The sequence below is a fragment of the Gigantopelta aegis genome, chromosome 4, assembly GCF_016097555.1.
Source record: "Gigantopelta aegis isolate Gae_Host chromosome 4, Gae_host_genome, whole genome shotgun sequence".
Taxonomy (NCBI): domain Eukaryota; kingdom Metazoa; phylum Mollusca; class Gastropoda; order Neomphalida; family Peltospiridae; genus Gigantopelta; species Gigantopelta aegis.
Genome location: NC_054702.1, coordinates 10701184 through 10762396, shown reverse-complemented (window position 1 = coordinate 10762396; position 61213 = coordinate 10701184). Strand labels below are relative to the sequence as shown.

The following is a 61213-nucleotide window of genomic DNA, read 5'->3' as shown; positions in this document are numbered from 1 at the left end:
TTTTCTTGTTTAAAAAATAAGTGACTCAGTTTATTTTCTAATATATATTTTCCCCCAACATACAAAACTAGTGGGACATAAGATCCACTTTGAGCTGCTACAAATATTAGGACAACTAGAAAACTATTGTACATCAAGACATCAATATCCAAAACAAGAACATTTTAATATACTCCTCCAAAAATTTTAAGGATCGGTATTTACTTTGCACATAACATCAGAACCAGAAAAGATAAAATGCTTAAATTTGGTTTCAACTATAGTTGTTAATTCATTAATTGTTTGTGCATGTGGTTATCTGTATAAAATGTGATTAAACAAACAATTCTGAGAAAAAAGAAAACATGTACAAAATTCATACTGGTTTTCAATGATCAGCGAAACAGAAAGTTTCATTATGTGTGAAAGTCGGTTCACTAATTGCTGTTTAGTAGCGGTTATGACCACCACGAGCATTAATCACTGCTTTGCAATGCCGCTGCATGCTCTGTATCAAGTGCCTAATGTCCCTGCAGTGGAATGTTCTAATCAGAGCATTTGCAAGGTCGTCTATGGTTCTTGGTGCGTTATCAAGTCTTAAAATGTGTGTCTGAAGTTGATCTCAGATGTGTTCGATAGGGTTACGGTCGGGAGAAACAGCTGGCCAATCCATTCTTTCAATTGTCTCTTCTTCAAGGTAATCCCTGACAATTCGTGCTCTATGTGACCGTGTGTTATCGTCCATTAGCACAAACTCAGGACCAATGGCACCTGCAAACAGTCTCACATATGGAGTAGGAGCTCCATTCCTGATGGCATATAAGTCTGTACGACCATCAAAGATATTCCACCCTATACCATAATTGAACCCCCACCAAACCGATCATGTTGCAATATGTTACAGTCAGCATATCACTCTCCAGGTTGACGCCAAACATGCCTACGGCCATTGTTAAAGTCCAAGCAAAATCTTGACTCGTCTGTAAACTGAACAGGACGCCAATGACGACGTTGCCATCTGACGTGGTTTCGCGCTCACAACAATCGAGCTTGACGGTGATGTGGGAGCAGTATTGGCCTTACTGCTGGCCTACTGCCTCGGAAATTGGCTGCATGGAGTCTGTTTCTCAATGTTTGTGGGGTGATGCGGACTCCAGTGGCCTGGTGGAATTGTCTATTCAGTGTCACCATGTCACCATAAATCTGTCTTGACGCTGTGTTGTAGCTCTCGGTCTTCCACTCCTGGGTCTATCACGTAATTGTCCAGTATTGTTGTAACGTGTTCGCAATCTGGAAATAACGCTTTGTAATACTGCAAGTGTTTTAACCACCTGTCTTTGAGTTTGACCACATTCAAGCATTCCGATTGCTCTGCCTCGCTCTTCAATTGTCAAATGGTGTCGTGGTGGCATTGTAACTGAACTTTAACATTAAATGATGTGTAGTCTCAAACTGAAGACAATCAATTTCATCAGAGCTTTCAATCTGCGATTTCAAAAAAGTGCGTTTTCACTCTGATTTTCACCCAAGCCACTTCAAGGCCCAGGTGCGCACGTGCAAATTGTACATAATCGTGTAAAACAATTTACACACAAAGTACAGTATCTCATTTTTCACCTTTACATAAGAAAATATTATATATTTAATATATGATCCTTAACTTTTTTGGAGGAGTATATGTTCTTTATTTAATAAAAAAGCTCTATTAGTTGGAAATAGCAGCAAACTCAGGACAGTCTCTTTCAGATCTACTTATTAAACAATGTACTGAGATGTCATCAAACATTTTTATTACATAGATGTTAGAATAACAAAATATGTGTGTCTGTATGTGTATGTGTGCATTAGAAAGGTGGTTCCGGTAGGAAAAAACCACACGTACAAATAATACATTTAATTAAGTAGAACAAACAATATACCTATAAAAATCTCTTAGTCCAAAGAATTCTCGCTTTTGCTGAGTAGCACCAAATACTGCTTTGTAAGCATCAGCTAACTGTGGTAAAAGTGACTTGATTCTTCGAAAAACTTCTTCACGGGAAGCACATATTCCCCTGTAAAAACAGTGTGTAAATATAACATACTTTAGTATATAAGAGAAATAGGCTGCAATTTTGTAGGTTCAGTTTTCTCTGTTTCAATATTTGGCACAAATATGTTCAGTGTCTCATCTGTTCCAAAGTGGCAGAAAGTTCACTAAATATGGATATGTCAAGGGAAGGCATTCAATCAATCAGTTACTCATCTGTAGTAATAAACACATAAACCAAAAATAATCAAATATAGAATTTAGTGGGAGACACTAACAAACAACATATAATTCAAAACTTAATCAGCAGACAATATTGTTTGCTTTTACATTTATATCTTGACCAATGTTTTTACAAATAGAACATTCACACTATTCACAATAATTGACACATTAAAATACTTAAAACAAAAACTGGTATGAGACACATATGTATTGGTTGTTGTGAAACACTTACTTGGCTGACTCTAGAAGTTCCGCCTCATCAGGAACCTCTCTCTGGACAAGAATTCCTCTGTTCATCTTGGCCGGGTCTAGAGCCCAGTTGGAAATGCCAATAAAGGCAACCTTAAAATATGAATAATAGACTAAAATATGCTTGAAACAAAACAAAGATCATTTGTTACTTTACAGAATATAGTACAATGTTTTCAAAATAGCTTGTAATGTTTGCAGTTTACAATACAAACTGTAGTTGAAGATTTGACGTTCATCAGTTTTCTTCACTTATAAAAAAGATGACTTCATTACACTTATCCAGAGCAAAACATTTCATGGATATAAAAAATAGGGAATTCTGTTGAATTTTTAATTTAATTTAATTTTTAATAATTAATTATAATGTAAAGTTTACGATTAATCTGATTTTATTTATAAATGTTCATATACTCATGAATCATAGTCAAACAGTGATGATATCAGTGAAAGCAAAAGGTTAACAAACAAGGAAACAAAATGTCCCCAAAAGACTAAACTAATTATTTTAAATGTTTTAAAAAGAGAATGTCATGAAGCAAAGAATGGTATTTTAATAGTACTGATGGACATTAGGAAATCATAACTTGAATAATTTAGTTTTTTATGTTTTAATTTGAATAACTAAAACAAAACCACACCTTTTTGTAGGGTTCTGGTTTTTCATCCCCTTGGCAGCCATCTTCTAGCAAAGGGTGCAGTGTCTAAAATACATTATAAAAAAGATTAAACATAAATGATGTGATATGTAAACAAAATAAAAAGGACAACAGAGTAGCATAAAATATCAATTTCAAATTAAGTTATTTTGCTACAAAAGAGCAAAATATTAATAAATCTATAATAATTTTAAATAATTTATAGGAATCAAAATGATTGTAAAAATAGGAAGCAAATAAACATGCATATAAGAATATTAAACAATGTAACTTGAATTATCACTGGCAAAAACCATCAAAACAAACTGACAAACGTGTCAAACAGATTGCTTGTTTTACTGCACATACACTTCACTTATTTATATAATGAGGAATAAACAATCAATGTTAGTGTAATATTAAAATTTGTTTGTTGTAAATGTAAACAAAATACAAATATTCATCTTATCTTAAACATATTCACTGTGGACTTCCAGTTAGCACACATACCTTGAGTGGCATGCGTACAGAATCTTCAGCCAATCCCACCTCATCGAGTACCACGATGGACACGTATCTACTCAGGTCCTTGTCTTTCTGAAACTGAGCACACTGTCGGAATGTTCCCAGAATACCTTCTGCTACTGACAGAGGACTACACTGGAATGACACCATCTGAGCCTACAAAAGGAATTATTAACAAATAGTCTGTGATGGTTTAGGATGCTTAAATCAACACAGCAAGTGTTACTGAAACATTAATAACTACATAATGGTTCCAAGATAAAAACATGATGCATTAACCCTTAATGTTTATAAATGTGGGTTTTTTAATATTATTATTAAATCAACATACCCAGTATATCTTGAATATGTCCAAAGTTTAAAAATTGTAATTGTTCTGAAATTTGTCAAATTAATGTGAACAGAACTCATAATTTTACAGAGTTTAAAAATTGTAGCATAGACATAGTGTAGCAAGAAAGCAGACACATATTTTTATAAGTATGTTCCAAAAGACCGGATACCCTAGTACATGCCACAAACTTAGAGGTTCCAATCATTGATTTTCTTTAAATACACGAGAATAAAACTATTTCAGTTTCACCACACAAAACTTTGTGATTACAAGGACAGATTTTGTTTTGTAATTAATGATGTAAACTCACCTGCTTCAGCTGTTTAAACAGTTCTTTTCTAGCAGAGTTTCCTTGCATTGCATCGGAAACGATGGTCTTGGCCAGGGATTTGGAGCTGCCAGGCTTTCCCACAAGAAACAGTGGAATGCGTAACTCTATGCAGATGATCATCATGAAGAGATTTTCTTTCAGAGCCTGGTTTCTAGCTATGTTCTCCTCCAGTTGGACATTTTCAAGGAAAACATCTTGACATCTAGAATCGAAACAGTCGGCTGAATTCACAAAGCCTGTTCATGTCTTAACTTTATTTACAATTTACAATGCTTAAACAGTAAACACTCAACAGAGGTTGCATAAATTCAGACCAATAATTCTATGTGTAATGATTTTTTTTGTTTTAAAGACGCAACTATAAAGCCAACTATTACAGCTTTCCTTCAGAATATAATAAGCTATTCAGAATACAAACAGGAACAGACTGTTTATTAAGACACCCCAGGACATTTCTCACTGCTACTGTTTGGTGTAGAATAGTACAGTGAATCTGAGACAAAACCGTAATACATGATCAGAGATGTATCTCTGCATAATGCAGTCAAATGGGCATTTGGCAAAATAGTGGTTATAGGACGGCCACTCGTGAGGAGATCCTTTACTACATCCTTCTTACTAATACTGACAACTGCAATATTAACAGCAGTTATTTTATTTATAGATGAACAAGCAAAAAAAGGATGTCAATAACAAATAAAACTGCAAACAGTAATGATGGATTCCCAGGCCAAGCTATAATAGCTGTACATCACTAAGACAAATTTATGTTGTTTAATTATAGCAAAAACTTCAGCTGAATCTGCCCCAGGACCATTCTTACAAGATGAAAAAAACAGAGATGACAATAATAATAATAATAATAATAATAATCCTAAGGAAATCAATAGGTTCCCGTCGATAGGCACTTGGGCACCCAATAACATTTGTTTTTGTACTAACCTTGTGATGACATTAACAAACTGATCCTCTCCACCAGGAAGACTGCATGGCTTTTGAAAAAACTGTGTTACATGGTCATCATAGTCATCTCTACTTCTCAGAGAAGCTCGGTAACAGACACCAAGAGCCAAAATTAATGACTTGGTCAAATCATCCGGCCACTGAAATACCCCAACATAAAACAAGAGATTAATTAGAAAATAACCATGCACCTTTATTTAAAAAATCAAGGAGTGGAGAAGAAAAATGTATTCTCTCATACTAAATTATACTGAATCCATTTTTTCAATAGGAAAACTTAATTCACATTATGTAGCAACAAAAGCTGTATGCACAAATCAACTGGTTACTGAAAACCCCCAGAAAACATGTGAACAGCTATAAAATATCTGTCACTACAGTGTAACCTGAATGATTAATACACAAGTAATACCTGGTTCACAATATAAGTATGATATTGCAGCCCATTTCAATCTAACATATGTTATTCAGTAAATCTACAATACTATACTTTTTGCCATAAAACATTATAAATTTATTTATTTAAAAAAAAGAGGAAGAAAAACCATTAAAGGTTTGTTGGGATGTTTTGGGGTTTTTTTGGAATGTGATTGTGTCATCCTTCTTTTAATGTCCAGCATGTAAGAACACTGGAAGACTATCTTTTTCAGTTTTTATATATTATTAAATGTTTTATCTTGTTACTTAAAAAAAACCCCAAAAAACTTACAAACAAACAAAAAAGATAAAAGTTGTGGGTTTTTTCGAAGTAATAAGATAAAACTTATGTAAAAATTAAAAAAGATATTTTCACAATAAATATTTTGAGGCAATTTGTTTAGTGTAATATGTCCATTTTGGAATGTGATGCCCTTTTTTAACATCCCACAAGTAAGAACACTACTGACGTTTGCATTTCCATATTCTTCTGTCTCCTCCTCCTCTTCCTCTCCTCTTCATCAGAAATCTCCCTTTCTTCTTCCTCCATCATGTCAAACAGAGTTCGGTTGTCCTGAGATTGTTGGTAAAACCAAGACATAACCTTGAGGACTCGTTCTACATCTCGCAGACTCACAAAACTGCACTCATCCTAAAGTAAATTGTTAAAAGTCTCCTAAAGTATGATAATAGTACAAAAGTTAATTCTAAAATAATGCCAATTGTTTTCAGAAAATAAAAAACCCTAAGATTTTTTCTTAAGAATCATACTACATTAACAACATAATATTGTGTACTTTTTTAACATATAGGATTCATAACACCAAAAACCTTTGCTGCCATATATTAGTACCTACCACTATTTTGTGCCAATAATATGAAAATTAACTGAAATATACTGGCAATCCATGGATGGGGAATGTTTTGAAATCATTACATCTTGTAAACAATTTGAAATCCATTTTCTTTATTAGCCCTTTTCTGAATATAACCAATGATTTGTGTTATGGTGAAAGAAACTGCAAACAAAACAGCTCAAAATCAATTATTTAAACAATAAAATGACATTACCTGTTGATCTCTCATAAAGTTTTGTGACTGTATTAAGATTGTGCTGATTACTTCAACAAGTCCAGGTATTTGTGGTAACATGTCATCATGAATCTATAAAAAAAAGTAAAGAAGACATATTCATGAAGAAATCACAGTTTTGGCATTTTTCTCTTTTTTCATTCTCTATCCCGCCTATGCACATGTGTACTAAACATTACTGCAGTCCACTTAACAGATCAACTTACATAATGGTTGACCATTTGTCTGATGTACAGCTCTTCCACCGTTGTGTTCAGTTGTCCAAAATCCCAGACTAGTGGCAGCATGCTCTGTGGCAATGGCTGGACCCGGTAAACAAGTCGACGCATTGGAACACGACCTAAACGTTTGAGACAATAACCACAATATAAATATTGAAACATAAATAAACAAATAGTACACACAAAAGCAACAAGATTTCTGAGATTTTTATCATTCATTTTTAAGATTCTTAAACATAATCCTAAAGCCAACAGACAGGCAGATAAGAAGGACCTTTAGCTTAAATGGGACGTCAGATTTAGACATTCAATATTTTGTATTACACAAGTTGCATTATTTGTTCTTGTGGTTAATGACCCTGTATGCTGGAACAGGGTATGTGCTTATAAAACTTTTACAATCTAGACTCAAATCATTAATGCAATTTGTATGGTGTAGTCATGATATGTTAAAGTCTCGGTCTATTAAAAAATGCTCTCGTCCATGCCTCATAGAACCCATGAAGTGAACTCTATATTCTCTTAGTTTAATCTTTTCAAGTAAAGGTCAAAAGGAAAAAGAAACCTTGTGCTAAACATTACTTTGCTCATCATAATTACAAAATGATGTATTCAGCTGGGAATTAATTATAATAGAGACTGTTTATGAAATTGTTACCAAGCTTGTCTGTTGTTTTTTCTGCATCAACATGGTAACCAAGACCAGCTTTTTCAAGTCTTTGTATCAACTCATCAGAATGTCTGAAAATAAAACCATATGAACTTGTTACTTGCTAAAATCACAACAATACCAAGTTGTATTGTAATGACTGTAAGAATGAATGGTTACATCAAATGTCTTACTTAAAATGAATACATCAATGTCAAACATTTTATCTTGAAGCCTAACAGTGTTGGCTGTTACAGAAGAGAATTTCAGTCTAAAATATGTCATATTTACAAAAAAGCTGACTTTTAAAGTTTATTAGCGTGCAGTCAAAAATGATGTAAGTAATGAAAAACTCAATGAAAAATGACTAAATTAAGAGCAGCAAAAACATTTAATTAATAAAAATGCTCTCAATATTGAACAGAAAGAACAATTTTTATCCAAATTTAGTGTTCAACAACCAAGAATTATTGTTCATTTTATTCAGTATTATTTTTTTAAAGTTAAATGGTTAAAAACTAATGCTAACAATGATAAAAAATATATGTGGTTATAATTAATACAAATTTTGCATAGAAAACACATAGTTTAACATCAAAGAAACTTCTTGTTGAATTTGAATCCAGTATCATGTGGTTTAAATAAAACTGATGATAATTAATCAAATTACAATTACACATACTTTTTGAATGAGATACTGTACACACTGAACTAGTTTAAGTTTGTTAGACAGAACCAATGATAATTCCCAAAATTAAAAGTTTACATACTTCCTGTAAGGGTTACATGCAGCCACTATCTTAAGTTTGTCAGACAGCTGTAATGGTTGACCATCCATTGTCCCATCACACATTATTTCCTTGATCAGACCAATCGACTCTGTTGTGTTGGCCTCGTCAAAGAACAGAACGGTGTACATGTGTGCATTGATCTTTGCATTGGCTTGAGCAAGCCGTTCTGCTTTGTGAACTTTCTTGATAATATCATCAGCTGTGGTACCACCATGGACCTGTTTGAAGATGCCATACATTGTACATCCAGTCACATATTAGCATCTGGAAAATATCAGCTATTAAATTTTGTTTAACAATTTTCTTGTTTATATCATTAGCAAAGATTTCAAACTGTGTATGTTAATGTATTCATAAAATGGCCATGTAATCACATTTTATATGAGTTAATGTTAAATAATCAAAATCATCAAGACACACACCTTCATGATGACCATGTTTTCAACTTCAACTCCTGGAGGACTCTGAAGGGAACACAGGAACTTGACCAGTCTAGTTTTTCCACATCCTGTTTCACCCATGATTAACACAGGGATGTTACATCTGAAAAAGATTTATACTGTATATCCAACACCGATTAAACTTCACAATCCTCCCCACCCCCTAAATTTTCATTTATATTGGTAGGAACTATATTTCAAAGCAAAAAGCACAGTTGTGAAAACCACTAGCCCACCAAGATAATGCACTAGCCCAAATTCCTGATCAATTATAACTGGATTTTTAATATAATTTTTTTAACATTACACATTTACGAGTGTAACAGTAAAATAAAGCAAACACTTAAAATCAAATCATATACGTTGGGTATTTGGACAAATGACATATTGGTAAAAACTTTGAGCAAACTCATGGTTGGTATCTAAACCCAGTATCAAAATAATTAAATTTAAATGAGGGTATGACAATGTGACACACGGTAATAGATGGTTCAGTGTATTTGGTAGCTGGATATACTATTTACATCACCAGGAACAATGATGCCAAGTGCTCAAATACAGGGCATCATCCGTCTCAGACTGATATCAAAAGAATATAATGGTGATGTGTAATCCGTTGTTAATTGATGAACAAAAAAGGTATTATCTTGTATTGGCAGCTGTGAAGCATTATCCAAACCCCTACACGAAATAGGCCAAGCCGAGTCATTGCATGTTCGGTTTTCCTGATTGCCGATACCCACTTGTAAGCGAAGTATTAAATTAGAAAACAATAGGTAAATAAAACAAACACTGAAATTCAAAGCATGACTGGGGTTTACTTGATTGACATTAACCTGTTGTTGCAATTGGTGATTTCCAAGTTCTTAGCCTAAAACATTATGTGCAAGATTAACTACCACATGACTTGCCCAACCAATCAAAACACGCATGTCATTAGACTTATTTCCTGTGCCAGAAAGCGTAAACAATGCATGCTGTAACTGTGATGATTTAGAGATAGCATGTTACTGCAGTTTGTAGAGCTAGTTCAAGTGGATTATTATTATATACTGATTGCATTGTTGATATTATTCGATGACCAACGTCACGATCAAATTTATTGAACGAAATTTCAACCGAGAAAAAACCCACATGATCGAGTAATAAGGGGAGGGGGAAAAAAAAAAAACCCACTAGCCATGGACATCGGGCTAGCGGATTTGTCGAACTCTGGTTTGTATAGATTGTGTGACAAAGTAGAGAATAGCTACTTAATAAGTTATGAGTATCTTTCCCTAAGTGAATTAATTTTGTACAATGAAGATTTTGGTGAAGGTTTACAACAAGAATTTACGAGGTACAGATAATTAATAACTCCTCATATTAATTTGATTATACATTTTATTACTCATGCACTGTTCCATTTAAATGTTCTTTACAATGAAAATTTTGATTATTTTTAACCGGAAAAAAAAAAAGATTCATAGGGAAAAATACTGATTGAGTAATAATATCAGATTCCAGGGATTTCACTGATTTTAACCAGAAGTGAACGTCTCATTTACCTGAACCTCATGAAGATTGCCAGAATCTTTTTGACATTGTCCGTCGTCAACTCATAGGTTGGATCTGGGTCATAGAAGAAATCCACACCTGGCATCACACTGCAGAGCTTTTCCAAACGTTGCAACCTGTTGGGAACAAAAACTTAAAATATGAATTATGATAAACACAAATCAAGCATAACCTCACAGAACCATATCGAATGTGAAGTTTGAAAAATACTGAGTTAAACATTCTACAAGAGAGTGTTGATGTTTCCCCCAGTTATTAATATTATTTTTAATCAATGTAACTCTGACCTCGGAGTATCCTATTCAAATTAAGCAGTGTTTGTAATCCCCAGTGATGTCACTTGTATGATCCAATAATATCTAGTTAAATAGCATTAAAATGTGCACATCATCTCAATGTTTCAAATTCACCGATTATTCAATGAATGGAATTGTAATCCCTAAATCATAGATTAAAACCGCAAAACAGTTTGGTTAGAGCTAGTATTTAAAATTCTCAGAAACTCTTTTTAAGATGATTTTTATCTCTGCTGAATAAAATTGTTTTCACGCATTTCACTAAAAAAGGACATGTGACAACTGTGATCTGCATTACTAACCTTTGTAACTGATCAAAGTTTTCATTGAGAGGAACTCTGTTTCTGATGAGGCTATCTTGAAGGTTCTTTGCCATGATTGCAGGCTCTAACACATGGCCTGTTTGCTGGTCTATCAGATCGCCAGTCTGTCTGTTGATGTTGAACCCCAGGAATGTCATTGTTTGCCCATCAGGATTAAAAAATATGTATGGATGTGGACTGCAAATATGTACAAGTTTTTTTTTACATGACTAACAAACAGGAGTAAGGACTTCAGTTAAAAATCAAAATCTGTAATAAATAAAGCAAACATTTCCCAGAAATGAGCCCCATGAAAGCATAATCATCTAAAAATGTTTTGTTTAACACTGTAACAAATCTGTATATTTCCAATACTTTCCTGAATAATCTGATTTGTTGTCTGTCCTTTTTCTACTTATGTTTAGTTTCTTAATTTTATTCTTGGTTTCTCAACTTCTTATACTAACATCTTCTAGCACCCTATTAGCACTTTAATCAGCTTTCTATGAATCAGATTATTGATGGGTAAAGTTACAGGAACGATCATTCAGATCCATTGATTTTCCAAACAGTGGCATGAGACCATATAATATTGTAATGTTTAGGCTTGGATTTTATAGTTAATATCACGTTGTGTAATATTTGGGGAGGGGTTAAACAATAATAATGTTATATTGTATTTTGGGATACCATTTGAGAAGATAATTAAGTTAGAATTGTTTATTTTATTTACGTAATTTTTGTTGTAGCGATGTATAATTTTCGGCAATATTCGGCTATAATTAAGTTTGTCGTTAATCTTCGTTATTTCTACGAAGAATTGTTATGATAGGTTAACCAATCGTCATGTCCGATTAATGTCATGTCATTAATTTGGACCAATGAAGCCATTCCATGTATTAATGCTAGATTTGTCCATCCGTTTACTCACTTCTGATTTTCCAACCACAGGTACAACATGTGTGTTTGTTGATTGTGTTTTTTTATGTGTAGATTTTGAATGGCTCTCTCTCACTCGGTTATTCCAAATTGTGTTTTTAGATTTATTATGTGAGAACCGACAATGATAAGCTATTTATTTATTATGTAATTCATTAACCAAATGGTAGTGTATTTTTGTTAGTTGTCACCGTCTTGCATTGCATTACCGTAAACCTTAAAATTATTGTTAGGCTTATTTTGTATTGACACTTGAGAGGTTACTAAAATATTTTTGAAAGAAGATTATTGGAATTTTGGAGAGAAGAATTAAGTGAAGGAAATATTATTTCTGTCTCGTAAATTTCCAAGTATTCCACGTTTGGGAATCTTGTGGTTTCACGAGTGGAAATGAATGTTTAGGTACGTTTTAGATGTTTTCGATGGATTTTCATTCTCTTAGAATAAACAAATAGTAATCCATATTGGGATTCTTAATGTTTCATTGGCGGGGAATTCAATGGTGGTTGAGTTGTTGGAAATTTGAAAAACTATTATGTAACCTGTATCTCTCAATGTCAATCATGAAATCTATTAAAAATCTTAATTATTTTGCTGGTTAAATGTAATTGTTTTTATGATCTATTGAAACCCTTAAATAAACACTGTGAAAAAGGACGACTTATGTGATTATTGTATTAGTTAGTGAGAAAGGTTAATCATGAGTTTACATATTGAAATGTGATTTTGGAAGCCTACGACCGAAAGGGGTAGCCGAACCCAGCAAGGCATTTTTAGAACTGTATTTAGTTCGATTCTAGCACCGGTCTATAAGTGGGCACGTGCTGAGAAAGTGAAATCGTTACAACACCATTAGAGCAAATTTATTTATTAATCATCGACTATTGGATGTCAAACATCTGGCAATTTGACATGTAATCTATTAGTGTTAGAGAGAAAACCTGTTACATTTTACCATTAGTAGCAAGGGTTCTTTTATATTTTATATAAATCCTCCTTTCTCCGACAGTCTCTGTATGTCTGTCTCTATCAGTCTCTATCAAACATACATGCACACACAGACACACTGACCACCATAAACAGAAATCATCAGTATGATCCACACAGCAGCTGAGCAGAAAAAAACAAACCTGCTTTCCCAGGTCCGTCTCATCTGGAAGCGAGAAATAACATCTTCATCTGGTTCCTCTTGTTCTGCGTCACCAATTGGTGTTTCTTCACTCATGTTCAGGGATCGAGTGGCAAAGTCCTGAAACAGACATAAAAAATATATAGAGTATGAGATATATTACAACAAATATTTGACCCAACAATGGATATTACAGATATAATATGAAGTTTTTATACCCACACAAATGTTGCAAAAAGAAAATATGTTCTCTATCTAACCACCTATATAGCTTCCATATACAACAAAACATCACAGAAAATGAAATAACATTTTAATATAGTTTTACTGTCATTTCTAACAAAATGTTTTAGATCTTAATTGTTCATAGTATGACATATTTTGGCAAATATATAAACTGACAATCAAAAGAAAGTATACCAATTATTTTTTCAAAGTATTAAAAACAACACAAAACACAAGTTGATGCAAATGTTATATTTTGAAAGTATAATAATTTGGTGATAAATAAACACGAGTATACTCAATAAAACCCATAAAATGATAATATCACAGTTCACAACAGCACTAGGGGTGAAATGTGCGATTTCATAAAGGACCACTCATAACGAAGGTGAATATATTTGACCACAAAGAACATGTTTCAATAGCATGTATGTCCACCATGTGCAAGTATGCAAGCATGGACCAGACGTCGGACAGATTTCCGTCAATGACAATAAGGTCTGTCCGCTGTTGGCCACAGATACCGCCCCAAACCATCACAGATCCACCACTAAACGGTTCAGTCTCCTGAACACAGCACGGAGCTGTTCTCTCTCCTGCACGTCGGTATATCAGAGTCCTGCCATCAACTCTGAATAACTGGAACCTACTCTCATCAGAAAAGAGTACACGTTGCCAGTTCCGATGTTGCCAACGTTGAAACTGACGTGCCCAACGTAAACGTCGAAGTCGATGTTGCCTTGTCAATGTCATCCCTCTGAATGGTCGATAGGCCCTGATACTATGCTGTCGTAGTCGACGATGTACAGTGTGACAACTGATGACATGTCCAAGGCCAGTCGCTGCAGATGACGTCATAGTGAGGAATCTGTTACGCAAGTGTAAGATGCAGAGATGGCGGTCCTCGTTGGCTGTTGTGACACGGGGTTTTCCACTTCATGGTCTGTCTGCAGTCCTGTCAGTCACCCTGTAACACTGTATCAACCTGGTGATCGTCAATGTTGGGCATTTCAGGATTCTTGCCACATGGGCATAACTCGCACCCAACTGCACCATACCAATAGCTCTCTCTCTCTTTCTTCAGCAGTTAGCCTTGCCATGTTCTCTGGTCTTTTATTGTTGACTGAGGCACGTTCTAAGCAATGGCACCCTTTTTTACACCCTTATGGGCACGAGTATCATGTTTCTTGTGCAGTATAAATTTGATGAATACTCATTTTGCACGTGCGGCATCGCCCAAACACAGCAATATGCGACTATTCGTCATTGATGGCATTATAACGAACAATACTGGAACCTATCTGACCTTCCATGAACGTGTATTGTGTTTATTTATAATAAAAATAATTGGTATACTTTCTTTTGATTGTCAGTTTATATAGAAATAAACAAGAATGTCTTGCCTACCATGAACTTTATTCAGTGTCACTGATAGTTGTATCCATAAGATGTTCATCTCAAAACAAAATTATATTAAGTTTTAATTATTTTCAAATGCATTGTGATGAACATCCATAGGAGCAACTGAAAAACAAGTTTCATCCATCTATAGGACTTACAGTTTATGAAAAATGGAGCTATACACAAAACTTTAATATTTACCTAAAAGCAAACATATTTTAATTAAAAATGTATAATTAATTAATTTTTAATTCTTTTTACATGCTCTGTGATGAAAATTCATACATATAGGTACAACTATAAAACAGGTTTCATCGATCTATGACTTAATTATAGCTTGTGAGAAATGGAGCTAAATGCAAAACTTTAACCTTTTCTATTAATTAATTTTTAATTCTTTTCAAATGCACGTATAGTCTGTGAGAAACTGACTAAAAAATTTAATTTTAATGTTAAACTTTAATTTAAAAGTTGAGTCGCCATCGCCTCCATCAAAAAAGTAATACCTACGTGTGTATCTCGCCCTTTCACTTTGTAAAGGAGAGACAAAAATCCTTTTTATTCATGGTTTGAAATATTTTGCTAATACAATAAAAAATCCTAACTTCATAAAAAGAAACAATTTGGTAAAATGGCAATTAACATCACAAAAACGTATAATTGTTCATAATATATGAAGCATTTTGGTAAAATAGCTAACAATGCAACAAATAAAAATCCTAATTGTTCATGGTTTGAAATATTTTGCTAAGACAATAAAAAATCCTAACTTCATAAAAAGAAACAATTTGGTAAAATGGCAATTAACATCACAAAAACGTATAATTGTTCATAATATATGAAGCATTTTGGTAAAATAGCTAACAATGCAACAAATAAAAATCCTAATTGTTCATGGTTTGAAATATTTTGCTAAGACAATAAAAAATCCTAACTTCATAAAAAGAAACAATTTGGTAAAATGGCAATTAATGTCACAAAAACGTATAATTGTTCATAATATATGAAGCATTTTGGTAAAATAGCTAACAATGCAACAAATAAAAATCCTAATTGTTCATGGTATGAAATATTTTGGCAAAATATCATGAAATGCAATCGTAATCGTTAATTTAATAAATTTTCACTATACTACAGTAGGTTTCCACTTAATGAAGTGACTACATGCTCACCCGTGACATCTGGATAACAAATTTGAGAACAAACAGTGAGAAGCCGGGAAGATCATCTTGGAGTTCTGGAGAGCAGAAAACTGATCTCTCAAAGTCACACAGCTGAGTGTTCAGGAACCACACAAAGTGATGGAGCTCTGCCCACGAGGGGTCTGGTACCCCACAGTGTCTGAACAATACAATATCAAATGCATTAATTAATACATATCTATTTTAAGCGACATATGGAGCATAGTAATTTATACATGTAAACATGGATTTGTAGACTAATAAATGGCCAATAAGGACATATGGCAATAAAATGATTACTATGAATGCTGAAAGGGACTGGATTGAAGTTTCACAATTGTCAAACTTATTTCTTAATTTTTGTTTTGAAATGTGAAAATCATATTTTGAGAAACTTGCCTATTTACAAGCAAATTATTACAAGATACACCTAGAATTAATGGTGGGAAAAGTCACTGAATACAACCTGTATCTAACCTGAGAAGAGTGATAAGACACTGGGCCGGGTCTCCCTGTGGTGTCAAAGGATCAATATCACTCAGACTTGCTTTACTTTCCTGTCGGAACAAATACTGGAATGGTCGCTGATATACGACACTCCGGAACTCCTCCACATCAAACAGCAGATCATTCTTCTCATAATCTAAAAGAAGGAAATTCAATAATAAAAAAATAATAAAATAAAATAAATGTCACCACTCTTACAAACTAAACTAAACAAACATAAGCTTTTATTTTACACAACCTTTATGTTTTCAGTAAAAACAGGATGATGCAGTCTGTCAAATCATCACTTTCCTAATCTAAAGTAAACAAATACAGGTTTGATATAGTCTTTTAAATCATCACTCTCATAATCTAACAAGTAAATTTCTGTCTAAAAGAAGAAATCCATGTTATGTATGTAGTAAAAAGAAAATGACTTAGCTTTTTATAAAAAAGACTAGAATAGATGTTTAATGACACCCCAGCATGACAAATACATCGGCTATTGGGTGTCAAACTATGGTAAATGCAAAACTACAGTGATTATCAACATCAATATAAAAATTCAACATTTAACAGTATAAAGAACTGTGAAAATACATACAAATATCACAGATAGGTAAAATTAAAATTTACAATAAAAGTCTGTATCTCGAAGAAATTACAACAAAAGTTCTGGATGGAATCAAAAGGATTCCATCACATTTCTTTGACCAAAAAAACATATTTTCTAGTTTCCTTGAGATGATTACACTCCACCAAAATGTGGTGTACTATCAGAGTACACCGACAGCAGTCACACTGAGGTGGAGAATCCTTCTTCAAGATAAAAAGAATAGAATAGATGTTTAACGACACCATAGCATGAAAAATACATTGGCTACTGGGTGTCAAACTATGGTAAATGTACACAGTAAGTGATGAACATCATCAAGTTAAAATTCAAGAGTTAAATAAACACACAGTGTAAAGAACTGTACAACATTACAAATATCATAGATACATGAATTAAAATTTAGAATAAAAGTCAGTATCACATAAAAATTATAATAAAAGTTCTGGATGGAATCAAAAGGATTCCATCACATTTCTTTGACCAAATATATCTTTTCTACTTTCACTGAGATGAGTACACTCCACCAAAATGTGGCGTACCATCAGAGTACACTGACAGCGGTCACACTGAGATAGAGCATCTTTCTTCAAGATAAATGAATGGGTCAAGTAGGTATGACCGATGCGAGCATGACACCAGACTATTTCATCCTTCCTGCACTGCCTATAGGAGGACTGCCACTCTCCCAAGACAGCATGAAGTTTGTTCACAACCAAACCATTCCAATCATTTTGCCAAGTCGAAAATATAAATTGGTTAATACTGTTTAAAATCAGTATACGGCACACCAACTCTGGCATGAGGCAAATTATAGCAGACTTGGCAGCTGCCTTTTCATTATCCCCGATACCAACATGGCTGGGCACCCAACAAAAGACAATATCTTTATTTGCTATGGCTAAAAAGACACACTTTCGTATCACCATCCCAATTAAGCTTCATATTGGAGACATGAAAGTGAATCTGTGAAAATAATAAATTTGGATCAAATCGAATCCTCAATATATTCTAAGGCTTTAATGACTGCCCAAACTTCAGCACAAAAGATTGATGAAAAGTCACGCAATTTCATGGAAAGTATTGTGTGTGAAGGAAAAACTAGCACAAGTCACCAAATTCCCATCCTGTGATCTGTCTGTATAAATAGCAATGTATAAGAACGGTACCGGTCGTGCATTTCCATGAATTTTTTTTTATAGACACCAGCATCTGTACTATCTTTCTTCAGATGTACAAGATCAAACACAATGTTAGGTGGTGTAATACACCAAGGTGGTAAAACAAAATATGAAGAAGTTTCCAAAGTGTCTGATAAATCAATCTTGGAAATTGAAAAAACAAAACGGTTAATGCGAAGACCAAATGTATGAATAGCATTTTGCTTGCATCAAACAACTTCATATATTTGTTATCAAACACTGCAGTATGTGTAGGATGTTTCTGCAATGATTTAATCTTGGTAGCAGCTTGCATAGAAAGCTTTGCGTGACTAGCACCTAAACAAGATTTGTGTACATCAACGTACAAGCGCTCTACAGGAGATTTAGCCTTTTAAGTCATGACTCCTCATAATATGAACGGCAAAAACCATTATCCATAATCGTATGTGCAGTTTCTTTGTTTTGTTTAATGACACCACTGGAGCACATTGATTAATTAATCATCGGCTATTGGGTGTCATATGTACAGTCTTACAGGCAAAATAGTGATCGATTCCACAAATCTCTATCTAGTGCCTCAAGCTTGTCTTTAGAGAGGACAGCCATTCCAAAGGAGATCCTATCTGAACAATAAATACTTATTACACTGCCAAAGAGGACTGCCACTGTCAAGACTAGTTTACAAATTGAAAACTATCTCATTGGAAAAAATATAGCTGTGATGACATGCACTCATAAATCACTGTCATAACAGTGATGATATCAGGTGTTCACGAACAGTTAGCATATCCTGAATACTGCTACCACAGCTGTCAAGTCTATCACTTCATCTAAACAATGAACAAATGTGCTAGAGTTTTACAAAAGAGATGAAAAACTATGCACAAGTTCAAAATATGGAATAGTATCAGCCATCATGTTGGTCAGTGATGCATCATATTTAGTAGATATAACCTCCAAGTGTCTACCATAAAACAATTTTAAGTTTATGTTCAAGTTTTTAACAAAAGTTAACACTCTCAGAATCTAAAGGAAGCAAATTAAAATGTATATTTTCAGTAAAACAGAATGCATGCTTTCTTTATAACTGACTTAATAAAACTTTGCCATTAAACCAATCCCTCTCCTTATCTTACACTTATTTGTAAAAAGATTTTCTAGTGAAGAAGTAAATAAATAGCTTGATACCAACCATTAGGTTTACTGGTGTTTGTCAGAATTTGCAAACTATCTTGTGGAGACCTACACTTCACATGTGAACATCAAATCAGTATCAAGGAATAACTATGTAATCTTGAGCAGAATTTGGCATAGACAAGAATAAAACAAAAAGAAAAAAGCATGCATCTAGATACCAACCATCAGGTCTACTGGTTTTAGTCAGGATCTGTAAACTGTCTTGTGGAGACCAACACGTCACATGTGGCAGAATTTCAAATATGGGATGTATCAACCGTACATTGGTTTTCTGTGAAAATCGAATTAGAATCGGCTATTTAAACATAGTGTAGCATTTGGATTAAAAAATAGTACATCATTAATCTTAATTTTTAACAAGAATTTCACACAATTAAATGTCTCGCTAAACACATTCAATTAAATTATGTTAATTAAAATATTTAATTAATTTTTAAAAATGTGTCACAAGTAATATGATCAACATCCATAGGTGTAAAGATAATGTTTCAATGATTTAGAACTTACAGTTTGTGAGAAACTGATCTAAACACAAAACATTAAAGCAAAACTTTAATGTTGAGCAAAAATATTTTAATTAAAAACTGTTTAATTAATTATTTTTAAAATTATTTTCTCATACATTGTGATGCACATCCATAGGAATAACTTTAAAACAAGTTTCATCAATCTAGGACTTACAGTTTATGAGAAATAAAGCTAAAAGTAAAAATGTTAATGTTAAGCTAATTTTTAATTCTTTTCACATGCACTTTGATGAACACCCATAGGTGCAACTATAAACCAAATTTCATTGACCTAGGACCTATAGTTTGTGAGAAGCTGATCAAAAAGCAAAACTTTAATACAAAAGTTAAACAGTACAATTTTAACATGCAAAGTAATTATTGGTGTGGTTCATAATAGTTATGTACCCTATATGTAATCCTGACAAATATGTTGTACAAAGAGAAAATTCTAGTAGGCAACTACATTAGACAATTATGGTTTCTAATTCATCTCACTGCTATTTTAAACTTTCCAATTTTGATACTCTTTTGAATATAATATTGTCAGCTTTCTGTAAGTTCATAATAACATTCAGTTTGCATGTAATATGAACAAATAAATTGTGAACTCCACAAAGTAATTATATATAAAGATATTAAACAGACATAAAATACTTACTCTGTGGTCTCTGACATCTGAAATGGGAATAATTTCAACCAAGTAAAGATCCATGGCTGAGCGAAGCCAGATGTGTCCTTTTTCATTTGACACTTTCCCCAAAATCAACAGGTTGAACAGAAGATAATCCAAACCTTCCTGGACCTATAATGGGAAAAAAATACACACTAAGAAATTATATGTGCAAGACAATTCTAAGATAATAAATACCGGTTCAAAATATTTAAATCACATTTAATAAAATTGCAACCATGAACATAATTAATTTTCCACAAACAAACGTTTACAATAAAATACACAAAAAAACCCATTAATTTTTCAATTTCAAAAAGTTCTGATCCACACTTTTTAGAACATAAATATAATACAATACTAAAGTTTTTACCTCATATGAAATGTTCAAATGAAAAATCCTTGGAAAGACTTGTCCCGGTTTCAGAGTGCAAGGCAAGAGTTTGTCAACAACCTGTGTCATGACCACATTCTTCTCATACAGAGGAATGGACACTGACAAGTCTTTATCTCTAAACATGGGATTCAGTTCTTGGAGTTCTGCCACTCTGCGATTCTTATACAGAGTCTTTCCAATGCCAGCTCTCTTGGATTTTACAACACGCACTGTGGAACTGCAAATAATGAGACACTATGTATTATACAAGTATGCCTACAGTATTATTTATTAGGTGATTTTAAGTGGCTACTGATGAAAAACAAAGCTGCTAACATTTCATGCTCGTAATGATATGTGTCTCTACATGCATGCATTCAGTAGACATGGCTGCTTAATTTTCTCAATTAGCCCTCTAGGTTAAAACATCCCAGTACCCTCTTTTCATCTAGTGGTTTACATGTTAGTTCATCTATCTATGTTAAACAATAAAGTGTTAATGTATACAACTCTGGTATTGGCTCACCAATACTGGCTAATTTTGTTCTTTTCCACAACAGCTCTAAATCAAACTCATTTAACTTACTGTGAAGAAAAAGGAAAAATTCAATTCAATATATGCTAATTAATCCTAGAGATTCACAAATAACGTGCTTACTGTGAGAAATCAATATGGGAAGCAGATCTTGTATTCTTCTCAACACGGACTGCTGTGAACTTCTCTGTCAGGTAGTCTTTGATGTTCTTCACTCTGATTATTGGGGGCTGACAGCGATGACGATCCAGAGCTGCTACAAGGCGAGCGCGGAACTCATTTTCTGATGAACACAGAACTACAAGTTTGTAGTCACAATCTTTAGCTAAAATCAAAGAGAACAGCAACTGAGAACAATTACTTTTGTGCAAATATAGAAACAATATTTTATAGTAATCTATCATCTTCAACATGCTTCAATAATTCAATGGCTTGTCTTGTTTGTCGTCACAATCTTTAGCTAAAATCAAAGAGAACAGCAACTGAAAACAATTACTTTTGTGCAAATAGAGTAACAATATTTTATAGTAATCTATCATCTTCAACATGCTTCAATAATTCAATATCTTGTCTGGTTTGTAGTCACAATCTTTAGCTAAAATCAAAGAGAACAGCAACTGAGGACAATTACTTTTGTGCAAATAGAGTAACAATATTTTATAGTAATCTATCATCTTCAACATGCTTCAATAATTCAATGGCTTGTCTGGTTTGTAGTCACAATCTTTAGCTAAAATCAAAGAGAACAGCAACTGAGGACAATTACTTTTGTGCAAATAGAGTAACAATATTTTATAGTAATCTATCATCTTCAACATGCTTCAATAATTCAATGGCTTGTCTTGTTTGTAGTCACAATCTTTAGCTAAAAGAGAACAGCAACTGAGAACAATTACTTCTGTGCAAATAGAGTAACAATATTTTATAGTAATCTATCATCTTCAACATGCTTCAGTAATTCAATGGCTTGTCTTGTTTGTAGTCACAATCTTTAGCTAAAAGAGAACAGCAACTGAGAACAATTACTTCTGTGCAAATAGAGTAACAATATTTTATAGTAATCTATCATCTTCAACATGCTTCAATAATTCAATGGCTTGTCTTGTTTGTAGTCACAATCTTTAGCTAAAAGAGAACAGCAACTGAGAACAATTACTTCTGTGCAAATAGAGTAACAATATTTTATAGTAATCTATCATCTTCAACATGCTTCAATAATTCAATGGCTTGTCTGGTTTGTAGTCACAATCTTTAGCTAAAAGAGAACAGCAACTGAGAACAATTACTTCTGTGCAAATAGAGTAACAATATTTTATAGTAATCTATCATCTTCAACATGCTTCAATAATTCAATGGCTTGTCTGGTTTGTAGTCACAATCTTTAGCTAAAATCAAAGAGAACAGCAACTGAGGACAATTACTTTTGTGCAAATAGAGTAACAATATTTTATAGTAATCTATCATCTTCAACATGCTTCAATAATTCAATGGCTTGTCTTGTTTGTAGTCACAATCTTTAGCTAAAATCAAAGAGAACAGCAACTGAGGACAATTACTTTTGTGCAAATAGAGTAACAATATTTTATAGTAATCTATCATCTTCAACATCCTTCAATAATTCAATGGCTTGTCTGGTTTGTAGTCACAATCTTTAGCTAAAATCAAAGAGAACAGCAACTGAGAACAATTACTTTTGTGCAAATAGAGTAACAATATTTTATAGTAATCTATCATCTTCAACATGCTTCAATAATTCAATGACTTGTCTTGTTTGTCGTCACAATCTTTAGCTAAAAGAGAACAACAACTGAGAACAATTACTTCTGTGCAAATAGAGTAACAATATTTTATAGTAATCTATCATCTTCAACATGCTTCAATAATTCAATGGCTTGTCTGGTTTGTAGTCACAATCTTTAGCTAAAATCAAAGAGAACAGCAACTGAGGACAATTACTTTTGTGCAAATAGAGTAACAATATTTTATAGTAATCTATCATCTTCAACATGCTTCAATAATTCAATGGCTTGTCTGGTTTGTAGTCACAACCTTTAGCTAAAATCAAAGAGAACAGCAACTGAGGACAATTACTTTTGTGCAAATAGAGTAACAATATTTTATAGTAATCTATCATCTTCAACATGCTTCAGTAATTCAATGGCTTGTCTGGTTTGTAGTCACAATCTTTAGCTAAAAGAGAACAACAACTGAGAACAATTACTTCTGTGCAAATAGAGTAACAATATTTTATAGTAATCTATCATCTTCAACATGCTTCAATAATTCAATGGCTTGTCTTGTTTGTCGTCACAATCTTTAGCTAAAATCAAAGAGAACAGCAACTGAGGACAATTACTTTTGTGCAAATAGAGTAACAATATTTTATAGTAATCTATCATCTTCAACATGCTTCAGTAATTCAATGGCTTGTCTGGTTTGTAGTCACAATCTTTAGCTAAAAGAGAAAAACAACTGAGAACAATTACTTCTGTGCAAATAGAGTAACAATATTTTATAGTAATCTATCATCTTCAACATGCTTCAGTAATTCAATGGCTTGTCTTGTTTGTCGTCACAATCTTTAGCTAAAATCAAAGAGAACAGCAACTGAGGACAATTACTTTTGTGCAAATATAGAAACAATATTTTATAGTAATCTATCATCTTCAACATGCTTCAATAATTCAATGGCTCGTCTGGTTTGTAGTCACAATCTTTAGCTAAAAGAGAACAACAACTGAATCCTAAAAACATTAAAGTAAACAATAACATTTATTATTATATACATGTACACGTAATGGATAGCATACGGATTACATACTTTCGAATGAAAATTTAACAAATTAATCAGGTCACAGAACTACCTTTATTGACATGAATGCAACCATACTAGTCAAGAAATAAACATGGATACATAATTTTCTATCATTAACACTCCAGAATCAATAGTATTCCATTAATCAAAAATAGTTCAATGGCAATTTCAGACTAAAATTTCAAGCACAAGTACAAGTACAAGGAGGTTTTGGGGGTCAAAATCCTCCTGCTCAAAGCTAATTTTCTTTTTATTCAACATATTTTCTGGGTGAGCATGACTCAAACTGCACAAGAAACTTGGAATATTTGGAATTAAAAAAAATTGGAAGACCACTGAATACAAAGTTTTTATGTTTTAATTCCTGATGTATCTACAAATTTCAGTAACTATATGTGAAGCTTGTATCAATTAAAACCTTGAGTGATGTCTTTTAAACTGCAGAAGTATACAATTAAAATGTGTTCCACCCAAAGACAAACATTGATAAACTGAGTTCACAAATAAAGTTTAATTACCATTTGCTTTTATAATGTAGTCAATGAACTTCTTTTCTATCTTTTCTTCAATTTCATATCTCAAGAGATCAGCATATGCCAAACAATGAATTTTTCCCAAAGGGCTGAAAAATGCTCGCCGTAGGAAAATGTCAACCTGCAAAAATTAAAATATATATCATGGGTAAACCAGTTTTGGTAAGCATAAGCATTCGGTTCTAAAGCATATCAATATTTATAAACAGACAGTTGTTATTCAAATAACTACCTTTTTATTAGTATTTCTACTCTTCAAATGAGCACTAAACTGGCCGCTATGTAGCTAAGTTTATCACATGTGTGTCAAAAACTGTACCATGCCTCAGCATTAAATTTTGTTAATTAGGTAACCTGTTTCGGCAAAAACAGCAAAAACTTTCCAACACAAAAATGTTCAGTGTTTTATCAAAACATGTATGTTGTTCAACAAAACATGCACTTATAATAATTTTAAAAATATTTTTAAAATCAAATTACAAAAATCTACAAAATTACAAAATTCTATCTTGCAATTACATTAAAAGTTGAGCAAATGAATGGTTATAATGGTAAAATTGTTTGGTTTAAAAAATATAAGCTGCATTCTGAGTTTTAATAAATATATAAAATAGATATTCAGAAAGATATTTATGTTAAAACATACATGTATAAGGACCATATATTTTTGGCAAGTATCTGTAAAGAGAATTTTACCAGCAGATGCCATGACAATTATGTACAGCTGAGAACAGACAGAAATAGTTTTAAAAAATAAGTTTTCTTTCAAATTACAGTTTTTGAAAAAAGGTATTAAGATATGTGCCGTGTTTATGAGTGGGTAAAGTTCAATCTTGCTTTCTTTGCTCATTTTAACTTTATTTTTATGAATATTTCTGTGAATATGACAGATGTTTGTTTACTTTTCTCTCATGCAAATTCAACGACTTCAGAAATCTTCAAATGTACATACTGTTGCACACAAAGCACAAATGACGCAACCACCGAAACAGGAACCTCACCGAAACAGGGCAACGGACGATATACACATATTAACAATAAATAGAGGAGACAGCCTCTTGAGTTGGATAACTTGTGCCCAATCCCTTCATTATATGCAATAAACTATGTTTTTAAATAATGACATAAAACGTGGCTTATTAAAATATTAAAAAATATCTCAATACACTAATGATGTGAACACAGTCAAAAACAGAACTACTCACCTCATCAAAAGTAGTTTCTGGTGTGCATAACAAAACCTCATCAGGTCGTGGCAATGGTTGATCAGGATCTTCCACGTACATATGCAGCACTGCATTCAGCATATCACCTACAAAACACAAACAGACTTATTGAGTCCATTCCATCTTGATTTATTTTCATTCTTGGTTTTCAATTGAGGTTTCCACATACTGTCTTGGGCACATATCTTACATATAGCTTTCTAGAATGTCTGTCCAGGATAAAGGTTAATGGTTAGTGCTTACCATGACAGTCTTGTAAGTTGACTTCCGAGCTATGAAATATTTTAATATAAAATATTTGACTTATAGGTGAAGATACAGTGTATAGACTGTCTCTCCAGGATAAAGGTTAATGGTGAATGTAGTGGGCTGACATCTCCCTGCTAAGCAATGCACTCTTTTGTGATTGAAGCTGGTACTGAAACACAAACCCAGCATGTATCAGCCTTATACCTCACTGTTTTACCTATGATACCACACAATGAAGTCAAGTCTAACCTTTTACTTTTAAACAAGTAAAATTGCATAATTTTAATTTATGTTTTTACTTACATCAATCTGTTTGATATGTTGGTATACTGTCACAAATTAACACTATTTGCCTTAGGTAATAGAGACTGGCAATTAAAGGACAACAAAGCAAGGAAAAAAGACATGATTGCTAATTCATGTGGACAAAGATTGATTCAATAAATTACAAACGTCAATTAAACAACTATATCTTAAATTTGCAATGCACATTTGTCAGTCAGTAAGACTCCAAATAAATCCAGACTGCCAATAACAGGGCATTTAATTCTCCTCTCATAACCATGCCATGGCACTGAATAGTAGGCTAACAATTGAAACGGGTGAATGCTTACTCTTTTGACAGACCATCAAGTTTGGAGTCTTTGCTTTCAGCTGAACAGGAAGTTTCCGATTAAGAGACTGGTCACCTATAAAAAGTAACAAGAATAATGTGCAAAGATGTCACAAATGCATCAGATATTACTTTTATCCCATGATCATAAACAGAATATTCCATACATATTTCAAACACAACTATGATGTCTTTGTGGCCTTTATTCTGTTCAAACTTAAGCGTTTGCAGTTATATTGTGATAAAAACAATCTCAATGTTTTCTATTTTTACCCACATCCATGTTCATAATGTATAATCATATTAAAGCAAAAAAGAAGCATTAATTCAGCAAATTTGTTGTATAATTGCATATAGCATCATTGAACCATTATTTATTCCTTACTTTGATATAACCAAAAGCATAGTCAGAGAAAAAAATATGGTTTGAATACTTTTGAAATATGAAATGTTGAAGTGTTGAATACTTTTGAAAACAACCCTTAACTTAGACATCAAATTCCTGATGTGGCAATTTAAACCAGTAAATCTTTACTTCTAGATTATTTAAAATGAAAAAACCTTTAATTCTTTCTTAAAAGTAAAAATATTATTAAAACTAAGGATAAATATTTCCTTTCTCTTTTTATTTACTAGAATGCATTAAGAATTGACTTATTTTGCAATTACCAGTATTATAACACAATGTACATTAAAGTATTCTGAAATACTGACATGACAAAGCCAGCTTGCGCAGAATAATTCCTAGATGTTCAACACTCAGGTAGTCAGCCACACTGGAGGAAACAGAGCCCAAAAATGTTTTCCAGATGTGCTCAATATTCTTGGTGAGCGCAGTCACTGAGGTATCTTTTCTAGAAACAAAATGAACACATGTCACTATTATACACAACTACAATATCCAGGCTCAGTATTCATAAACATAAGTTACTGTATCATGAATGCGTGGCTTGTCCAGTGTAAATAACAATGATAACATTTTATATATCTAAATACCCAGAAATGACTGATATGTTTATTTAGATTGTGATTCACTTGCAGGGTATGCACTTGGGATTTTTGTTTGACTGGCCAATCAGGCCATACACAGCAACACTCTGACTCGCCCGTACAACTTTTGAATGGCTCACAACCGAAATTCGTTAAAATAGGAACTTACTTAAATTGCACTTTAAAACAGGGGTGGGGAAAAGCCCTTTTTTGCCGGTCTGAGACCGATTCTCAATCTCTGAGACCGAAATTTTTTTTTTAAAACGAGCGTTTGCCGGTCCCACTTTTGTCATTCTTGTCGGTCCGAAGCACCTGTCCATTTCTATTACTGGAACAAATTCCTATTGGTCAAGCGGACCGGCCAGCCCAGACATCGGTATCTCGTGCATGATTTAAAATAATAAATAAATAGTGGTCAATAGTGGTCTGGTGTTTCAGACGTTTGTGATTTTAAAGTCTGCCTAAGTATATCGCCAGTCACTGAAGTCGGACCTACAGTAGTGTCAATCGACTGCCACTAGGCTAGACATTTGTCAAAGTCACTGAGTCGGTCAAGAGATTACACAGACATTAACGATAGCACCATTCTTGGTTTAGAGAGCCATCAATGTATTACACTCCAATTAAAACAAAGGACCCAGAATTTGCAACTGGTTACAATCAACATCTGTCAACACCTGTGTACGGAGCTCTGCCGGGTCGAGTGTCCTAGTCCGATGCAAGAGGCTTTTGTGCAATACAAACTGCTTAAAATAGCATAAAATAAAATGAAATAATCTATAAATGTATTTACTGTTGACTGTTCAATGTAGTGTATCCAATAATTATAAAGGATTTTAAAATTAACAAAAGGTTTCCACCTTTTTTTTAACAAGTGGGAGTAAGCAGAACAGCTACATGTACTGTTATCTCAAGAGCCAGTAGGGGTAAAATTTTATCCAATCAGTGATGACGTTATTACTCTCTTTGTCTAGCTCAGGCTGTCAAACGCTAAAACGGTGCCATCTTTTATTAATTTTCAAGATACAGTATTGAATACTCGTACTTTTTATACATATATGGGAATTAAAATTCATAACTTTTATTCCTTTTTTATATTATTTATTCTGTTATGTATAATATATACAGTTTTAACTGATCATATGTGATTAAAAACAATTTTTTTTTTTTTTTTCATGTTAATTGTTTTGCGTTCATGATTCAAGATAAAACTATACAAATATCACTATGATTTTTAAAAAAACTATTTGGCAAATATGTTGTTGTTTTGTTTTGTTTGTTTTTATTTTTTTAATTCCTCCCACCCACCCCGGTAGTGACGACATCAAGTGGGACCGATTGACAATTTTATTTTTTCCCACCCCTGCTTTAAAACATGTTATCATACAAACAATAACAACAACACAAAAGAAGGATACAAAACTTGTTTTAGTTTTATTACAAACTGTTGTAATTAAATTATAATTATTATGTTGTCACGGGACCCACACAATCCATGGGGTAGCTTCACCTCCCATTTTCGTTAGGACAGCAGTCTTGTGTGCCTCACTCTCTTCATGTAACTAAAATAAAATGTTAACAAATTGGATCACAAATGACAGCATTCAACAGGCTTTATTAATTTATTCATGCAATATACTGATATTGCTGTTACATATTGAGTAATTATTTAATGTTATAATATATAATTTTAAACAATATCAGTCATACTCTGAAACCACTGGAATTCAATGGGTGCCCACATTTCCCACATATCAATCCAAATTGCTGGCTACTACAGTGCTTTCAAGTTATGTAACGCCTATAATTGTGGTTGCTAAATACAGATTACTTATCATAATTTATAGTACATACCTTTATACTTTCCATCTTCAAAAACATACTGACATTGCCCCTGCACTGTGAACATGGTGCTTTAGAGTCACCTCTCACTGTACACAAATGTTACAAAACATTTTCCTGTCTTCATGTCGTAGCCACCGACGGCCCTCGCACCATGACAGCATGAATTTTCTTACTTGGGCTCTCTGCTTCGTACACTTTATTTTTTTCTTGTTTTGTGTCATCTTTTTTGTTTTGTTTTTTGTTTGTTTGTTTGTTTTGGTTTTGGTTTTGTTTTGGCTCGGACACACCCGACAAGTAACACCACATGTTTCCGAAATGACGTTTGCGACCAATAACATGTTTACCATAACGGTATTACAAGTACGCAATATGTGTTTTGTGGATGTAGGCACGTGCAAAAAGATTAAACAAACAAGAACTCGTTTGTTGTCAAGAGTTCAGTTAATTTGAAGTTCTCGCAACACTCGGACGTGCACAGGCAATCATAGCTGTTGTTGACATCGTTCGCAGTGACGATTGGGTGATGTTCCAACACAATGTAATGTCGGCCCCTGCTACTCTTTTCTAGACTTTACTTTGTTTTATATTGATACCATCTCGTATCCTCCGGATTTTTTTTTTTGGCTTGTAACTTTTTATTTAATTTTTTCTAAAATTCTATTAACTTTTTTAATAATTGCTATTTTTAAAATTCTGCCCATTTTCAACTCTACCCCACCCCCATCCCAAGTCAGGCTACCGATCTTATCGGAGGTCGGACTCTGGATGGGCGTGTTCAAAACCCTAATGGTATATGAGCACGTTAAACTAGTTATCTATCTATCTATCTACATGTATCTATCTATCTATTTTCGGAAAACCTCAGGCTTGTAAACAAAATCTTTCTGCGAAGCATAGCATAGCGGAATGTGACGAGTTGTTCCAATTGTAACTAAATTGAAAGTAACGACGGACATGACCGAGGTGTTCCGATTGAACCTACGAATACATTTACGTGGACAAGGTTTTCCGAATGCATAATCAAAATTGGCCGAGACATTCCGAATGGTTTCAAACTAATTAAAATTAGATCTACTATTACATGTGGATCTAACAGCAGCCCGTTGGAGCTCATGTCCAGTTAACCTGTGATGGTATAGCCATAAAATCTGTTTATACTAGTATACAATCCAGAGTTTATTACTGTACTTTTCCCCTGTTAATCAGATTGGAATGGTTTTAGACTGTTCTATAGACTGGGGAAATGGTCGCTATTATGTCCTGTATGGGTTTGGTTGCGCAGATACTAATAGGAAACCAGTTGAAAACAATAAATAAAAAATAACTTTCCGATGTCTTACAAACATTAGTTATTTGCATTTTGATACATAGTCCTAATACAATATGCGGAAATTTTCGGTTCCCAGGCGGGTGACATGTGATAAAGTTTTGACTTGCCCGACGCTATTTTAACTCGCCATGGGCGATCGGGCGACCGTAAAGTACACAGACTGCTTGTAAAATAGAAATGCCCTACATACTTGAATTGTTCTGGAAGATTCCGCACTAATGAAGCAGCTCTTGATGCAAATGAAATTTCTTCTGAGTTCCACCCAGAAAACTGCTCTTCAGAAGGCTCTGAGGTCACCTCGACTGGGTCAACTGCTGAAGACTTGAATTCTACATCATTCTCATGGTCCAAACACCAAATAATTGCTGCAGACAAAATACTAATACTGATTGTGCTGACCATTTAAAAACATTTTACAAATCAACTCATACGGATTCTACTACATACAAATTAGCAAAGTAAAAGGTCCAAGAATAATCAAGAGCATCTACAATACACAAACATGTCAGCAGAACATGTACTGATAATACATGTATTTCAGAAAGGAGAACAAAAATGCTTTAGAAACAGCTATGTACGTTAACTGATTTGTATATAAACACAGAATATAACATGCAGCTCGAGGACAATATTTGAAAATCTTAATTACCCCAAAGTTGGTTCACATGATTTTAACTTAGGCAACCTAATCAGTCACCTAAAACTTGCATTTAATTTACATTTTCATGACAGTATTTCCTGATGATACGGTTTGCTGTAAACAATAAAATATGAAATACAAATATTTTATTGAAAAGTATGAACAGTTTCTTTGATATGTGATAAAGTGACTTTCAGAATGTATAACAGTTCACCACATAACCAAATTGGCGGTTCATGTTACTTTAAAATTGCATAACCAACACATGAACAGAATGACAGTTCTCATAAAATATTTTGACATGAACCAACCTGTATCTATATCAGCATCTGCAACATGATTAAAGGCAGCTTGTGCTAATGTTTCAGTGTATCCAGCTTTCATCAATTCCTGTATAAAGTATTGCTCTGTATCTTGTCTTCCCATTGGTGCATCTTCCACTTCTTCACGGGCCAACTCTTCCGTCTGCTCAATCTGGAATATTTCATCTTTAGCGCTTTGCATGGCATGATGTATGTCTGACATGGAACATTCTGGCTTGATCAGTGACAGCAGTGGAAATACCAAGTCTGATGGCTTCACATCGGTTCCAATCTTGATCAGCTCTTTCTGTAGAAAAACCAGTTGGCTGATTGTGAAGAAATTCAGCTCTAAATACTGGTCACGTTTGTCACTTAAATATTTCAACCACTCCATGTGACAATCCTCAAAAACATTTGCCAAAGCATTTATGAAGTCTTCAAGTCGATGTTTCCGTCGGTGTCCTTTCAGCGATTCAGAGTTTTCTCCAAAATCTAAAATGGCACATGCATCACGTTCAACATCACAAAGGAAATTTGCCTTCCAGCAGTTGAAGAGAACACAACCATCTGAGATGAGTTTGATGTAGGTCTTGGAAAGCCGCACTATGCCATCTAAAATCTAAAATGGACAACACAAATTATTAATATTAATATTTTAAAAAGCCTTGGAATGAGCCATTAAAGGCCAAATTTAGTGCTATGTAGAACTATTAAAAGTCACTGATTTTTGTGGCCTTAGACACTAAGGTACTGGCCAATAAGATATAATATCATTCAGGACAATGATTAAATAAATCCATGTTAAAAGACAAACTCTATCATAATATTTCTATTAGTGTGACTGTTATTTGTTGTTATGTTTCATAAAGTGTAAGCAAAGTTAATATTCTAACATTGTAAAAATATTACAAGTTGGGATTTGTTCCATACCATCATAAATAGGTCAACATTTTCCTTTCCCTTTTCAGCTCTTCCTGCCACCAACATGAGCCGACTCTGAAGATCCACCAGCTGATTATAGGAGTATTTCCTGACATTATCTTTGACATTATCTTTGACATCACCTGTCAAACACGTGTCTGGCGTCACATGCAAACTGATGACACGGCTCAAATCCTGAAAACATAATTATAGGATATTAAATGAGCTTCCATTTCGTATCATGTTTATGTCCCAAGTAAAATAATTTTCAATTGTCACAAGCTTTAGCGAGTGACAATGAAAATTACACTCTTCAAAAAAAGTAGGGGAACCTGAAATATTAATATCAACTATTAGACCACAGACATTCTAGTAAAGAACGTTCAGGGCTGTTTATCAACACATTCCATAGTTTGCTCATGCATCACGCAGTTGCCCCGTACACGTGTGTGGGGTTTCATTCTTGATTTTGACAATTTCCAGGAAGATCCATTAATCACTGTGGAACATTATTTTTGTCAATTGTATTCATTCTGTTGATCATACAGTTGGTTATTGTTTTGTTTTGAGTCATTTTTATTATTTGAATTTGCGATTTACTAATAAAAAAAACGTCAACTTTCAAATTTCTCTTTTGAACCCATCGTCCTTCCAAGATCTTTGGTAGTCATAAAACCTACTGTAATACTGAACTACCGGTTGTAATGTTTGCCCAATTAATTCACTATTATCATTTAACCATTCCCCACAGCTAATATACCTTACAATTTTGGCAACTGTAAATTCTTATTAGAGTTCCCCTTCTTTTTTTTAAGAGTATATTTCACGAGGGACATAAACATGATGTGAAATGGTAGCGAGTTTAATATCCTATTTATTACTCATAGTAAATTTTAATTTATATCACTCAACTGTTTAGTTGATGTTCCTGTTAGGTTGTAGTGAGCCAATCGATGACATTGTGTGACATCAAAGTGTTACATCCAATTTGGCGTTCTAGTAGGACGTATCACTTTGTTATGTACTAACATCTTTTTAACCATATGGGTGAAAAATATGTTTTATTTAGCGCTGCTTTAGTCAAGTTCTTTATCAATGGACAATAAAATCAAATCATATAGATGTCTGAAAGGGATATCAGTCTACATGTATCTGATGAAACTGCAGCACAGTTTTTAACATTAGCTTTCAGCTGAAGAATAAGAGAAAGGATTTTGTATTTAACCTTCTGACTACTGCAGACAAGATATCCTGTATATCACATGCAATGCATTCATAATTTAATAATTATCCAACCAAAACTCAAAAAGAAGATAGTCTTAAATTGTAAATGTAAATTTCAATTTAAAATGTTTAAATTAAATAAAACAATTTAAAATTAAAAATATCCAAATAACATGTATCTCTCAATTAGTTTGTGAAGACTCCCCTTGAGAATACTTATTCTAAGTTTTAGAACTATTTAATCAAAATGTTAGAAGAAGATAGACTTTCAAATTGGAAATTAATTTTTTAAAATATTTAATTCAATCAAAACTTTAGAAGTAGATCGACTTTAAAATGTTCAATGTTAAATATTTATTTAAATATTTTAAAATTAAATTTAAATTAAACAAATTATAAATTTCCTAAATATCTCTGTTTCAATCAAAACTGTAGGAGAAGATAAGACTTTAAAGAAAAAGTTGACAGACAGATAGATGGATGGTTGGAAAGATGGGGATGGACGGACGAACAAATCAGTATTGGAAAAGCTCTGCTGACAAATGTCTAGTAGAGCTTAAAAAAAGTCTGCTGTTAATCAGTTGATTTTATTTGGTATATTGAAATATCCAAAAGAAATTTATATTTACATGTACAGTGGACTATATGTCCAAACCGACATTCTGTGTAAACCAGCACAGTCTTGAAGTCCCGTTCAACTATCATTAATTTATTAGGCATAAAACTCTGTCTGCACCAGATGCAGTCTTTTCCGGACTTTGGATGCAAATTCAAGAACAAAAGAAAGGTTTATGTAGTAATTAGCTCTGTCTACACCGGCACGCGATCTTACCACTACTGTCTGCCAGTGGTCACCTTTTAAACAATGACAGCAATTCCCCAGTAATTAGGACACCATAGAATGTGTTATGAAATAATCGTGCCTTTTTGAAAGCTTAATAAACAATGCACCACACCTGTTGTAATGGGTGTAGGTAGCAAGATAAATCGGATTATTATGTGTATGTGTTCATACTTGCATTGCATCATACCGATCTGTTTAAAATAATAAACCTATAAATTCAGAACCCTGTTTCATATAATTTTAGTCAATAAAATAATGTTATTTATTCTTCTTCTTGTTTTATGTGCTCTTGTTTGAACCGTAACTCTGGATGAACTCTATCTACACTGGCACTCTGTCTAAACTATATTTTATAGGTCCCAAGTAAATCTGGTTTAAACAGTCCACTGTAGTTGTTTATAACTAGAAGGATGTTATTAGTATCTTTGTGTGCAAAATATGTGCTCCTGTTGTCAGACATATTTTATAACTACATGTATGGTAATTTAAGAAAGAAAGACATGTTTTATTTAACGATGCACTCAACACATTTTATTTATAGTTATATGGTTAAGGACCACACAGATATTAGCAGCAACGGATCTTTTATATGCACCATCCCACAGACAGGGTAGTACATACCACAGCCTTTGATATACCAGTCCTGGTGCACTGGCTGGAACGAGAAATAGCCTGGTAATTTAAATTGTACTAATGGCCAGTATGGGAACCTAAAATGACTACAATACTGGCAACCTAAAATGACTACAATCAATATGCATAGTCCAATTATCAATATACAAACCACTAGCTATACCCAGCACCACTGTGGGATCCATTCTATGATTCACTTCCTTAAACACAAGCTTGATCATGGAACAGAATCATGCTCAATTTATCAAGGATGATATCTGTTTTAACAAATGCTGTTCAAAGGAAGGCTAAAGCAAGGCTATTGGACTGGTATGCATATTCAACGATATATAATGCATATTATTGCTTAATATCAACAGGTATAATCTTATAGTTGATTAATAAAATGGTTAAATGTGACAGCTATTATATACTAAAACGCAAAAGAAACGCAGGTCCTGACAATGAGAAGGAAATGCAGCGACTGACGCAAGTCCAGCGAGAGATGGCCATCGGGATGTTGCAAGCCAGACAGACTCGTACTGCTGTAGTCAACCAATTGGGATGCCATTATTCGACAGTCGCACAACTTTCCCAACATCACCAAATCACTGGATCCGTAAACAATCGACCACGCATCGGCCGCCTGAGAGTAACAACTGCAGCCCAAGACCGGTACATCCGGGTTACCCACCTTAAGAATCGAATGATGCCAGCAACTCACACTGTTCACCAGGTGCATGGCCGATACCGTCTGCCGCCGTCTGAGGGCAGCAGGACTCCGCAACTGCCATCCTACTATGTGGGACCAATATTGACCCCTCGGCACCGCCAATGACATCAACAGTGTGCACAACAACATCAACAATGGCGACGTGTCCAGTGGCAACAAGTTTTGTTTACGGATGAGAGCCGTTACAACATTTCCAACGCTGATGGCCGAATCCGAGTATGGCGACGTCGACATGAACGTTATGCCGACTTCTGCGTTCTGCAGGCCGACCGATGGGGCGGGGGTAGTCTGATGGTGTGGGGTGGGTTTACATTCAACCACAGAACACAACTTAATGTCTTCAGACAACGAGTTAATGCCGCTGTGTACCAAAATGACGTCATCAACAACCACGTCGTTCCCTCTTTGCTGCCCACCCACGTGTGTGCTTGCTGCAGCAAGACAATGCCAGGCCTCACACGGCCAGGGCAACACAGGCATTGCTGGCTCAGCACAACATCCCAACATCGTCGTGGCCGGCCTTATCACCGGACATGGCACCTATCGAACATGTCTGGGATGAAATCGGACGTCGCCTGCAGGCTCGCGGACATCCTGGTGGTGTAATTCGATTGGTTCTCAGCGTCCTCACTGAACAGTAGACGACTTCCCATTGGCTGTACATAATGTAAATCTGTATGTATATGGTCACTCTATTGAATGTCGTGAAACAAAACAAATGAGGTGTTATGTTAGGTGTTTAATTGTTTCTAGCCAGACATGATAGGTAAATAAACATGAATTGCTGAAGACGGCAGTCATTAAAGATGCCCTGTGTTAGGATTATTTAACGACTAGTGATCTTATTCAGATATAATCAATGGTCATACTCCACTGAAGGATTAGAGGTGACGTGAAATAAATGAGTTAACCATGCCACATGAGTAATAACCTTCAATTAAACAAAATGCAAGTCCATGTTAGTTTTTGCGAAATGTATTAACGAATACGTATGCATGCAACATGCCACCAAAAAATTGTACTGCTTTAACGTTAAAACAGAGGATTGACGTTATTAACAAATCTGAGAAAGGCAATTTAAGTGCGCGAAAGATCAATGATCATTTGTGTAGGACATTCTTAGATTAATTCTATTTTAAAAAGGAAAGCTGATGTTCTGTTTTGACAATAATGTTTCAGCCAAACGAAAAAGGCAGAAGAGTGACATTTTTTTTTTTATAACAGCTGCGATATGCTTTAATATATGGGTTTTAATTTTGAACCTGTATATAAGGGTCACCTGTCTATAATGGCCACTTTTGTCAGGACCCTTGGGTGACCGTTATATACAGGTTTGACTGTATAATATACTGTGCCAAATAAGTTTAGCAATTACGTACAAGATATGAAATACAGACAACCTGATTGGATGTTGAATTTATTTGTACACATTATTTCATTGATACAGCATTTCTGAATGTAGCCAGCAGTAACATGTTGTCATGGTGTCAACGTCGTCACTTTAATGTCAACTGATGAAACAGAGGGGTACATCTACCAAAATGTTGAGAGAGGCTCAATAATGTGTGTGTGCACCAGCGGCATTGATGACAGCAGTACATCGTCGTCTCATGCTTCTAATGAGACCATTAATCTCAGGAACAGTAATTGCGTTCCATTCCCGGTTTAGAGCAATTTGTAGGTCATGGACATTAAGGATATGAGGATGGTTTTCGCGTACCCTACGGCCCAGTAGGTCCCATGCATGCTCAATTGGGGACAAGTCAGGGGACTTTGGTGGCCAGTTCAACACTTGGATGCGGTTCCGCTCAAGAAGATTAGTGGTTAGCCTAGCAGTATCTGGTCTAGTGTTGTCATGTTGAAACAGAAAGCCAGGATGCTGCTGCAGGAATGGAATGACCACTGGTGTAATGATCTCGTCGCAGTAACGTTGAGCAGTCATGTTTCCGTGAATGAAAACGAGCTCTGTTTTACCTCCACCATGAATGCCGGCCCAGACCATGACGCTGCCACCGCCATATCGGTCATGCTGAATGACGTTGTCTGAATCATATCGTTCTCCCCGTCGCCTCCATACACAACGCCTACCATCTGCAAACTGAACACAAAACCTGGATTCGTCTGTGAATAATGTCTGATCCCATTGTCTGCGTCACCAGTGTTGGTGTATTCTGGCCCATCTCAGACGTTCCTGAATGTGACGTGCTGTCAGGGGAACAGCAACAACAGGGCGACGTGCTTGTAATCCTGCAGCATGGAGACGGTTACGGACAGTTTGAGCATGAATTCTAGTGCCTGTAGTTTGTAGTTTGCTGCGAAGTATGGGCTAAACGAGGAGCACTTTCGAACCTGTGACGTCAAGATAACGTCACTAAATACCTATCTTCCCTTGGAGTAGTTAATCGTGGTCTACCAGAACGTGGTCGATCTCGCACTTGCCCAATTTGGTGTACGCGTTGTCGGAGTCGTGATATGGTACTGTCATGAACACGAAAGTACTGAGCGACGTCGTGTACGCGTTGGCCGGCGTTTGCATGTGCAGTACACATAGCGGCGTGCGATATGCCAAATGGTGTTCTTTTCATTACCCAAAAAGCGACAGGGCATATGCAACTAACATATTACCAAGTTTTATCACTTTATTTTAATTTATTTGGAAGCAACAGTCATTTACAAAAACTTGCTAAACTTTTTTGGTTAAGTATATTTTTCAATGCAAAATAAACCACCATTGTCAGTGTCAAAATAACTGTACTATGAATTGGCCATACATTAACCCACATACTGAAATGATAATCGGAGTGTTTTCTTAGTTAATTGGTCCTTTCTTTCCGTGGCCTGCACATGTGATTCCTGATTGGCAGGTATATATTTGCATGGTATCCAGTTATGGTAATTGATTGCCACTGTCACACATACAAAAGTACTTGCCAGTTTTTTATGATCACAGGGTATTGTGGGATAACCTGCCGCCCCTACAATGTTAATGGACATTATCAGCCGTCCTGCTTTATTACTGTAAATAATTCTGTAAAACCCTTGATTAAGTAGACTTTCCCATCTAAAATCACAAAACTGACCAATTACGTAGTCTCAAAGAAAATAAAATTATCACTTGCGTATCGTGAGTGGTCGTTTTGCTCCAACATACCAATAGGCCTAATAATATGTATTTGTTCTTTGGATTTTTTAAAAGAGAAAAATACTATATAACTCCATTTCGTTCTGTTGATGCAAATTGAAATATATTTAGTTAAATAGTTTATTATACTATCAAATCATTTATGTTGTTTTACAAGTCTGGTTGATTAAAGCGAAGCGCTTTCTCGTAAATTACTGCTTTTGTTTACATTGTGCATACAGGATTTGGTCGGAACCAACGTCACTTCGCCCTGAGCTATAGTACCGGACGCCACAAAAACGAAACAAAATGGCTGCCCCCAGTTAGTAGGAATAATCACATTTTTTCATTAACTCTAAAATTATGCATTTTTCATTTCTTAAAGTGTCAGTATGTGTTGGCTGTCTGGGTATGCATCTTTCCAACACATAAGGCTCATGTCTGAGTTTAGTCTCCCTTTAATGGATAAAATTTTAAGTTGTTAATGACAATGCACACATTTAACATGGTAAAGCTGGCCCTAACATGACACACGTTTTTTAATTCTTGTTTATGTACATACCAACTGGGGAGGTGCTGGTTCCCTGGTTAAGTTTCCAATGCGATATACACCCTTGGAGTTGATCATTCCAGCCTGAGACAATGATGTCACTTCCACAGAACCATGGGACTGACTCACTTCCTTCAACCATTGCAAAAAGCGACATGTGTCCCGCTAAAATAATATATAACATTTTTAATATTGCCAGTAAAATAATATTCAAATCTGTATTACCACAGATACACAAAGTCAAAACAAACAGAAACAAACTGAAAACTGTTTTTAATATACTGAAGGCCAAAAGAAACTTTACCATAGTTTTAAATCACTCTGGTGTAAAAACAACAAAAGATAGTCGCATGAGGTAAAATATATTGACTAGATCAATATGTCAACATTAACATAACTAAAAATGAGTGTCATTCAGCATCTGATAATGACGTCACATTTTCCCAAAGCGAGGTGGTGTACACAAATTGAGCTTTCAACTTCATGGACGACATGCAAAGCATACAGACAATCACTCAAGTCCAATAACAAGTCACATTAATAGCGTGTGTGATCACCCCTTGCCCCAATACAAGCAATAATTCTCCGATGCATAGAAAAAATCAGTCGTCTGATGAGGTCACGTGGGACGCGTTGCCATTCTTCTTGAAGGGCCTGGATCAGTTCCTTTTGGTTGGCTGGAGGGTGTGGTCGTTGTCGAACACGGCGATCCAAAACATCCCAGAGGTGTTCTATGGGGGACATGTCTGGGGAGCATGCAGGCCACGGCAATACGTTTACGTTGTTGGCTCTAAGGAAGTTCTGTACAATTCTGGCTGTATGAGGTCTGGCGTTGTCTTGCTGAAAAATGACACCACGTGGCTGCCGTTGGAGAAATGGTATTGCAGTTGGACGAAGAATGTCATCTCTGTAACGTTGAGCTGTCAAGTTTCCGTGAACGATGACCAATGGTGTCCTTTCCTGTGCACAGATACCTCCCCACACCATGACACTCCCTCCACCATATGGTACGACCTCCTGAACGCAAGAAGCCGCCACTCGTTCTCCCCTATGGCGGTACACACGCTGTCTTCCATCAACTCTGAACAAAGAGAACCGGCTTTCATCAGTGAAAAGAACCCGCAGCCAATCACGTCGCTGCCAACGTTGTACAGTCCTAGCCCATGTCAATCTCAAACGACGATGTTGTGGTGTCAGTAAGTGTCCTTTATATGGTCTGTAAGCCCTTATTCCATGAGTCCTGAGTCGCCTGGCCACTGTCTGTCTACTAACCTTGTGACCTAAGGCATTCATATGGCAAATGCTAATTTTTATGTCACTTGTTCAAGTGTTGATAAAATCCTTCAGTATCTCTATGGTATTTCATCATCTCAAGCATTTTTTTTCTTTCAATATTATCTACTGCAATCAGACACACATTTAAAATTTTAAAAATATAATAGGTATTCTCAAAGTACAGATGGGTGGTGCTTAACTTTTGTGCAGGTGTATATGAAAAAAAGTAATGAGAAAAGGGGTTTGAGATTCCAATGTCCTAATAACAAAGTACAAACATAATAAAACAAACTTAATAACTTGGTTTTGAAAACAATGTGAAGATGAGTGAATTTTTTAGATAACACATATTAAAATATATCACATTGAAAATAATAAAAATTAAACAGGTCTTCATATGTATACATTACAAAATAATACTTTTCATTTCAAAAGATGCAGTCCACTTTATTTAAAACTGTATTTAATAAAATTTGATAAAAAGTAAAGTTTAAAAAAAAAGCCAGCCGAATTAGCAATTGATAAACAGCAATTTAGCTGCTAGTTAAAAATGAATTGGTCAAGATGCCAAGAAATGTTAAAGAGAATGAGAAAGAGAAGTTTTCTGAGATCTGTAATGTGACTTTTGATGCAGCAAACAATCAGTTACCAGGGAGAGGTTCAGAGGGTAAAAACTCTCCTTTTCAATACATTTTCTGGAGAAGCATACTTGGACTCCCCCATAAACGTAGCTGGCCACAGACTAGACCACCCCTGCATAAAATACCTGCACATGCACCTGGTTACTCAAGAACTTACCAACATTTCTGGTAGATTAGGGTTGCTCTTCAGTTCTCTCCACACTGATTGACAACTTTGTAAAAACATGTTGTAATCACACTGCTCATTACAGTCAAACACTAGTGGAGCATATCCCGTGGTGGCAGCATGTAGACAGTTCACTTTATGAATCTCATGGTCTCCTTCTCCAGCAGAAATATAAGCCAGATCCACAAACACCTTCAACTCTTTTAATCCAGCTAATGTCAAACAATAACAAAAGTCAAACAATCACTATTGTAACTATTAATTTCATTTAAATTTTAATGTCTGAATGATATTTATTTTGAAGCACTGACTTTTTCATTGTTGAACACAAATAGTACTATAAAAATGGTAAAATCACACAAAAAATTTAACTGGTTTCTAAATGATATTTATAATTAATATACAGTGAAACCATTCTGGCAACAGTCTGGTTATAATGGGTATCTTGTTTAGATAGGGTTATTTTCTGTACTGATATTTAAAAAGGGACCATAGAAAGCATCCGTTTTCATGATAATTTTGTTTGAGGGATTTCACTGTAATAACAGTTTTACATACGATTTACATTAATAATGTACATATGTAAAACTGAAATAACAATAATGTATTCATATTTTCTATTTAAAACATGTATATAAAAGTACATAGTGGACAATGTATGAGGAAGTGTGGATTCATGAAACATAATTCAAGATAATGACTTTATGAGGCAAAACATCTCGAGAGTGGATCTACCGAGGTTTGATCCTGTGAAAAAGCACCTCAGGCGAGCACTCTACTGACCGAGAAAGATTCCGCCCAAGTGAGCGAAAGTTATCAATGTGTAAAAAATTAATCCACTATTAAAAATTAACCTTTTTTATGCAATTACTTAACTGTTTTGGGGTTTTTTGGACAAATTTATGTGATTTAAAAATGAAAAAATGTCACATGATTATATTTACAAATAAACCTACATGTATGGTCCATTACAAACCTTTCATGGAATCTCTTAGCCAATCAACAAGGGGCTTGTTTTCTCTGAATGCCACTAAGCTTTCGATTTGTTTATTAGTAACATCTTCCAACAACGTGCATGTTTTCAGAACGGACTGATCCATCTTTCTCATAGCTACATTCCTAGTTGTAGTCTAAAAAGAAAATAACAAAAGAAATTGAATTTCTAAAACATTTTATGTCACTTAATGCAAAGGTTAAACAAGAGGCCTATTGGCATATAGAGCTCAATTATTTAATTTACAATTTTGTCAATAGCAAATGATTCTGAACAACAAAACCATTATCCATGGCGTTGTTTTAAATCTGCTTAGGTAATGTAGCTTTAGGGTAATTCAAACAGTATACAGAGAATGATGTTTGGATACCACATATTATGGCTGCTATATAGGAACTGTAATTGGCAGCTGTGCATTTTTTACATACGGTTTTCTATCACTTGGGAATAGTTGTCTAAATGTCTTCATATATCTGATCAGCTTGAAGTAATACAAAATCTTAATGACTCATTGGTATACATTCACTCAAAGTCAAATAAATTTTCAATGTTACATTTCTATATAAATCTTTTAAATTTAAAATTCTTTGAGTAGATACATTGAATATTTTTCAAAATTTTTATAAAAATTTCAATTCCAAAAATATCTCTAGACTTGTTTCTTAAGACTGCTCCAGAGAATTGTAACACCAAGTTTTAGAACTATCCCAACAAAACTCTAGAAGACAGACTTTCGAATTTTCTATTTAAATTTAAATCTTTTAAAGGGACATTCCTGAGTTTGCTGCAATTTTTAAGATGTTATCGACTCACAGAGACTTTTTAACAATTGTAATTACATATCAAATATATTTTGCATCATATAATATCAGTGGCTGTATATTAAATGTGTTTCTGATCGTTCTAATATTTGTACTAGGTTAAATTTTATTTTATTTCCTAAAAAAGATTTTTTCGCACATACAAAATTATTTGAAGACAAAAACCAGTTTGGGCTTCTTACAAATATTAAGTCGACCAGAAACACATTGAATATACAGATACTGATATTCTAAACAAGAAAATATATTTAATATGTAAGTTTAATCGTAGAAATATTTTATTAGTTGGAAACATCTTACAATGTAGCAAACTCGGGAATGTCCCTTTAAACAGCAAATAATTTTTTTAAATTTGACGGCATGTGCAGAACAAACACTGTCTGAATGTCGATACCCATATGCATTTCATTTGTTTATACATATATTTTAAAATTATAATAATAAATAAAATAACAGTATAAATGTTGAAGATTAAATATATTAATTTTGCATTGTTACAAATCTGCTGTTGTGTCTATTGATGCTATTTTTAGCTACTAATATTCGCGTCACAGTTCGTTACACATGGCTTTCCCCCAGTTCACAGTTAGGCCTATTGTTCTGATGGGTGGCAAAAGCAATTTCCACATGCAGACGAAATAAACATTGCATAAATTAGCAACTGTTAATTGTCAACCGATTTTAGCTACAATGTTACAGTACATTTTGTTACAGATGCTATTGTGCATTGAAGAAAATATAAGTTCCTAACTTAGAAGCGTAGTGTTTATTTTGCTTTTTATTTTATTCAATGAATTAGAAAATTAAAAATATTTGATCATAAATAATAAATACCATTATTAACACGACGTTAGCCAGGACTGTAGCAATCGGTGCAGACATATGTGTGTTTTTTCCTATTCCATATTCATGTATTCTCCCCCACTAGACTATGCCTCCCCCACCCCAAATGTCATACACATGTGTCTGTAAGCATGTTTTTAAGGAAACAAAAGGCCCAATTTAAATATTGTAAAAATAAGTAAATTTATTTGGCTTTGAGTTAAAAATCTGCTGTTCTCAAGTCTGCTATAAATTCACGAAGGGTCAAACCTCTTGAAAGAAAAATACAGACTATTCAACTCAAATGAAGTAACATGAAATCAAGGTTCCCCCAACCCTCAATGCAGCCTAACATATTAAAACATCAATTTCATTCTGGCTGACTGTTTCTTTGATGTAGCTTACCCAAGTGTAAAAACGAAAATAATGTTTATTTGTTACATGGGGCAAGCACTTGTTATGACACAGACTCACAAACTGTCGAGTGGGTGTAATAATAAATTAGTTGACAACTAGTAATACATTGAGAAGGTGTGGACAGCTGGACTGGTTCATAGTTGTGAACGTTTTACCTCACAGACATGGTAAGTGTCTCATTGTTGAAAAAAATACATATGCCAGTGGTGTAATTAATTGTGTTTTTGTAAGTTTTAAAATTATTTTTTGGACATAAATAAATAGCAGTAATAAATGATGATAAACATCAACATAAACTCACTGCTATAAGGACTACAAGTCTTCTTGCGTGAACATTCATAGTTTGTTAACAAGTACATTGCATGGTTTGTTAATAGCACTTTTACAACAACAAAAATTATTTCAATATTGTGTGCATATTAGTTTTTAACCAATATAGAACATTCAGCTTTGTTCTCTGTGCAATTAGAATTGTTTCTAGTAAAATATTAAAGACTTATGGAACATTTTATGATAAAGTTTTCAAGATTTTTTTTGGTTTTTGTCATCAATTAACCAATATTTGTCTTCATAAAGCTATTCAATTATTCAATATAATTTGTATTGGTTTAATGCTAAAAGGTTCTGTGCAACAGAATAATATGCAAATAACCAATTTATGCTACAAACCGATATGCAATAAAGTGGATTCGACAGTACATGTAAACATTGACAGACAGATGCTGTATTAGAACATTTTAAGCTCCACTGATGAATGTCATAGGAGAGGTAAATTTTTAAATTTAAATTAGAGCTGGGCTGTATACTATATATACTGTTCGGTATCGGTATCATGTCACTACCAATTTACCATAGTACAATAGCAAAATTTCGTTATTGAAATTCTTTTCACGCCATAGTAAAGCACTAACAATATATCTAACGAGTGCAAAATGGATCAAAGACTTGTGTATGAAATTTAATTTTATTTAGATGAAATTAGCAGGTGAGCCTCAACTCATGCATGCATTTAAAGCCCAGTATACCAATAATATCGATCAATATTGGTATCGGTATTGGTATTGAGTGAATACCGAATACTGTACTGATACCAAGGTACATGTACCCAAAAATACTGATATTGATACTGAACCTCAAATTTCAATACCACCCAGCTTTAATTTAAATCTGTTATATTTAAAACTCTAGAAGAAAACAGATTATTAAAAATTTTAATATTACATTTTTATTTACATTTTAAAAATTTAATAAAAATTCTAAATTATTTCTATTAGTTTGTGTAGACTGACCCAGAGAATCGCAGTATCAAGTTTCAGAAATATTCAATCAAAACGCTAGGAAAAGATAAACTTTTAAATTTTCAATGTTACATTTATATTTGAACTTTTTTTAAATTTAATAACATTCTAAAATTAGAAATTTCACAAATTTTTCTCTAATAGTTTGGGAAGACTGCCCGACAATAGCTATACTAAGTTTCACAACTATCCAATCAAAACTCTAAGAAAAGATAGACTTTTGAAATTTCATTATTAAATTTCTATTTCACGTTTAAATTAAAAAAACAATTCACACATTCAAAATTTCCCAAATATCTCTCTATTTGTTTGTGAAGACTGCCCCAGAGAATCATAGTACCAAGATTCTGCACTATCCAATCAAAATTCTAGAAGATAGACTTTCAAATCTTCAATATAAATTTTAAAAACATTTAATAAAAATTAATAAAATAAAAAATCATTTAAAAAAATAATAAAAAATAAAAATTCTATTAGTTTGTGAACACTACCCTGAGAATATTTATACTAAGTTTTAGAACTATCCAATTAAAGCTATAGAAAAAGACAAAACTTAAATTTTCAATGTAAAATTCTATTCTAGGAGAATATAGACTTCCAGATATTCAATTTAAATTTTAAAACATTTAATAAAAATTCAAAAGTCCTAAATTTTTCAAAATCTCTCTCTATTGGTTTGGGAAGATTTCTCCTGAGAATACATATACTAAGTTTCAGAACTATTCAGTCAAAACTGATCCTGTCTAAACTAGATAAATATTAGGTCCCCAGCGTAATCCGGTTTAGACAGGTTTCACTATCCAAAGTTTCAGAATAGTTATCCCATCATAACTCTATGAGATATGAGTTTCGAATTTTCAATTTAAATTTTAAAACCATTTTATAAAAAGTAAAAAATAAAAAATTTCCAGAATATATCTGTATTAGTTTATGGATGGAGTGCACCAGAGGATCATTATACCAAGTTTCAGAACAATTCAATCAAAACTGTAGACAATAAGACTTCAATTTTCAAAAGAAAAGTTGACAGACTGTTGGAAGAGTGCCAGACAAACTGGTATTAGAAAAGCTCCGTTGTGAACAAATGGGTGAGGAAATAAACAATGATATAAAACAGTCAATATCAAAAAAATAATTAACTAAATTTTATTATATATCAAAAGTTGCATACCAGATTCAGTATTTCCTTGACTGGTTTGAAGTCTCCCTTGAAACCAAACAACTCCTGAATCTGCATGATTTCAAGAGCAGTCTTCTTACACTTATCCACCAAGGAGAAAGTTTTGAGTTGTTGAATTCGTTCATCCACCCATTGGGAGCTGTCATTGTCATTCATCAATGAAAACTCAAGTTTGATTCTTTCATAATCCTCGCGGAACACATAAATTTGTCTTTTAATTTCATCAAATGAGATTGTGCCATTTCGTATTTTCAAGCTTAGTGTATCCCATTGTTCTTTAGCATTGTTCCAAACAGCAAGAATGGATTTAAAACTGTCATCCAACTTACTGTTCGATCCTGCTTGCACCCAAATTTTCTGAAACAATCCACTTTCTTTCAGCCTTTCAAGTTTAGGAATAACTAAAAGGAGGTCATCAGGAATTTGGAATCTATTGACAGATGGTGTATAGACTGCAACATCAAAACTGTCTTGGCTTTTAAACATGATAGATTTACAGAGATCTGTAAGCAACTTCTGATCCATTGTATCTCCAGTTTCATGAATATCCCTTGATAAATTTGCAGTATTCACTATAAAGAAAATAACTGTTAATAAATGTACATGTTTATTAATCAGTTTATGTATATGTACACTGAATATCTGTACACTTTAATCCCTAGGTTAATACCTGAAAAATCATTAAAAATTAAAATATAACTTGGTTTCCTGATATGGTAGTTCTAGCAAAATTAAAACCGATTTCGGTGGAAATTGTTGGCCAATTAAGCCTTTGTTTCATTTAATCTATTACTAATGAGAATTTAAAATCTTAAAAGGAAAATAAATAACAAAGAGGTACTAAAATTAAACATTCTTCATTTATTACACTTTTATTTTTTGTGTAGTGTCAAAATTAATAACTACATGTATAATATTGGGGATTCATTGTCATGCATATAAACAAAACAGCTCTTCAGTTATTATTATTGAGCTTACAAGCTGATGACATGTATAAAACATGACTGCACACATTTCCATAAACTGTATTCTCAACAACAAAAGGAACACAATTATGAATTATGTTTATTTGTTAATTTATTTCAAATTATTCAGTTTGAATTCCATATTTTTTGTCTATTAAAATTATCAATGCCTTGTGTGAACATTTTAGACTAATTTTGACAGAAGAAATTGCTTCAAACTAAAAAAAAAAAAAATTGTGTTTCTTTTGTTGTCCAGTGTAGATCATAATAATTGAAACAATATAAACAAAATAATCAACAAACATGACATTTTATTACAAAAGGATTGGGCACAAGTTATCCAACTTCTCCTATATTTGTTGTTCCATTCAACATGAAATGTTAATTATAAACTTATCACTGAAAGTTTTATTCAACATGAAATGTTAATTAAACCTATCAGTGAACAACACATTTAAAAAAATTGAAATGTTAATTATAAACATATTAGTTCTCTATAGAAAAATATAGTCACTCCATCGACTACTTTTTGGACTTAAAATATTCTTTTAATAAAAATATGACTTTATTACATGTTAAAATATTACTCTATGGGAGTTGATACCTTTTTTCCTACTTAATATTAAAATGTTACTTTCTGGTACTTTCTTGTAATTGATGCTTCTATTTCTTCATTTATACAAGAATACCTAAACTTCATGCCACTTTAATTATCAAACTGCACTGATAATGTACACATTTTTGGGCAAACAACGTACAAGCTATGTAACCAGAGAAAAGTTAAAAGAAAAAAAAAATGGGGGGGGGGGGGGCATTTTGAAACAGCTAGTACAGTTATTTTAAACAGAATTTGAGCCTTAATTCTATTTTGAAAATTTAGGTGAGCCTAAAAATTTATTAATATACATGTACATTTATTCATCTTTCTGTTTCAAAAGTAGAATGATGTGAAAATTGTAAAAAAAAAACATTTATATTAAAAACAAAATAATAATAATAAATGAATAACAAACAAAATAAATGTAAACCACATGTGATGGCCAGAGGATGTGATGAAAGAACAATTTACTGGCAGTCCTAACTAAACCTCAGTCACTAAAATGTTATCATGCTGATCATGGTGACACTAAAGTGGTATTACTAGAAATTAAAAGGTGCAAATATTTCCTGAACACTAATATGTTTGGTAATATTATTTGGTAGTTATAAAAAAATATAAAACTAATACCTGCTGTCAGATGTGCACAAAACATCATTAGCATCTGTGCCTGTTGCAAATATTGATCACAAGCTTTCAACTCCTTTTCTCTAGCCTCAAGCACTCTGTTTAAATGGCTTACATCTATTGATGTGTCAGAAAAGTTTTTTTCTGTAGCCTGTACAAGTTTCAAAATATTTTCCTTCTCTGATAAAACCTTCCTTAGATTTCCCACAAGGATTCTTCCACTATAAATTGTGTCCACGACATTTGTGAGAATGGAGCTGGCTATAATCAAGAGTTCAATACATGTTTCAGACAACACTGCATCTTTCTTTCCATCTGAAACAAATTAAACATTATTGCCAAAGTTGAACTTCTAGATATGAAATTTTAATATTATATCATTCAAACCCTGCAACTGGCATGCCGAGGAGATTTCTGTAGAGTTTTTAATTCTCCACGGCACTTTTTTGCCTTGGACTATATTCAGGGTTTTTTTCAACGGCATGGGTTTTTTTTTTGCTGTAGACATTTTCTTAATTGCAGGGGTTGATTATTTTATATAAAGAAATCACTTCTTTACTTTTTCCATATGCAAAAAAGTATTCAGTTAATTCAAGATATTTGTAAAATAAACATAACTTTCAATAACACAACAACAACAATATAATAGGGCATTAACATAGTTATATGTAGAGGCACTGCAAATAGTACAATTAATGAAATAAAAATTGATTTTCTGAAGTCATTTTGAAACAGAAGTTGTCGACACTAACAGCAACTTCTACTAGCCAGGACACTGATATTTTTTAGATATGCTAAATGTTTAATAAGAGTATAGTGTATTATGTTTTATCAGTAATGTTTTGTTTACATGTTTCCGTCAATTTAATGGTGAAAACTGAAGATTTTGAGCTCAAATACTGCCAGTACAAGTGAAGTAGTTTTGTAGTGTGATCAGTTGTAATTATTTCCCAGATAGTTTCACCAAAAATCAAGAATTATCATTTCAGCTGTTTTCTATACTTCAAATTGATAAAATGAGTTTGTTGCTGCATTTGTTTACATTGTGCATACAGGAGTTGATAGAAGCTGACATCACTTCCCTAACAAGCTAGAGTACCAGAAGTGATGAAAACAAAACAAAATGGCTGCACCCAGTTAGTAGGAATAATCTTGTTTTTTATATCAATATTAAATTTATGCGTTTTTCATTTTTCTAACTGTCAAGTTATATGTTGGTGGTCTGGGTATTCATCTTTTCAACAAATAAGACTCATGTATATTTGACTTCACTACCCCTTTAAGATATTGGATTTATCCTGCTCAGGTTTAATGCCGCTAGGCAGTCTTTTATGTATTTTGCCATTCTATAACCTTCATAAGATTAAAACTCATATCTTAAGATATTAACCAGTTATTTTCTATATATCAATATTATTTTATACATGTCTTAATTTGTGAAGTCAAAATGTGGTATCAAAACAAACCACCTAGAATCTCATTTTTATAATAATTATTATAGTACAGAGGTGAAATTAAGTTGTTTAGAGAATAAAATGTACATTGCTTACAATTCACGTAAAGGTAAAACAAATTCCTTATTAACGATACTTACAAAAATTCTCAAAATACAGTCTCATTGGCTTGAATGATGTAACAAAATGCAACATTTCATCATCGTTTCCAGCTTTTGGCCACTGTTTTTCCAACATTTTTGACAACATCCATCCAAAATCTTTTGTTACTGGTACAATCCTATATGGGTTTTTCTGTTGAGAGAAAAAAATGTGTACCACAATAACCTAAAAAAAAAAGCCAACTAACTGGTGTATCTCTAAACAGAGCACAAAAAGAACATCAAAATCAATCAACACTGATGTAGAGATAAATGACAATACAAGTTTGCAACATGAATCCAAACAACATTTCTATCAATAGACACACAGCAGCTTTCCGCATACAAAGGAAAATACTTTAAACTAGATTAACCAACAACAAATATTACAAATTTAAATTTCCTGAAATACAACACATAAAATATATCTTCCTTACTTTTCTAAACGTCTCTGGAATCTTTGTATTAACTGTTAAAAAAATGTGTGTCACAATTTCCAGCTATCAGGAACTGTTATTCCTAAATTACTTCAAAATTATAAAATTTGACAAGCATGCATTCGTTGTTTTGTTTCAATGCATTAGTGTAAGCAATAAATGAAGATGTAGTTGTTGTAATAGATAAAAACCAACCTCCACCAAGGGGATTCGAACCACAGACTCTAAGTACGAGTCCAGCACTCTACCAACTGCCATGTGTCGACTTCCGCCGATTCCTCCATCCAGGACAGGAAAGGGTTTTGGGGTGGTGGGGGGAGAGTGGGGTCGTCTACGCTGGTATGTGTAAGGAAGCACAAGTAGCGCAACCAGGGTTAGTAATAGGCGAGGTTTGGTTTTGGTGCTATTGAATTTAAAAATGTCCCATAGGATTAGGCCCAAAAGAAAATGTTGCGTAAATCTGGTAGGTAAATTTGACACATAATTTGGAGCAGTTCATTGAAATAAAAAAATGGAGCTACACAATGTATTTGATTTTGGTCGTACATTCATTCCTTGACTAGCTACTGCCAAAAAGTGCATTTTATACACAACTACATAGTTGTAGCACTTTTTATAAGAAAGCACACTCGGAATATCTAAAAATATCATATTATATACCTTAATGCATGTACCTACCATCATTTCATTCTCAAAAGAAGAAAATGCTGCCGACGTTAGACTTTCTTTCAAACAACCCGATAAGAAATCAGAATTTGTGTCCATCAGTAGTTTATCACATGTATACGTGTCAAGCTGAAAAGTATGGCAAATGATTAATAACAAATAAATATACATTATATTTTTCTTTGTATACATTTTGTGGTAAAATGGATCATGGAGACAATATGCCAGTATTCTTTCATGCAAATTGTGTCTTCCATTACTTTGTGTTCGTTTCAAAATGAAGGGATAACGATGCTGTATTTGACCATTTGCGCATGTGAATGCTGGTTTTACCAGTGACATGAAGCAGTGACAGTAAAACAGATATTTGCAACTGTAAACCCAGCACTAACATGTGTAAATGGTCAAATACAACATAGTTATCCCCATTCTAATTCAATAAATCCATTAAAAACCTTTTTTTGTTTAAATATTCATTTTTCGGAAAGATCACAGTTAACAAAACCCTGGTCACTAGCTATCGTGTTTCAAGTCATCCGCCTTATAAAATAATTATAGTGTTATCAACCCCCATTTTGGACACATCCACCGGGGAATCTCTGAGAATGTGCCCAAGACAATCATGCTTCAACTTTCAAACAACAAATTAAACAACAGGCACTTGAAGTTACTCATGATAGCTTATAGACTATAATATGAGATGAGTTACTTCATTTTAAAACATCAGATGCACTACTAACAACAAATGTCACAGAAATCAAAATAAGAAACTTTAAAAAAAAGTTTTTATGTTTAAACCTTTTTTTAACTAAGAAACTTTGCGGTCGAGTCTATTTTTGACATTAAGTATAACAATACACAAGTGTTGTATTGTTTCTAGTGTGACTAGACAATAAAGAGCCATTCCATAGTAATACTCCAGTCCTTGTTTAATTAATAAACAGTAATTTGGTATGCTAAATTATTATTATGAAAATGAAAAAAAAAGTGCTGTTTATATGCATGGTGGTTACCGTAAAATTCATAAATAAAGCACACCATGTTATAAACTACACCTTGCAATTCACAGTAAAAAAAGTAGAGGCTTATAGGCCAAAAAATATGGTAATTTCTTAACTGAGTTTATGTTGAAAACAGGTGTCAATGTTTTGAATTGGATGTTTTGAGACAGAAATATTTGTATACAATTGTATAGCTTCTAAACTCATGCAAGTCAAAAGAGTGCCATTAATGGCTTCAATCTAGGTCATTATTTGTTGCTCACAGGTTTGTTGACAAAAATATACACTAATCCTTTCTCCCTCATTAATTGGTGGATTACTTTGGTTGAACACTGGTATTCAAAAATAACATAACAATAGTAACAATATGACAATGATTAACATATTGAGTTCCATTATTTTTCCAACATACTATTGACACAAAACTGTAAAAATTGTTTTAATTGTGAAATTTGAAACCCTATGCAAAAGGTAGTAATAAATATGATTTCCCCTTTCTTGTTCTCAAATAGGATAAAGATGATATCCTGGTACTAATAAGATATTTTCTATTTATTAAAAATGTCATATTTGTACTGGGGTGTCGTTAAACATTCATTCATTCAATTTTAACAGCATTGGCCTTTATAAAAAAGGAAAACCCCCAATAAAATACTGGTCTGAGTTTACCCAAATATGAACGATGCATCATATTACAAGCAATTACTTTTATATGGTTATATAATCCACCATATTTGTGAACATTAAATATGATCTAAATATGAACATACAGATGCGATTTCATTTTCAAAAGCTTCCAAAAGCCTCTTCTGCCAGTGCTCTTTCAGTTTTGTGTCTTGTATTTTTAAATTCATCATATCGTTCCAAACCTGCAATGAAATTCAAAGATAATAATTATTAAAAGGTAATATAAACTAAAACTAACCAAGTGACATAGAAACAAGTGTATATGCAGATGACACAACAATATTTGTATCAGGGAAAACATCCTCTGAAATCCAAGACAAACTACAATCTAGAAAAAAAAGGTGTTTATATAATAAAATGTTTATTAAAACAACAAAGATTAAAATACATGACAATATGAACTAGACAAAGGATTGCAACTCTAAAAAATATTAGCTTTTTAGTAAATTCAGAACTATTTCAACATACCAACAGTAAAAAAATAACAGTTTAAAATGGACAAATCAAGTACTGTATATCGCCGTGTATTATCCGACCCCTTAGTTTGCCCGTCAATATCTGGTACAAAAAGTTTGTTAGGATGTATAAACTGACTTGACTTTTATGTAGTTGAAACGGACAAAAGTATTGATATATCCATTCTTTTTATAAGTGGCAATATCTCTAATAAAACATAGTTTCTAATAATTTATTAGGAATTGAAGAATCAACAATGACGGTAAGTAAAAATCATCAGTTCTGAACAATTATAATTTAAATCTGCAACTGAAGACAAAATATCAGCAGTCATAAAAATACTTAATGACCTGTTTCGATTATGTGAAACATTTGGCGCCAAATACTGGTAATACTTGTCAGTGGCATTTGCTGGAAATTGTCAACACAATCAAATATAACTTTTATTGTGTTTATCAAACAACAAATGGACACTGATATGGGAATTAAAAGAGGCTGTTAAAAATACTGGTTAAACAACACAACAGTAAGGTTTGAAGCCTAGAATGAATGACAAGTTTTCGTTATCGTATTTCCATATATTTTGTTGTATTTTCTTAGAAATGTTTTGTTGACTCCATGTATTGGCTGTCCTCTCTTCTCATGATGGTATTTAGAGGCTTGAAAAGTCAGCTAATACACAGCAATATATGGTAAAACATGTTTGTTCCTTATTTCCACATGTTCAAATTATTATCAAGAATTATCAGATACTTAGAAGCCAGAAAACCTTTATAATGGTTACCAGTAATACACTCTTGCTGTGTAATCTGAAGGCACTGCAATGATTCTAGATGTTGAACTTTTAATTCTCTCCATGTTCCCCTCTATTTGAGCAGATATAGTAGATGACAGTGAAAAAAAGAATTATCACATGTATACTAATTTACAAAGGTTTGCAAAATGAAGCCTCAAATAATATTACTGATCTACTCACATGTGGGAGAAAACAACCCCTAGTTCCCCACCATTTGAGAAATGTTGAACATGAAGATCTTTATGTTCCAAAACCAAAATATTCACTGTATAGACGGGTTTTTCCGATTGTCACCCAGCAGTTTATGACGTTGCCGATAGATGGCGTAACCGTATGGCCGCCATTAAGGGAGTGAAAATCATGCAACAATAACATGTGATGGCATGGCAGCTGGGTGCAATTTCAGTCTATGACTTTTTTGGAACATTTTGCAAAAACAAAACCAGTCTCTCGGATAATTCAACCTTATTTAAAGATTGTATATTCATATAAATATCGGTGGAAATCTGTGAATGATTAATAACATAAATAATAAAGCACCTATATACGCCAATAAAAAAGCATAGCGAATAAATTAAACACATGCAAGTGTAAATAATTTTGATGGTTATTAAGTGAAACTTTACTGAATGCATCCTAAAATATAGAAAAGTATTTCAATTATGTACATTTGTAGAAAACGTGGTGTACCATTTAAAAAAACAATGACTGACCTTCGATCTAGAATAGATGTCAACGTTCAGCTGTTACTATTATTAGGTCTGGGATATTCCAGATGTGGTCACATGGGGTTGAAGTGGGGCGCAGTTAACACTGCCAAATATTTATCTCTTATTTATTTTTATTTTTATTTTTTTATATACATACGAGTTATTATGATGTTAAATGTGTGCGACAAAATGATAAATAAATAATGTACTGATGTAACACGCATGCATGCCACATCAAAAATCGCACCCATTTTTTATATTATTATTATCATTATTAAATAAATAAATAAATAAATAAATAATAATAATAAAAATAAAATAAAATAAAATAAAATAAAATAAAATAAATTATTTATTTATTTATTTATTTATTTATTTATTTATTTGTTATTATTTTATAATTATAATATATATTTTTTAAATTATTATCTTTTGTTTCTTGGGGGAATTTTTTTTAATCATCCACAATATACAACATTACCCCAAAAATTAGTCATAAAATGTTCTATATGCTAGTTAATTACAAAACGAACCACTGACAAAACAAACCAGGAGCTTAGGCTGGCGGGTGTGTGTGTGTGTGTGTGTGTGTGTGTGTCATCTGATACTCTCGTCTGCTGACACTAAACTATTGTTTTGAAGTTCAATATATTAGGCTATACAAGTGTCATGGGAAATTATATTTGTTTGCGTAAGTTTAAATTATTCGTTATGCTTTTATGTTCGCGTGTATACATACATTATTTATTATTTACGTTTTTAATGATTAATACACTTCCACCAACTTTGATATGAATCTACAATCTTTAAATGAGGTTGTATTATTCGACATACTGGTTTTGCTTTCATAAAATGTACTAAAAAGGTAATAAATACTGAAAATGCACCCAGATACAATGCCTTCACATGTTATTATTGTGTGAATTTCACTCCCTTAATGGCGGACCAATCACATGATTCTAAACATGGCCGCACACAGTACTTTGACGTCACTGGCCAATAAACCTGTCTATAAATGTACTTTTAGCTATTCCAGACCATTGGTATGGAACCAGCTTCCAACAAAATTTCAACTGAAACAATAACTGTTAAAATGATACATTTTTTGTGCATGTGTGTGTTTGTATATATACTACATGTATATGTATATAACATCAAATATTTGTCAATTTAGCACATGAGGGCCTCAGGTAAGATTAGCATTTGCTAACTGCAGTGTTACCCTCAATGAATAATACATTCAATACTATTATTATTATTATGTTCTCAAGCTGTTGGAGGGGAACCTAGTTTTGCTAGGATTATTATTTTTTTTTTTTTGTGTACTCTGTTTTGTCATCTTCTAAGATAAGTTCTGTGCTGATTTGATAGGTACTTTAATTGGTACTTCGGTAGATTGGTTGTATTAAAATACTGTGTGTATTGGTTATGTGCATTGGTCTCTATCACAAATTATGTAAATTTTCTGTTTTTATTGCAATTTTAGTGAAACTTACAGGTAAAAAATTCTACATTTAATTTCTACTGCCTGCATGCCTACATAAAAGTATCAAAATACTGTGTTACCCTCAATAAATTAAGCATTCATTACTATTATTATTATTATTATTATTATTATTAGGATCTCAAGCTGTTGGCGGGGAACCTGTTTTTGCTAGAATTATTATTATTATTTTATTTTTTTCAACCTCTTTTGTCAACTTCTAAGAAAAGTTCTGGGCTGATTTGGTAGGATTGATTGTATTAAAATACTGTGTGTATATTTGCCTCTATCATGAATTATGTATATTTTCTGTTTGTACGGCAGTTTCATTGAAACCCACAGGTAAAAATTCTAGATTTAATTTTTAATGCCTGGGTACATAAAAGTATCAAAATATTGGATTAATCCAATACCTTTTTTTTTAGTAATCGGGTTTCTAATGTTAACCCAGCCTGTTTCAGGCAATTTTTTAATTTCTAAAACCTGAAAATCAGTATCACTCATAATGGTTTTAAGTTAGACCAAAACAATTTCACTGTTATAATCTACTCTTTAGAGAGTAATAAACTTTCAATTTATATTTTTTAATTTTTAATTTTTTTTAGATAAGATTTTTCAAATGAAGAATACACATTTTTGCACTGTTTGTACGTTTAAATATATAAAAGTCACAGAATAAATTGATATGTTAGGATTAATAATTTACTGCTTTGTTATGATTTTAAATATGAAACAAGTCCACAATGAATTGTTTGTAAGGAACAGATTACAAAACAACAACAGAAAAACATAACAAACTAATAAAAAATATATCAACAACAAGTTATTTCAACAGCAATAAAATAAACAAAAATAACACAGTTGTATTTTTATTTTAAAGCTGTAAGTTATAGGCCTAATATTTGTTAACTAATTTAGTATATTTATTTTGATAATAAAACAAATATTTAAAATAGTCCATGAAACTCTCCTTTCAACCTAAAATAATAAAAAAATGTGTATTTTTGAAGATTTATTATTATTTCCTGAATTAATTACCTTTTCACACCTTTATCAGGAACAAACTGTATGTTTTAAATACAGGGCCAGTACTATTTGTGGTGGTCAGTAGTTAATGTGATTAATAAAGTATAATTTAAATTAAAATGTGGATTATTTGTACCATGTGGATTATTTGTAAGTGTGATAACGAGAGTTTGACTGCACATGAAGTATTATTTTGCATCACTATTTCTTTTCTTTTTTCATATTTTTTTGTATATAATATATTTACTTCCTTTGGTTATCTTTGACTGTTTAAATGTAGCTTAAATATACAGTTATGTTACCATGTATATTGTATATATACAGGGTTCAAGCTAGGCTAGAAAAACAGGGAGAAGTCACTTCTCCCTCTAGACACATTAGGGAGATGTGAGGAACATTAGGGAGAAGTGAGGTTTGGTGAAGAAGAAGTGAGAAAGTCTTAAAGAGTTCGACCCCTACACCTCTATATCAAAGGCTCTAATCCTTGAAATGGGGAACAACAGGTTGAACTCGTGCTGAGATATGAGATGTGTGATTTAAAAATAAGTCTGATTTAAATCTTTGGAAAACCTTTTTTTTTACTACAAGTTATTTATTTTTGAGACAATTGTTTTCTAAATTGTACACAAAAATAGTATTTTTGTTTTTATTTCCAAAATGCTTTTACTTTTCTTTTTACGTCAAACCAAACTAAAAATATTTACAAAAACCATTTTGTTAGGAAATTGGGAAGAACTATACATGTATGCATCGATATTCAGTTTGTAATAAAACAGTGTCTTTAACAAAATATTTTATACGGACTCATGCCATAGGTAAGTGGTAAAATTATTTAACAAAAGTGTTGTTCTCATGTTTGCTTACGCTTACTTGCGGCCCACTACCTCTAATCTTGTACCCCTATTTACGTAGGTTTGTAATCTTTACTGTACATGTCATTATGTACAGTCGTTTACCATGTCCATGTCAATTAATTTATTTTATGCATACATTTACAAGAACTGTGTTTATTGTTAATCTCTAATCACAAAGGTAAAACAATGCTTTTTTGCAGCTATTCATATGGATGGTCACATGATCTCCTTTCACGTGACCAGTTAGTGATAGGAAGCCGTCTCTGTAGTACTCAGTCATAGACACAAAGTCAGTATCAATTAACTGAATGGCGTAAGAAGGATATTTCTATTTACTGTCATTAAAAAATTCCAATGAGGCTTGCAATTTTTGTTTGCAATTTATTTATTCAGTTCCCTTGCATTTATAAAACAGTACGTAACTAATGAGGAATAGCAATACAATATTGTGTTGTTCTTCAATGTATTATTAATAAATATAATTTGACAGAAATAATCAAGTCCACTGGCCAATTGCAAAATGTGGTCACATGATCTTTGGACAAAATGGAGGTGAAATGTACCGATACTTCTGAGGCCAATCAATTAATAATTCATTTCTGTATATGAATTTTACAGACATGAACAATAATATCAACAGCAAGAAAAGATAAAAAGACAAAGGCAACTTAGAACTTTGCCATGGATGAAAAGTTAGGCGAAGTTTAATATGAAAGGGCAATTATTTCGCCCACGTCGCCCGCTTGCATGATCCATATATATATATATATATATATATATATATATAGAAGAGGGCCCAATTCTTTTATTGTTTGTACAGTAAAATAAGCCGACTCTCTTCTTTTGGAAAGTGTTTCTAGACTTCAAAAGTTGGCTAATACATGGCAATATACGGTATCTACATTAGGGTTATTCCTGTTCTAAGTTCAACTGTTTGTTGTTGTTTTAAAGGGACAGTCCTGAGTTTGCTGCATTTTAAGATCTTTCCGACTAATAAAATATTTCTACAATTAAACTTAAATATTAAATATATTTTCTTCTTTAGAATATTAGTGTCTGTATATTCAATGTGTTTCTGGCCGTCTGAATATTTGTAAGAAGCCCAAACTGGATTTTGTCTTCAAATAATTTCGTACGTACGAAAAAATCTTTTTTAGGAAATAAAATTAAATTTAACCTAGTACAAATATTAGAATGATCAGAAACATGTTTAATATACAGCCACTAATATTTTATGCAGAAAAATATATTTGAAATGTAATTACAACCGTTAAAAAGTCTCTGTTAGTCGATAACATCTTAAAAATTGCAGAAAACTCAGGAATGTCCCTTTAAAAACTTATTGCATATACCACCTGGTGACATCATGGAGTTTGAAATTATATTTCATTATTCTTTTGTTAATCTGTTTAGATTAGTTAGAGATCCATTTTGTATGTCTGTAGGATAAAACAAATCATGAAAATATAATTTCAAACTTTGTGAGAGGATCAACATTCTTAACTCTGGTGAGCATTGCTGTTTTATATATACCTTAAATAATGTTTTTACAAATTGAACATAATAACAGAATTTTTTTCTTTTAATGTTAAGCCAAACTAGAATTACTGAGAAACAACACCTCACATATTTAACTAGTATGAGGTATAGTTAAGTTTAAACATCAAAATATTGAAACATTTTGTAAGA

At 33.1% G+C, this 61213-nt stretch overlaps 1 protein-coding gene across 1 annotated transcript; it reads right to left on the bottom strand.

The window, feature by feature from the left end:
• Nucleotides 1-601: 601 nt before the first annotated feature.
• Nucleotides 602-48153, bottom strand: LOC121372350 (E3 ubiquitin-protein ligase rnf213-alpha-like). Its single transcript, XM_041498653.1, has 37 exons — nucleotides 47616-48153; nucleotides 43069-43222; nucleotides 42084-42304; nucleotides 40023-40175; nucleotides 38060-38437; nucleotides 36880-36995; nucleotides 36070-36265; nucleotides 32936-33121; nucleotides 32015-32624; nucleotides 31254-31428; nucleotides 27613-27752; nucleotides 26900-26974; nucleotides 26016-26122; nucleotides 24796-24931; nucleotides 21586-21787; nucleotides 20925-21165; nucleotides 20540-20683; nucleotides 19535-19643; nucleotides 16391-16556; nucleotides 15905-16073; nucleotides 13108-13226; nucleotides 11039-11236; nucleotides 10431-10556; nucleotides 8866-8986; nucleotides 8423-8661; nucleotides 7662-7744; nucleotides 6989-7122; nucleotides 6762-6854; nucleotides 6157-6342; nucleotides 5253-5413; nucleotides 4290-4512; nucleotides 3631-3801; nucleotides 3124-3186; nucleotides 2466-2575; nucleotides 1892-2033; nucleotides 1074-1227; nucleotides 602-750 (listed from the first exon to the last, which is right to left on the bottom strand). The coding sequence occupies exons 1-37, from the start codon at nucleotides 48147-48149 to the stop codon at nucleotides 602-604; spliced, it is 6684 nt and encodes a 2227-aa protein (XP_041354587.1). The 5' UTR covers nucleotides 48150-48153.
• Nucleotides 48154-61213: the final 13060 nt, after the last annotated feature.

Coding starts and splice junctions, on each gene's coding strand:
- LOC121372350 (XM_041498653.1), bottom strand. CDS start 48,149: ATGGATCAGAAGTTGCTTACAGATCTCTGTAAATCTATCATGTTTAAA. Junction 26,975..27,612: donor GCGCAAGCTGGCTTTGTCAT/GTCAGTATTTCA, acceptor TACTTTTTATAG/GTGACCAGTCTCTTAATCGG. Junction 1,228..1,891: donor GAGATTTTTATAGGTATATT/GTTTGTTCTACT, acceptor ATTACGTGATAG/ACCCAGGAGTGGAAGACCGA.